This window comes from Cheilinus undulatus, linkage group 23 (assembly GCF_018320785.1).
Source record: "Cheilinus undulatus linkage group 23, ASM1832078v1, whole genome shotgun sequence".
Taxonomy (NCBI): Eukaryota; Metazoa; Chordata; class Actinopteri; order Labriformes; family Labridae; genus Cheilinus; species Cheilinus undulatus.
The window spans coordinates 30,757,473-30,829,561 of NC_054887.1; the positions used below are offsets into that span (position 1 = coordinate 30,757,473).

The 72,089-nt window shown below is 39.5% G+C and overlaps 1 protein-coding gene across 1 annotated transcript; it reads left to right on the forward strand.

Annotated features, from left to right (window-relative positions):
• The first annotated feature begins 28,170 nt into the window (after positions 1-28,170).
• On the forward strand, positions 28,171-35,456 carry LOC121505518 (shaker-related potassium channel tsha2-like). The gene is made up of 2 exons (XM_041780912.1): positions 28,171-28,714; positions 34,067-35,456. The coding sequence occupies exons 1-2, from the start codon at positions 28,262-28,264 to the stop codon at positions 35,054-35,056; spliced, it is 1,443 nt and encodes a 480-aa protein (XP_041636846.1). The 5' UTR covers positions 28,171-28,261; the 3' UTR covers positions 35,057-35,456.
• The last annotated feature ends 36,633 nt before the right edge of the window (positions 35,457-72,089 follow it).

Genomic DNA, 72,089 nt, shown 5'->3' on the forward strand with positions numbered 1-72,089 from the left:
ACTAATATAACACCAGGAGCAAGGTCAAAAAGAGAACAAAGTTTATTAAGAGAAAGATAAACCAGCCGTCCATGCAGAGATAACCTGAAGGAAACTTTCACTTCCTGAAATTTACTTCTCTAAAAACAGGAACATTTCATGACAGCAGCTTAAAAACACCAACGTGGCACTAAAGTATCTCAGTTTATCAGAGAACATTTAAACTAAGTCACCTCTATCTAAGCTGATGGAAGAGAAATAATCACCTTATTTTACGTACATGTGCTCATATTCTTTCTCACATTCATTTATTTATTTTCTGATACATTTGCAGAATTTTTTTTATGTCCTTTTGTGTGCTCACAAATTTATCTACACATTTGCAGATTTGTTTACAGATCTTTGTGCATATTTGCAAATAGTTTTCCAGCAATTATAGCTCCATAGCCTGTCACTTCAAGAGAAGCACATGCGTACAATGTCATTTTGTGTTGTCGCTCTGATTGGCCCGTCATGAATGTGACAGACAGAATGTTCCCCCAATCACCTTCCAAGAATCTTTGAAAAGTCCTGCCCTTCCCAAACACTTTCTATGGGATCTTTCCCAGATGATTGTGAAATACATTGTATTGCCAAAAGTATTCACTCACCCATCCAAATAATTGAAATCAGGAGTTCCAATCACTTCCATGACCACAGGTGTATAAAATCATCACCTAGGCATGTAGACTGTTTCTACAAACATTTGTGAAAGAATGGGCCACTCTCAGGAGCTCAGTGAATTCCAGCGTGGTACTGTGATAGGATGCCACCTGTGTAACAAGTCCAGTCGTGAAGTTTCCTCGCTCTTAAATATTCCACAGTCAACTGTCAGTGGTATTATAACAAAGTGGAAGTGACTGGGAGCGACAGCAACTCAGCCACCAAGTGGTAGGCCACTTAAAATGATGGATCAGTGGATGCTGAGGAGCATAATGCCAGAGGTCGCCAACTTTCTGCAGAGTCAATCACCTGTTTTGCCACATCTAAACCAATTCTTGCTATTTAAGCCCAATGTTGCCTCTGTTGACCCATCATTGCCGCTATTAACCCCTTTTTGTCACTTTTTACACCCATTTTTTCCCATTTTACCCACATTTCACCATCTGATATAACCATTTTTGCTTGTTTAACCAATTCCTGCCAATATCTGCCAATTTTTTCTTTCTCAGTTAACTTTTTGTTGCCAGTTTATGTCAATTTTTCATCTCATTTCACCAGATTTCTGCACATTTTTGCCAATTTAAAGCAATTTCAGCCACTTTTTAAACTCCCCTTTACCACTATTTACGCCCCTTTTTCCACTTTAACCCACTTCTAACCCATTTCTGCTACTTTTAAAATCCAATTTCATCACCTTTTCCACCATTTTTGCCAATATTAACCATTTTTAGCAAATCTTTAACCCATTTTTTTCTTTTTGTTTTAAACAAACGGAATTTACATCTTTAAGAAGGCTATTTACTACACAAATGATTGAAAAAGACATGTTTTTCTTTGATCAGAGTCTTTATTTTATCAGATTAGACGTAAATTATAGTTTTCACAGCTTAACTTTACAATGAACCATGGTTTTGCTGACCTCCATGGGCACCAAGTTTGGCTGAGTCCCAGAAAGTTCTCCCATTTATCCCCCCTTATGGTTGCAGATGACTATTCTACAATATGCATGGCTGTGTTCAGCCACCCTCAGGTACAGTGGGGGTCCCCAGACTCTGGCACCTTTATTTTGGGGGACGCAGGCTAAAAAGGTTGAGAACCCCTGGTGAAAAGCACGCCACCACCGGACTCTGGAGCAGTGGAGACGCCTTCTCTGGAGCGACGAATCCCACTTCTCCATCTGGCAATCTGATGAACGAGTCTGGGTTTGGTGGTTGCCAGGAGAACGGTACTTGTCTGACTGCATTGTGCCAAGTGTAAAGTTTGGTGGAGGGGGGATTATGGTGTGGGGTTGTTTTTCAAGAGCTGGGCTTGGCCCCTTAGTTCCAGTGAAAAGAACTCTGAATGCTTCAGCATACCAAGAGATTTTGGACAATTCCATGCTCCCAACTTTGTGGGAACAGTTTGGGGATGGCCCCTTCCTGTTCCAACATGACTGTGCACCAGTGCACAAAGCAAGGTCCATAAAGACATGGAGGAGAGAGCTTGGTGTGGATCAGCTTGACTGGCCTGCACAGAGTCCTGACCTCAACCTGATAGAACACGTTTGGGATGAATTAGAGCGGAGACTGAGAGCCAGGCCTTCTTGTCCAACATCAGTGTGTGACCTCACAAATGCGCTTCTGGAAGAATGGTCAAAAATTCCCATAAACACACTCCTAAACCTTGTGGAAAGCCTTCCCAGCAGAGTTGAAGCTGTTATAGCTGCAAAGGGTGGACCGGCGTCATATTAAACCCTATGGATTAAGAATGGGATGTCACTTAAGTTCATTTGTGAGCCAAGTCAGGTGAGTGAATACTTTTGGCAATATAGTATATGTTCACCCTTGAACTTTTCTGGTTTCAGTGATTTAGGTCGAGTTTTAGGTGCTGTATATGAGCCCAAAGAGACAAAAACACGCAGATCTAACTGATATCTTAATTTTTCTGCAGTTGCCATGTGATCTAAACATGTTTTTTTTTTTTTAAAGAAAGAGAATAAAATACTTAGTGCTGAAGCTCGACAAGGTGGTCAATGGTAGCTGCCCCTGTCCTAAGGGTTTCTTTTTTTTTGCTGTCATGTGACTAAAAGCCATGAATTCCTGAACTTACTAAGAATACCCCTGCCTTTGTCAGGGGTAGTATTAAGAGACACCATTATTAGTGGAGCAGTTTCCTCCATAAACAAAACACTTTATGTCATAGAAATATATACATATATATATATACATATATATATATATATATGTATATATATATATATATATATATATATATATATATATTTTTTTTTTTTATGTATGCATCATAATTAAATTTCTTGTTTGCCAGCCAAACAGTCAATGAACTCTTCTCTTGGTGAGTTTCACAGATGCTCATCTGTTTGGTTATACTGACGCTCAGAAACTCCCCACTGACTTGTCTTTATGGTTCAATAACAGGAGCTTTTTATCAGGGTGGAGTTCTTAAGGATTATAAAGTGTCTGGTGTGTATTCAGCCTTAGACGAATAGTTATTTAACCATTTAAAAGCCATTTCATCAAGACCAACTGAAGAAAAGCTACTCAAAAAATGAGATGGTCGATCACACCAAGAGCCCATGGTAGGACCGTGGAAAGGGCTGCACGTTTTTGACCTTCATCGATTATATAATTTATGAACAACGTGAAACAGTAAAAGAACAATATTTGACCAGCAAACAATAAAATCATTAAGTACAAAAACAGAAAACAATACTGCTAGGAACAAAATCAACCATTAAACCATAAAGCAGCAGTTTATGAAAAGATAACCTGAAGGAACCTTTCACTTCCGGTTATTTCTTCCACTTTCCTGCTATTGAGCAACATTGGAAGCAGTTGTGGAAGTTTCTTTACTTCAGCTGTAGACCAATGACATGACTCAACAATACTTTTATTCTTATATGTTTAATTTCTATTGTTCAAATTTTCATGAAGCTGACATGTCAGATTGACTTTTCCACATATCTTTGACATGGGAAATATTTCCCATCCATGTGGGCAACACCCCATAAATGGTGCTTGGGAAGGACAGAACCTTTCAACAGTTACAAAAGAAAATTGAAAGTTCAAAGGAGGAGCACTCTAGCTATCCACTTCATTACAAGCCAGTCACAGCCACACAACATGTGGCATAGTTGGCATGCAACAAAACTACTTCATGCAACCTTGAAAGGTAGCCAATGTAATCTCAATGCATGATTCTTCACTATCACTGGACCCAGCTGGTGAGTCAAACTATTGCGGAAGCCGGTTGCGAGAACATCTTTCCCACCAAGAAAAGCTTCCAGTGTCGTTCTTTTCTCTTTGTTGGATAAAAAATCTAATCTAGTTCTGGTAAAACTGCTACTAAGGCTGCATCAACGCTAATCTTTTTACTGGTCGCCATTGTTTACAGGCTTGCAGTTGTCTGTGTAGGGTCTCCGCCATCGAGGTCGTGGTTATCCTAGGCTGATCAAGTCCATTGTTCTCTGGTAGAGGTGCTGTTTGGATTGTTTATGAAAGGAATAAAGCACTGCATTGTATGTAGGTGACTGGAAGTGTCTTAGGCCCCCTCCTCTGTTCAGGGATGGTTTCTCCATCTTGACAAAAATGGCTTCCTTGACACCTCTCTCAAACCAGCGGTCTTCTTTGGATAGGATGGAGACGTCATAGAAAAAAGGTCCTGAATCCTTAAGCTGGAGGTGAACAGCTGAGTCCTGTCCAGAGGAGGTGGCCCTCCTGTGTTGTGCTGTGTGTTTATGTAGATGTTGTTTGGTTTCTCCAGTGTACAAGCTGTTGCATTCTTCGTTGCACACTGCTTTGCTTGGGTCTTGGTATTTTGTCCTTGGGATGAACAGGCTTCTGTCTCAGGGTGTTGTAAGGTTTGAAATATACCGTAGTGTGCTAATGGAAGATCCTTTTTCATTCTTCGGATACTCCAGACAGATAGAGAATTACAAATGCTTTATTAGCAGGCTTGCAGTTGTTTCAACAAAACCATGCCTGTTGCTACCACCTCTTTCTTCTTTGTAAAACCCTGATTAGTTTGATGTTTTCTAACCAGGAACAACAGACATGGAATCTGTCAGCTTTACAAGATTAGATATTCCCTACTGTATACTTGGGAGAAAGCCCAGAAGGTGCAAACAAGACCTACCTTCTAGGGGGTATAGTAATGCTGAATTTAAGACACTGTGGTGACTCAACGAGATAAGCTAGGGTCAGCTTTGACCTTCAGTCTCCAAGATGCAGAGTCAAAGTGGACATTTGTGCAAAGTTTGAAGACAATTCCTAAAAGCATGCTTAAGATACACTGTTAGTTGTTGAACTCAGGTGTTTCAATCAGACCTGTTTCCACAGGTGTAAAGAATCACCTAGCCATGCAGTCTACATTTACAAACACTTGTTAGTCTAAATGGGTTGTTCTAAAGATCACAGTGACTTCTAAGTACCGTGACGGATGCCACCTTTGCAATAAGACGGGTGGGGAAATTTCTAGGGCTGTAGTCAACCAAAGAAAAACTTGGTCGTCTAAAATCGCGCCAGATCATCAATTAATTGATTGGTCGTGGGACGGACCAAAATCATCCTTTTTAACAAAACGTTGCCACACTGCTGACTTTTTTGACCTGTTGTCAATTAACAGGAAATGGAGTATAAACGTGCTTCACGGGCTTTGCTCTCCTCTAAGGTGGGAGGGTCCTTGTGACGTGTTTTTGGCTTTCTGGGTTTTTAACCTGTTATTAATAACCCTTAAAGGTGCAAGTAAATTATATTTGAATAGTTATATTCTTAGGGTTTTTTGTAAATTATATTTTGTAACACTAGATAACTAAAAAAATAAAAACACATGATGTCTACCATCTCACCCCTGCAAAAAATGGATTCTTCCATTAAAGTAGCACGTGAGATTGTTAGACCAGTTGGATTTTGGTTGGACATGAGGTCATCCACCAATTAATCAACCAATCGCTTGAGGCTGTCAGCCCTAGAAGTTTCATCCCAACTGGATGTTCCACAGTCAGCTTTAGGTGATATTACTGAAAGTGGAAGAGTTTAGGAACAACAGCAACTCAGCCATGAAAGATAAGACCACGCATAAGTCACAGAGCAGGGTCAACGACGTCTAAGGCGCATGGTGCAAATCACACTTTTCTGTTTGGCAGTCAGATGGGCAAGTCTGAGTTTGGTGGATGCTGGGAGGACGTTACCTGCCTGACTGCATTGGTGGAGGACGGATGATGGTTCGGGGATGGTTTTCAGGGTTAGGGCTAGGCCCCTTATCTCCAGTGAAGGGCAATCTTAATGCGTCAGCATACCAAGACATTTAGGACAATGCTATGCTTCCAGCTGTGTGGCAACAGTTTGGGGAAGGCTCTTTACGATTCCAACATGACTGTGCCCTAGAGCACAAAGCCCCATTGAGCACTGGAACAGAGACTGCAAGCCAGGCCTTCTGGTCCAACTTTAGTGCCTGACCTCATAAATGCTCTACTGCAGTGGTTCTCAAAAGGTGTGGCAGGGCACAGTAATGTGCCTTGAGGCAAGTCTAGGTGTGCCTTGGGAACTTGTACAACTATACGTTATTACCACAACTTTATAGTAAGTAGCCTACTGTAACCAGGTCTGCCCACAGATCTGGCTGGAAAAAAACCCAGAGAATGTTCCCTCCCTAGTTGTGATTTATTGATAATACCAGTGTATGTGAGTTGGATCAGTAGCACTGGTGCTAGCATCCTGACTGAAAAGCATGGCAAGCTATTAATAGGTTAATTGGACTGGTTATTTTGACAGTTTTTTGACTGATTTTTGCAACCTTTGTTGGAACATTTTGCCGTATTTAACCCATTTTTGCAACCTTTTTGCCACTTTTTGGCTAATTTTGCTATTGTTTGGCCATTTTTACTCCTTCTTAATCACTTTTAACCCCTTTTTACCACTTTATTGCAACTTTAACTCTTTTTTGCCACTTTTCTACCACTGTTGATGTATTTTGCCACCTTTTTGACACTTTTAACCCATTTATGCCACATTTTTGACCATTTTCACCCACTTTTGCCTTTGTTTGACCACTTTTTTGCCCAATTTTGCCCTTTTTCATCACTTTTAACCCTTTTATACCACCGTTTTACACGATGTAAGCCTTTTAGGCCGCTTGTAACCCATTTTTGCCACTATTTTGAAAATTTCAACAAGTTCTTGCTAATTTAACCCATTGTTTGGCCACTTTTTTTTTTTTTTTTTTTTTTTTTCGCAATTTTCACCCATTTCTGATTTTTTTTGGCCCACTTTTGCCATGATCCTCCAGCTGGCTGGGCCCCAGAAAAGCTCTCCACTTTATCCCCCCTTATAGGTCACCTTGACTGTAATATTATTTAAAAAGTCTATTTTGTATTGATTTAAATATGGTATGCATTGGGATTTTGTCTTAACCTTTGGTGTGCCTTAGGCAAAAAAAAGTTTGAAAACCACTGCTCTACTGAATAAATGGGAACAAATTCCCATAAAACCACTTAAAAATATTGTGTAAAATCCCTTATGGAAGAGTGAAGGTTGTTATAGCTACAGAAAGGTGGGTGACTCCACATTAAAGTAAATGCATTTGAATACAGTGTCATCACAGTCCTTTGTGGTGGAATGGTCTAGCGTCTGAACACTCTTGGTCGTATAGATATCCAGTGAAAGTTTGGACTGTTGCTGCTCTGAATCTCCTTATTGTCCCTCCTTACCTTCATGTGGTTTTATGGTTTAATAACTGGAGCTCTTTAGCAGGGTGGAGTGGAAACCCTCCTCTCTACATCTTTTCACATCCTGCTGCTTATCGACCATCTGATCACAGCAATAATCCTGACTTATTACAGTAAATATTTGCTCCCTGGCAGACGATTTACAGTCCAGGTTTATGATGTTAGAATAAAACATTGATAAAGCTTGGCTCAGCTGCAGGTGTGATTATCCAGCGTGTGGTCTGTTAACAGAGGACGTCCTGCTGCTGGGATGTGGAGGAACGCTGCAGCAGGAGGTGATCTGATCACTCTGCATGCTGAGGCCCTGCTAGTGAAACATGTAATCTGCTAATGCATTCACTGGAGACGAGCGACTCTGACATCAGGCACATCAGCTGTCACCTTCACCCAGCATGCATCAGTGCAGAGATAACCAACAAACACAAGTATCTGGGTTTATACTGAAGGAAGTGTAACATTACTGCACCTTTATAAGAAATGGTAATAGAACCTGGCCTGAGGAAAAAAACTGAGAGGAACATTTTTATTGATTATTTTAATTTTTAAACATTTAGTCAAAATCCTGAAGAACTTAAGACATATTCCTAGTGTGGTATTTCCAGCTTATTGGTCATATCCAACACATTTTGACCCCTCTGTCTGAAATCTGACCCTGCTCTTGACATTTAATCAATTTCTCTCCACTTACACTTTACTTTGGTTTTTCAGTCTTCACATTTTGACATTCTTTTAGGGTAACCTATGCTACTTTTCCACAATAAAAAGTAGTTTCAAAGTCGATCTAACAGCACAATAACTTTGACAGTGGGCTGTGGTTCTCTAACACAGACACATGCACGGCTTTATGGCTCCAGGTCCACACACCAGCTAAAAAGCAGGAGCCGTGGTTTCAAACAGCACTGGGACAGGACGGATGAAGATGACGCTGAGATAAGAGAAAAGAGAGGCTGAGTAAGAAGCCAGACTAATGTGAGTATTGGACAGACTTTTATGTTTTAAACCAGTAGGCTGTAAGTTTGCTGTTGGGGGAATTACAGCGTAATGGTAGACTGTATCACTATCACGTATAGCAATGTTCTGGTGTGACTACAGTAATGTCAAAACGTTGTCTCATTGACTTTCAAGTTAGCTTTATGCTAGCACAATGTTATGACAGGGGGACGTGGCAAGGCAAGGCTAAGCAACACCAGCTAGTGACTTAAGCGCTGCAGAAGAGTAGCAGTTCATCGATGCCACCCCAGATTTAATGATGCAGTTTCAGGTCCAAGCCATGGTCTGCATTTTGGACTGGAGTGAAAAAGGAGTATCCACTGCTAGGCAGGGTAGCCATAGCCTCACTGCTCTCTTCTGCAACATCTTACCAGTGTCAGAGGTTTTTCTGTTGTTGCCTCAATCAAGACATAAAACCAAATCAAAGCTGGACATTGAAAATGAACTGAGCTGCAGCCAAGACAATGGAAGAGCTGCAGCACCAAATGAGCCCATAGTAGTTGCTGAAATTGTTACAGGATTGGGAGAATAAGATGCTCATTAATTTTTTTTCACAGGAAATTGTTCATCCTCAGGGTGTCAGATTTTTAAATCTTTGTTTTAGGCAGTGGTTGTTATTTCTGCAAAATAATAGGTTCTATTTTGTGGTAAAAATGTTCACAAAAATTGTGACTGACAGTGTGTTTGTCACATGTTCACATATTTTTGCATGTTGATATGTACAGTGAGGGGTAGGAGGGCCTCAAAAAATTATATCTGCCAAAGGGGTGCCTGTACAGAAAAAGTTTAGGTACCACGGTCGTATTGCATCGCACTGATTCATGTCGTTTTGTTTTGTTTTGAATCGTAATGTTTCTTATCATATCCCATCGCATCTTTTCGTTTCGCATCATATTTTATTTCGTATTGTATCATAATGTTTCTTACAATATCGCATTGTTTTGTTTCATTTCGTTTCTTTTCCTATAGTTTCGTATCGTATTGTTCATAACGCATAGTTTCCTATCATTTCGTATTATATCATACCATTTCATATTGTATAGTATCATTTCGTATAATTTCATATCATATCGTATCGTTTCGTATCCTATTGTTTCGTATAATTCATATGATATTGTATCCTTTATATCACATCGTATCTTTTGTATCATTTCGTATCATATCATATCATTTCGTATCTTATCGTATCGTTCATATCGTATCGTATTTATTGTTTCGTATCATTCCATATCTTATCGTATTGTTTAGTATCGCATTGAACAGTGTCATATTGTTATGGATCTTGCTGTATAGTATCGTATTGTACTGTTCAGTGTTAATTTTGTTGACTCATTATTTTGTTATAGTTGTTGTTAATAGCCTTTTTCCCCTGACGAAAACGAGACCGTAACTAATAAAAACAAGTGCACATAGACAAAAAACTAAAAGTAAATTAATTGACACTTTAATCAACAAATTAAAAAGGAGACGAACATGTTTGACAGACACTTTATCCAATCAGACCTAATTTCATTATGTAGAAAGTAGGGGCAAGTTAGGCCTATATCCAATCACAGCTACTTTGGATGTGGAAAGGTGCGGTGAGATATTGGGGAGATCCAATCACAACTGCTTTTGCCGCATAGTGGCGGGGTAAGCTGGGAGAGATCCAATCAGTCGACTAAATTTATTATAAATTTCGTCAACTAAAATGTTGGAAAGTTTTGTCAACTAAAATTAAAACAATTTAGATGACTAAAACTAAAAGATATTTTTGGCAAGAGAATATAACTAGAACTAAATTTAAAAGTGCTGTCAAAATTAACACTGGTACCATATTGTGTTGTATTATTTCGTATCATATCGTTCTTATCGTATCATTTTGTTTCTTTTCGGTTTGTATCATATCATTTTGTATCATATCATACTGTTTCGTATCTTATCGTATCAAATCATTCATATCGTTCATATCGTATATTATCATGTCATTTTGTTTCTTATTGGTTTGTGTTGTATCATTTCGTATCATATCATACCATTTCGTATCTTATCATACCATATCGTATCGTTTCATATCGTATTGTCATATCGTACCGTGTCGTATCCCATTGTGGGACCTGATTTGCTCTGGAGTACATGGTGCAGAAAGGACACAACATGGTCTGACTGCTGGGCTGACAGACCTCTTGGAAGTTTTGGGTGATACCCCCTTGTACCTTAAAGACATTATTCAGAATACTGACTAATCAGTGACATATATGACAACACTCTCTGTTCCTTAAACCTCTGCTCCTGAAACTGACAAGAGGATGAACTACACCCCTCCTCTTTTGGCTCTTCAGTTTTGTTTTTTCTGTGCAGTAATGAGGTCTAAAGGTTTTTAACGGATCCAGAGTCATCTATTAAAGATTAATGTGACGAGCAGATAAGACAGAATCCCCCTGAACCAATTTCACTCCTCAGAGATACCGCTGTCTTTAAACTAAAGCCTCTACATCACACAGAGATTTAAAACAATCCTTTAACATCTGAGGCAGTGGAATCCCAGAAACATGGCCAGAGTCTCACTTTCAGTCAGCATTTTCCTCCTCTGATTGTTCGTCTTCACTGTTATTGAATCCCACTGAGATTCCCATCAGCTCCCTGAAACATTAACCCAGATTCAGCTGATGTCTCCACCAGGAAATGAAACCAACATGACCTTCAGTGTTTTTCATTCAGTCTTTGTTTCAAGCTTTTATTACCAGGTTTGATCCTGCGAGACTGCCAGGTTTTCACAAATTGATCTGAAGGAGGAATTTAAATTTAATTGCCTGTTATCTTTTCTCTTTTGTGTGTAACCTTTCACCATAAACTAAGCAGAAACTGGAAAGGCAGAGGGTTGAGTCTGAGACATTCCAAATGTGGTCTTGAGACCGGTCTCAAGACCAAGACCATTCTCAAGTACTACAACCCTAGTAACTGTACTTTTACTTGAGTACAGTAGTCGTGTGCTTTTTTCTTCTCATGTACAGATGCTAATTTTTGCTAACTCCCCTATGAAGTAATGTCAGGATATGACTGATTGCAAAAACAGGAACTCAAACTAGTAGGACAGCCTGTTAATACCCAACAAGACAGGTTATTTGTCTAAATTTACATTTAAAAATTCTCCAGAAGGTTTCAACAGCTCAAACATCACCCAGATGTTAAGTTTAGAGACATCTTGGCGTCGCTCAAAGACACCAAGCCACTAGTTTTGCACCACTTTTAGCCTAAGAATAATTTTGAAACAATAATTTAGGTGCACTAAAGCACATACAGCTCTCAAAAATAGAAATGAGCAAAAAAACCAACATGCTTTTGTACCAGGGTGTAAAAACGTGTATTTCTGCTCTTAAGTTTTAACATGGGGCTCTATGGGGAATGACTCTCTGTAGAGACAGCCTCTGGTGGACACTAGTGGAACTGCAGCTTTTCTTTCAGTCATGCCTGTGTCTCCTTACAGCAACTTTTGGACCTTGGGCTAATTTCCTGATGCAGTTGTTTATCTTTTTGGTCTATTAGAGACTCTGAGGACTTATTTTTCTGTTGTTACATGATCCCACACATGACCCGATCCTCGGGGCTGTGTTTGGCGTCCCTGTTTGTTGGTTATGAATGGTTCCCTGTTAGCTAACTCTCACAAACACTGGGATACAGTGAGTCCCATTAACCACTGACCGTTTCAATCTATCATCTTCTTTAAATACACACAGCGTGTATATGGAGCATTTTTCCCACCCTCTGAAGCTTTCTGCTGTCATTATAACAAATGTGGGTGATTTTTTTCAACTGTTTGCCTCTGGATCTCTTCAGTCTGATGTGAAAAATGAGCGACATGCTGAGGTCAGCAGAAACATCACAAAAAAAAAAAACAGTTCACAAAGTCTGAGGATCTCCAGATACAGCATATCCACATTTTCATTCAGTTGTTTTAAATCGGCACACAAGGCCTAATTTTATTAAAATAATTTTGAGGTCTTTTATGGAATACAGCTGCAGATAGCACCAAAAGTTTTACATAATGTCTTCCTCCTATCTACTTGGTGTCAAGCTCTTTTTCACAAGACATATTTTTCTTGCACCTTTTCCCTGCATGGAGCTGAGCTGCCATGCTGATGGAACTCAGTTCAGTCAACATAAAGACAATGAGCTTGTAAGGAAAACTTTAACACTAAACTGTAAGGCCAGATAATGAGGGTCAGTTGGGTCATTGACTGGGCTATTGTCCTTGTCCCAGCAAGGGAAGCACAAGCAGTGGAAAAGAATGGAGTTATTGACAGAAGCATGGCCACCATATCCCAACAAAGCTGTGATGTCAGCAAGGAGGGGGCGGAGTCATGTCCTGGGCTGGAATCATGGGGAGATAGCTGGTAGGCCCCTTTAGGGTCCCTGAAGGTGTGAGTTGACCTCGGCAAAGTATAGAGTTTCTGACTGACCACTTTCTTCCATGGTACAAAAAGAAGAACGATGCCTCACGTAGCTAGATGATCTTCACACATGACATGCACCATCTCATGCTGCAAAGAATCCCTCTGTGTCATTGGCTGCTATGGGCATAAAAGGAGAGACACTCATGGTGTGGCCCCCATCCTCCCCTGACCTCAAGCCTGTTGAGAACCTTTGGAGCATCCTCAAGCTTAAGATCTATGAGGGTAGGAGGCAGTTCACATCAACACAGCAGCTCTGGGAGGATATTCTGACATCTTTCAAAGAAACGCTCCAAAAACTCACAAGTTCAATGGATGCAAGAATTGTGTCGGTGATATGAAAGAAGGGCTCCTATGTTAACATGGAACTTGGCCTGTTAAGATGTTTTTGATTGAAATAGCTTTGATTTCAGTAAATATGACCTCCTAATGCTGCAAATTCAACAAATGACCATTTTCAGTTCTTTACAACCTATAAAATGTTTTGAAACTCTGTCATGCATAATAATTTGGATCAGTGCATTTTGAGTTTTTTATATTTGCAAAAAAGTTATCATCGGGAGGTTTGTTCCGTAAAATTTGAAATATGCTCAAATGGTTGATGACTTGAAAATTATAGTGAACTGTCATTTGCATTGACGATGTAGGAAAATCAGAGAAAAATATCATTTTAATTTTCAGGGAGCACCAAGCCTTGAGGTTATTTGTAATTGGAAGGATTCTTGTCTGTTATTTCTTCTTATTATATTCCTCATTTAAATGGAGACTTCAATATCTAAACATGTGTAAAATAGTCCTGAAATTTGGCATTTCCATCAGGCCCGGTGAAAAATTTGATTTGTTTTGGGACTTCACAAAAAACATGTGGGAATTGCCTTGATAGTGCCCCTTAACAGTTTTCAAAGTTAAAGCCCCCTCCTTTGACTTTGTCCAATATCGTTGAAATTTTGTGTGCTGATGCAGCTTGGAGAGGTCTACAAAAAAGGCTTGTGGGTCCCTCCCCTATCTCCAACAGGAAATCCACCATTTTGAAGGAATTAGAAAAATTAGGTATTGTTTTGGCCATTGCACAGCGTCCTTTGAAGATTAACTTCTCCGACAGCGTTCATCCAGTCAAGCTGAATTTTGGTATACTGCTAGAGGAGACATGAATGATCAAAATTTATACAGAACTTTCTAATAAGTCTTAAGGTGTGACTGTGGCGAGCCCTCAAAGTTGCATATTTTTCAAGAAACAGGAAGTTGTTAATAACTCAGCCATGCTTAGTCCAATCTGACTCAAATTTCCTGTGTAATAGTTTACAGTTGTGGCCTAATGTTTTTGTCCATATAGTGTATTTTAAGTCATACTTTTTTCTCTAGAATCAAAATAAAAGGGAAGAAAAGAATTACATAAAAACAGCAATGGTAACTCCCGCTTTTATAAATGCAATGATGCAATTGTATCCCTCAAAATAGAATGGAATGAAAAAGGAGCAGAGCTCACTAAAAGTTGCCTAAATGGGGAAAATAAAATTGTGCAGTGTGGCTGTTGTTGAAAGCAAAAGATGCTGGGAGAATGAAGTGTAGCATAGGCAAGAATAGGTGAGTAAAATTTGAGCTTTAAAGTCATACGAAGAGGAGACTGGTTTCCTGATCACTGGAAAGTTTGTGCATTCCATCTTTTAGAAATAATGCAGAACAGTTACTGCCAACTCTTAAGGTTATATCTTTGCATGTTACGGCATTTTATTGGCTTTCTGCCTTGGAATTAGGTGCTTTTGCAATGAAACTGATATAAACCAATGCTGTTAGCTCTGCAGCATATTTAGGGGAACATTTATCCCTTTCTGTTTTGTCCTTTCATGGGTGCAAAAGCTGCACCATCCTTTGCAAATCAGACCCTCAAAAGCACACCTTTTTGGGAGCTCTCTCACCATTAATGCAAATTTCCCAGTCTTTTTTAGTTTCAGGTGTAAGCAGCTCCTTCCTTCCCTCGGTGCACAGGAGCTTTCATCAAAATTCCTCAAAAACAAAGCTTATTTAACATGCAAACCCTGACGTCTAAGTTAACTGAATTTACAGAGCCAACATGCCACATACATGCACTCCAATCCCGATTTAAATGAGTGTGAAATTAGGACATGAGAATGATTACCTCGGGACAGAAATGAACATGTGACACGGTTTTATAATGTAGGACTCATCCCAGCAGTGATGGAAACGTTCGATAGAAATTTTAATCTGTTTCAGAGACTTTGGAAAAGGAGGATTTTGAATTTGAGCGTACAGTATTAGAGCGAGCAGCAGCTGTGATTTAATTGAACCTGGTTTGTGCCATGTTTTTTATCCTCCATCAGCGAGTCGTCTTCTCTCTGCAGGGAGCCGCTCATCTTTAACATTTCTCGTCCTGTGTAATTAAATGAACGTACGGTGGTTAGATGAGATTACAGTGTGATGTGACAGCTGACAGCGAGAGCTGTTAGAGACAGCTGGCTCCTTTTCATCAACACCTTCAGTACTGGATCTGCAGGTTTCAACATGGCTCCAGTACAGCTGAATGATGTTACAACATGAGAGCTTCATCTATGAGTATAAACTGGAGTATTTTCTCTTTCTTACAATCATCATGAGAGCATCTCTGCAGCTCATTTACACCCAAATTTTGTGGAAGAAGTCTAAGACTGAAGCATTGAACTCTGGGCTGTAAACTCAGGATGCTCTCACACCTGGATCATTCAGAGAAGTTGCTCCAAAACAACAGTTCGGTTTATTTGGACAGTTGTGAACATGACTATATGTCACTCTGGCTCGTCACTGCAGTGGTAGAAGCGGAAGCAGCTGTAGTAGTAAGATGGCTACCAGGGAATGTTAATGACTTTAACATATTTGTAGGAATGATCATATTCATTTGCAGTCCACTTGGGTCCTTGCATCTCATCCATTGCTCAGGCGCTAATTAACGCAACAGCCCCAGGCTAATGTTACTCACATTTCATCAGCAGAGCACCACAGGACTCGACAACATCGACCAGTTCAACAATTAGCCTCCTTTCAGACACACGTCTTGGCCACGACATCACTTGATTTTCAGTTTTCTTGCATGTTAACAAGTTAGGACTGTAAGACTGCCTCTGTAAGCATCATGTTTCACTTGCTAAATATGCAAGTCTCACACGCAGAGAATCTAGAGCAGGGGTTTCTCAAACTTTTCAGCCTGCAATGCCCAAAAGGTGGCTGAACACAGCCATGCGCATTCAAGAATAGTCATGTGCAGACAAGGCTGTCCATAAGGGAGAGCTTTCTGGGGGTCCATACAGACTGGGGGCCCATGGAGTCAGCAAAGTCGTGGACCACTGTAAAGATAATTATTGAGAACCTGAATAATAACCACTCTTATAAAAGCAATAGATATTATTTTTTATTTATTTGTGCCATGGTATATAGCCATCTAAATAATGTAAATTCCTTTTGAAAAAAAAACAGAATAAAAATGGGTTCAAAATGGCTAAAATGGGCTAAAATGGCAAAATTGTCAGAAAAGGCAGTGAAATTGGATATTAAAAAATGGAGATATGGGTTAGAAATGGCAAAAAATAGATGAAAGTGGTAGAAAATAGTCAAAAAGTAGTAAACATGGTGCTAAAAGGAGTTGCAGGGGCAATACTGACTTAAAAGTAGCACAATTTGGCAGAAAAGGGGTGAAATGGGATTAAAAAGTGACAGAAATGGTTTTGAAGTGGCAAAAATGGGTCAACTGAGGCTGAAAAATAGGCAGAAAGTGTCAGGAAAAGGTACAAATGTCAAAAATGGGCATAACAAATAGTGAAATGTGGTTAAAGAGGGTGTAAAAAATGTTGAAAAGGGATTAATAATGGGTCAACAAAGGCAACAATAGTGAGAAATTGCAAAAATGGGGAGAAATAAAGTGGTGGAAAGGGTTTAAAAGTGACAAAAATGGCTTAAATGCAGAAGAAATGGGCAGAAAGTTGTGAGATTGGCTTAAAAAGTGGTAGAATGGGTTTGCAGTGTCAAAAATGGGTGGTAAAGGTGTTGAAATGGGATTAATAGCTGGAAAAATTGATTAACTATAGCAGAAAAATGGGCAGAAAGTGTCTGAAATAAGTCAAACTGGCAAGAATGGGCATAACAAATAGTGAAATGTTGTTAAAAAGAGCATATAAAATGTTGAAAAGGGGTTATTAGTAGCAATAATGAGTCAACAGAGGCAATAATAGGCAGAAAGTGACAAAAATTGGTTTTGAAGTGGCAGAAAAGGGCAGAAAATGAGTTGGAAGTGGTTTAAAAGTGACAAAAATGGCTTAAAAGTGGAATAAATTGGCAGAAAAGTGGTGAAATGGGATTAATAGCTGAAATAATTGGTTTAAATGGGAAAATGGGTTTACTGAGGTAGAAAAATAGGCAGAAAGTGGCAGAAATAGGTGAAACTGGCAAAAGGGAATAACAAATAGTGATATGCGGTTAAAGAAGGTGTAAAAAGTGTTTTAAAGGTCTTTACAGGGGCAATAAGGGGTCAACTTAGGCAAAATTAGGCAGAAAGTGACAAGATTTGAATAGAAGTGGTAAAAATAGGCAGGAAAAAGTGGTGGACAGGGTTTAAAGTGACAGAAATTGCTGTAATTGGGAAGAAAAAGTGGTGAAATGGGATTAAAAAGTGTCAGAATGGGTTTAATGTTGCAACAGTAGCTGGAAAAGGTGGTGAAATGGAATTTAAAAAGGCAGATATGGGTTAAAAGTGCCAAAAATAGCCAGTAAAGGAAGTGACATGGGATTTAAAGCTGGAAAAATAGCTTCAAATTTGCAAAAATGTGTTACCTGAGGCAGAAAATTATTCTGAAAATAGCAGAAATGGGTTAAACTGGCTAAAATTGGCAAAACAAATGGCTTGAATGTGGTAAAAGAGGACAAAAAATGGTTGAAAAGGGGTTGATAGTGGCAATAATGAGTCAACAGAGGTAACAATAGACGGAAAGTGACAAGAATTTGTTAAGGAGTGAAAAAAATGTCCTAAATATGGAAGAAATGGGCAGAAAAGTGGCAGATATTGGTTCAAAGTGGCAAAAATGGATGCAAAAGGTGGTAAAATGGGATACAAAGTTGGAAAACTCGGTTTAACTTTGCAAAAATGTGTTAACTGAGGCTGAAAACTAGGCCGAAAGTGGCAGGAATAGGTTAAATGGGCAAAAATGGGCATAGCAAATAGTGAAATATGGTTAAAGAGAGCTTAAAGGGGTTAATAGTGGCAATACTGGGTCAACGGAGGAAACAATAGTTAGAAAGTGACAAGATTTGGAGAAAAGTGGCAAAAATGGGCAGAAAAAGTGGTGGACAGGGTTTAAAATGACAAAAACGACTTAAAAAGTGAAGGAACCGGGCAGAAAAAGTGGTGAAATTTGATTAAAAATGGCAGAAATGGGTGGTAAAGGTGGTGAAATGGAATTAAAAGTTGGAAAAATGGGTTTGACTTGCCAAAAATGAGTTCACTGAGGCAGAAAAATAGGCAGAAAGTTGCAGGAATAGGTTAACTGGTAAATTCAGATAGAACTTAGGAGGAAAGACGGCTGTGACAGCAGGGAGATATAGCAGCATGCAGCATGGGATGAAAGCCATGCTGGTGCTACAGGAGGGAAAGTGTAGGGCAGCTGCATACAGTTTAAAGAGACCGATGAGTCCATATGTAATACATATGGAAATCTAAAACATATTTGATATTTATGACTCCAGAACAGAAAGACTAGGATTCAATTAGGAGCAGTAGAGTCATCTAAAAGACACCAAACACTTGAGGATTACTTGGACTAATAACCGGTTTTGACAGGCTTTGATTCAGCCCAAACTCCCATAATCATTCAGGGAGTCTATGAGCTGAAAATGAGGCCTAACATTGTCTCTGTGTAGCCAGCTGTATTCATCTCTCTGGATAGCTGCAGTCAGAGTCATCCTTATTTGGAGAAGAGAAACAGAAAGTAGTATCTCTGCCTTCAAATCATTTTTAGTTCAAATAGAAGAAGCCAAACTCTTCAGCTGATCTTTAACCGAAGCCCTTTTTCAGACTCTTCAGATTAATGTGACATTTAAGCTTTAACGCTGACATGTGAGTGTGCGGGCTGACCTCATCACACTGCCTGCAGTGAGAGTTTTATACTCGAGGCCATGCGGACGTCCCGCAGTCCAATGGGAAACAGAAACCTGGACTGAAGCGGAGACAACGAGCTGCCAAAGAATCCACCGGAGAACCACAGAGACTTTTAAAGGAGCTGGCTGCAGCTGGTGTGTGCGTTCAGAGAGCTACAGGAAATGAGGTAGCGGCAGACTGCAGAGGTCACGCAGGCAGCTGAAGTGAGGATTTCAGAGTGAGTCAGTCTGATGAGTCAAACTCAGTTTAAATAGGAGACGTTTTTAAAGACGTTTGGAAATGTTGCATCATTAAATATTAAATCTCTGGTGTCCTCTCACTGCCCTGCAGGCCTCTGATGCTGCTCTGATTGGATAAAGAGCATATAAATAAACAGTGCTGACCTTTAACTGCTCACTACTTTGTGTCTCAGTCTGTTTGTCACAATACCAGACTTTTAAACTTACATACCAGTACTACACTAGTGAAAGTAAAACAACTGATACCACAGCAACAAAAATAGAAGTCACAGACAGCCAATAGTATTATTACTTGCTTTTAATTCTCCAGAAATGCTGGAAAACTCTGTAAATGGTTTATCTGAGAGGTCAGACTGCATACAAAGATGTCCTGAGATGCCCTCGTCCAGACTGGATCGGTTGAGTAGAAACAACACGTACTGGCATGCATTAAAGACCGCCCTGCCCTGTATGATGAGCTGTATTCTGGAAGTAAACAAAAAGCATGGCTTTATGCTATAAATGCAGTCAGAGACAGACGACCCAGAGAGAAGTAAATGGTGGACTAATGCTGTTAGACGCTCCACTGATCCTGCAGTTTATAAGAGTAGCAAACAGAACTGTTTTAGCTAGCACCAGAACACTGTCTGACAGCGATCCTGATAACATTGAGTAAAGTGAACTAACTGATGCTAGCTAATAAGCACACACCTATACCCACCTGTAATTTCCACATATACAACATCTGTGCCATGCTCCTCAGCGCCATGGTTTTGCTCCGACCAAAGGCAAGCGACCTCACTCACTGGAAGTGTGTCTAGTGCGCAGTGCCGCAGTGCGCAGCCCTAGTCAGCGGGCAGATGATTTCACCTTTTGGGTTAATTTTTCATCTATTCCGGCATGAGCCCAGGATATTATCGCTTCCACGATTGGGTGAGTACTAACCTGACACGCCAGATGGATTTGTTTCACACATCCATCTGGAAAACCTTCAACACTAAGCGTTTGGGAAAGGGCAGAGGATTTGAAAAGAACCTGGAGGGTGATTGGATGAACGTTCTGTCACATCTTTAAAGGGATACTTCAACATTTTGGCAAATTTGCCCATTGCCATAATCCCTACAGTCTTACTAATAGGTTCGTTACCTTTAGTTGTCGGTACAAGATATTTTCAGATTGGCAGTGCCAAGTTAGAAGCTGCTCTGCCAACGCAATGGATTCTTATGGTATCCCGGCTTTCCCTCATCGAACTCATCAAATACACAATCCAACAACTCCAAAACACTCTCGTGGACAAGTTGCGACCTGCACATTCACCACACTATGAAATAATCATGGAACATTACGAGACAGAGATGTTTTAAAGTTAAATACAAAGCTGGAACTACACTCCAGACATGGCTGCTGCACTGTGTCACTCCGCCCGGTGGTTTACTCAAGAAATAGTTCAGAGTATTTGCTTCATGTGTTGTAATGTTACATAATTATACGCTATTATTTCTTAATTTCAGCCAGGATTTCATACTGAGTCTTTCCCTTGTATTATGATTTTTGCTTCACCTGTAATGCATGCCAGGACAGCCTGTTGTGGAGAGACAGCAAGACTGTATCGACAGAGAGCCGTGCTTTATTTTTTTCTTCTGAAGTCACGTGATCACGTGAGGTCATAGGCAGGTGTGTGGTCTCCTGTTTTTTTTTTTTTTCACTGTGAGTAAAATTTGCCAAATCTATCTGCCACAGTGGTCTATGGATCATTTAAAGCATCATAATAGAGAGTTGAGACAGAAAGCGGACGTTGTCTCTTCTTCTAAGGTCAACAAAAGGTCAAGAGGCAGGCTAATGGGGGTAAATGCTATCCTCAATTAAGATTTTAACATCTTTTAAATCTTAGAGGATTATATTTCTCCTGAGTGGGCGTGACTTAATCTTATTCAACAGACACGCCCACACCACCCTGGATCTTTTTACTGCCTCATTTTTCATGATTTTGAAACTTAATTTTATAAACTTAGAGATGTTTTATTTGATTGAAATGTGACCTGGGGGTTCATAACACAGTGAACTGTAATACAACATGCCTAAATGCAGATTTATTTTCACTTTGAAGGGTCTTTCACCTAGTCTTGTTTATCTATAGGGCACTGAAGAGGCCTTCTAAATCTGCATCTTAGACAGAGAAGGCACTTTGTCATATTGATCCCCTAATATCAGTTTTACCCACCCTCTGAGTCCCAAAAAATTACAGTTCAAATTGATATCTCTGTAAGTAAACACACATCCTTTAGAAGCGGTGGAGAATGAAACACCAGTGCTGCAGCTCCATGTAGTATTCACAGGTAGCTGCCAGCTTTTTTTTGCCCTCCAGGCCTCCGTACAGTCATGTGACTAAAATCTATTAATTTTCCTCTTGCCTCAGGGCATGGTGAATTCCTTGCCGTGTTTTTGAAGTGTAAAATTACACACCTTCCTGTTGGTGACGCTCACGGTCAGCTTAAGGCCCATTTATACTCCCTTTACATACGAAAATGTATACGTCCTTTTCAAACGATGTTAACGTCACTGCTCACATACTTCCACGCGTCCTTTACGTTGGCATGGATGTTAACCAATACATCCACCAGGGGGGCAGCCCAGAGTCAAAAGTTTATGACAACAACAAACTCAAAAACAAACATGGCGACTGTGGAGGAGGTATTGATAATGTACCTCTTGCATAAAAGACAAAAATGGAGGCAGCGTTTCTAAGCAACTCGCACAACTTCTCCTCAAAAAGTTCGTCAGTGTTATTCCTTTTTCGTGTCTCACTAGAGCTACACGTTGGGTAGTGGCAGCAACACTGCCGGTGGTACTGCTCTGTTTAGCCCGTATCCGTAAGATTTATGGAAGCATGCAGAAATACAGACGAAATGAACGCAGAGCACGGACAGAAGGCTCCGTCTGTATCCGGATTCGTATTTAACGTTGAGCATAAATGGGCCTTTAATCTCACTGGCTTTTGCAGACAGTCCAATCTGAATTCATCGATATCAGATCTATGATTCTTTTGATTTAAGATCATGAGACTTCAGATTGATGAAAAGCAGTAAAATATTTGTATTGACACTAATCAGTTGAGGATTTTTTAAGCAAATAATCTGTTGTGACAGCCCTCGAATCAGGCCAGAGGCAATCGGATCTAAATCGTCTTGGTGTGCAGCCAGCTTCATTTGAGAACATATCCAAGAAGATTCTTTAAATTCATGCTGTCCATTTAGTGACAGCAGAAGATCCAGAAGTTTAAAGTCAGGTTACATGTAAGAGTTTGCACATCTCCATGTGTCTGTCTGGATTAGAACAGGTTAATCCTCCCTGTTCAACAGCAGTAATAATTTCTGAATGACTCCCACACACTCTCTCCTCTCTGCTCCCTGCTCTGCCATGTAAATCTGTTTTTTTCTCCCTTTTTATGTCATCTCATTTTTTCATTTTCCCCTCCTGCTCCCTCGGGCCATTCCATGGGAAAAGAAACTTTTCCTGCAGCCCTGAGAGGAATCCAGCTATTTTAGGAGAACACGTCACTGCTTTGAGCTGCAGCCCAGAAAACTCTGCTTCTTTCCATCACCCACAGCTCCTCTTTTTCTCTTTACTTGTTGCACAGTTTACCTTTAATTCAGAGACACGCTGCTTTTCAAGTCTTCATATTCAGAGCAGAGAAAGAGGAGTACATTTCTCGTTTTCATGCACGACAGCAGACACAGCAGAGACATGACGGATCCTGCAAGTCGTGCACAACTTGTGGAGCAGCTCGGCGGCGTGCAGGCTGGTGTGGAAACGTCAGCAGGGTTTCGTGTTGAAGCGGCTGCAGCGTGACATTGCAGGGGATCTGAGTGTCTCCGTGAGTGTCATCCGTGGAGAGTAGGATGTGTGCAAAGAGGAGGACGAAGCTCTGAGCCACAGGTATTCATTCAAAGTCTGAATGAGGGGGGAAAAGATGGTTTTTGTTTCTGTGCATGGAAATGGTTTGTTGTTGCGCGACATTCTCGAGCTTTCCGCGCTTCCAGACGGCTTCATTCATAAATGCATGCTCAGATTTGCAAACATCGCATCGTGTTTCACCACAGACAACAACTCCAGTGATAACCTTGAGCCTGTGTGCCACGCTGGAGACAACAGGTTCATTACGCACGACTCTCTGCGCACGCAAAGTCTGAAAATGCTGACTGAAATCGATATTTATTTGGTGCATGTGAGCTAAAAAAGCCTGCTGTTTGGGCATAACTAACTGGATATGTTTAGAAAGAGATTCTCTTTGGAGGCAGCATTAGCATGTTAGTCATAGAGGTCATTCTCGCTTAAATTCTCAGGTTTGACTCATCTAAACATTAGAAATCCTCCTTACAGCCTGGGGACTTTGGTGCTCTTTATAACACGTCATGTGCTTCATTTTCTGCCTCCTGTCATGATGAATGCGTTTTTACAACAATGAATCATAATTGATCCCAATCTAATTGGCTCATGCGCCAAAATCACTCAGGTATGTTTATTATGTTGCAGCCTCGTAGGGCTGGGTGACATCAATTATTATTATTTTTTTTGCCAAATGCAAATGTGTTTGCACAGAGAGTGTTTGCCCCTTCCTGACTTCTGATTTTGTTTTTTTGCCATATTTGTCACACTTAAGTGATTTATATCTATGCTATATTATAGTATTAGACAAACATGATCCGAAGAAATACAAAATACAGTTTTTAAATGAGGATTTTCTTTTGTTAAGGGGATAATCCATCCAAAAATATCTGTCCCTATGTGAAAAAAAGCAGTTGCTTTCCCTTGTTAAATCATGAATTAACAGTGATTAACCACATTTTTTTTGGAAAGCTGAGTTCAGTTTGACTCTCCACACCCAGACCTGATTACTGCCAGACCTGTTGAATCCAGAATCCCTTAAAAAGAACCTGTCTGACAGAGTGAAGTAGGCTACAGATCTCCAACACATCATGGCGCCATCTAAAAAAAAGTCAATGACATCTATCAGTCTAGAAAGGGTTACAAAGGCATTTATAAGGCGTCAGGACTCTGGGAACCATCATGAGAGCCATTATCCACAAATGGAGAAAACTTGGAACAGTTGTGAACCTTCCCAAGGTTGGCCAGCCTACCTAGCCTACCTAGCTTCAATAGGAAATGTTTGAGAAAAGGCAGAGGCTTTGAAAAAAACTCGTAGTGTGATTGGATGAACATTCTGTCTGTCACATGCGTTAATCAGAGCAACAAAACACGTGATGTAGCAGCTATCGAGCTGCACATGCGCAGCTACTGAGGAATAACGCGAAATATGGTGACATGTAAGTACACCACTTTTGTCGTTTTTGAAAAGAAAACAACTCACTGCTCTTCTTTGTTCTTTTAACGAAGAAATGTTGTCAAGTTCTGATAAAACTATGCTTCAGCAGCATCAACGCTAAGCTCTTCCGCCATAATTGCACCGGCCTCTTGCTGCTGCTTGTTTACGTCATGACTCCGCCACACATGAGAGTACCGCCCCTCGTCGCTGATTGGTCCTGTCACTTTCTAATCGGGCCCAAATGGTTCAGATGGGAGCTTAACAAGATGGATTTGCGTAACGTGCCTGTGTCAGAATATCACGCCCGTAACTTGGGGCAACAAAAAGACGCTGGCAGCAGAGGGACGAGCATTGTTGTCTCCTCCGTCTGTAACTTCTGCGACTCTTTGCCATCTCAGCAACAAATTCCATCCGCCTTCATATCATCAGCCCTCGAATGTCGTTCAGTCTGCGCTGAGTTTGTATATTTTGAAAGAGGGACAAAAGTACAAAGTATGGAAAACAGTTGAACACCGTGTCCATGGCTTCCATGCTCCTTTCTCACATGCCGAGTATCACTGGGGTAGATGCTGGCTACCCATTTCCTACGTTCAGACACAAAATGAGAGCAAACTGATGTTAGCTGACAAACTTTACAGGTGTGTTGGTCTTCAATTTTTTTTTGTCAAAATGTTTGTTAACAGAATCAACACAACAGCACCACTTCATCTCATAACCAAGAAATACAATCCAGTCAAGCACAAGCTTCATGATGAATTTGAATACATTTTGTTTTAAAATTTGCTAGGGGTCAGTTGAAATGGACCAGAAGCTGCATTTGAACCCGTGACCATATACTAAACACCCCTAAGATCTTCCATGACAATCATGCCATTCACTGCTGTTTACTGACACACAACAAGAGATGAAACAGCAGATTTCAAGGGCTGTCGGATGGGGCTATAACCATGCTGAAAACGTGTCTGACCTCTGCTTGAGGTCTAAATGGCAACACTTTTTAGTTATTTGAGTGGTCGAAAATGTTCAGCAATTATGAGCAATTCTTCATTTAAGAGGTAGCCATGTATTCATACATTGGACCAGTTGAGAACCACTTCCTTAGATCAGTAGTTCTCAACCTTGGGGTTGGGACCCCATTGGGGAAGCAAGACACTGAGAGGAGGTCAGAAGATACCTTAAAAAAAACTAAGAATATTTTTTAAATTACACTGTTGCCATTTTAAGCCAGTTTTATCAAATGTTAACCCTCTTTCATCACTTTTTAACACCAGTTTTAGCACATTTTTGCCGCTTAAAACCCCATTTTTGTCCATTTTAAACCCTTTCCATCACTTTTTGCTGCCTGTTTTTGCCACTTCTAAACCAATTTTTGCAACTTTTTGCCTATTTTTGCCCCTGTTGACTCATTATTGCCTCTATCAACCCCTTTTTTACACCCCTTTTTGCCCATTCTAACTACAGTTAACCCATTTTTGCAAGTTTATGTCCTTTTTTTTCTGCAATTTAAAACCATATCCGCCACTTTGTAATCCCCTTTTACCACTTTTTGTGCCCATTTTTGCCACTTTTAACCCATTTATGTTCTTTAATAATCCAATTTCACCACCTTTTTACCATTTGTTTCCATTATCAATCAATTTTAGCAGCTTTTAACCCATTGAAATTTTTTTATCAAAAGATTTTTTTTCATCTAAAGAAGGCTAAATGAACAAATAAAGACATATGTTTGTTGATAAGAGTGGTTATTATTCAGGTCAAATATAAAATATGGTTTTTACAGCTTAACTTCACAATGGACCATGGTCTTACTGACCTCCATGGGCCCCCAGTTTGGCTGGGCCCCAGAAATCTCCCCCTTTATCCCCCCTTATGGACAGCTTTGTCTCCACATGACCTTCAGGTACAGCGGGGGTCCCCGGTCTCTTGCACCTTTATTTTGGGGGTCGTGGGCTGAAAAGGTCAAGAACCCCTGCCTTAGAGAGCTCATTGACCAACAAGCTACAATGCCCTTCCCTGCTACAGGTGCTTTTATTGTAAAATTCTGCAGGACCTGCATGTAGTTACAGATCTCTGATAGATTGAGGGCTACAAAATATCAGACCTGTTTGTGGTTTTCAAACAAACCGTGGATCTTTTTGAAATTTGGATCAAATCTCTTCCTGGATATGGATCATAAGGGCCCTTTCTGATGCAGCTGGACTGTTTTTGTTGGAATATTATCATCAGGAGAAGAAAATAGAGGCAGAAATGGTGGGTTAAATAACATAAGATCAACTTTGTTGGTCTGTCTGTTGCATGGATTGTTGATACTGTGGTGGCTGGACTTGGAAAATCATAACTTTAGCAGTGTGGTGCGGGGGGGTTGCCCCCCCTTATGAACAATTGTTGAAAAACGCGCATTAAAGTGCCCTCTTTGGAGGCAAAACGTGTGTGAAAGTGCCCTGGAGAACCAAAACGCACTCTACAGTGCCCTCTTGGGAGCCAAAACATGCTATAGTGCCCTCGAGAGCGACAACGCATGCTAAACTGCCCTCTTGGGAGCCAAATCACACGTTAAAGTGTCCTCTTGGGAGCCAAATCACACGTTAAAGTGTCCTCTTGGGAGCCAAATCACACGTTAAAGTGTCCTCTTGGGAGCGAAAACGTGTTAAAGTGCCCTCCTGGTTGGCACAAAACACATTAAACTGCCCTCTTGGGTGAAGAAAACACACTAGACTCCAGAAGACCATTAGGACCAAGAAATACTATGAAACATTACTGTTGCAATGACTTTTATGTTGGGCCCTTTTTTGATCTATATTGAGCCAGAACTATATCTCACAGAACCAGTTTGGATTATCTGGTGCTATTATGGTGTTAAATGCACTAGAATTCTAGAATTCTTTTCGCCCCTGCCCTTGAAAAGACTGTGCACGCCACTGCTTTGTAGCTGTGTTTGGCACAATACTTAAGCACAGCAGTTGTGTGAAATAGGCGTCATTATGAGGAGAAAACATGCTGATGGTTTGGGTGGATTGTCAGAGTGTAAGGAGGTTTTAATGCTGATGTTAACTTCTAGTCATTTGGAACTAAATTAGCATCTTTGTTAAGGAATTAATGAGTAAAGAAGATAACTACTGCCCACCTCTAGATGTAGCCCATATGTTGCCCAGCCCTATGTTAGTAAGGTTAAAATGCATCGTAGAAACAGCCAGTGTAATCTTTGGTTGAAGACAGAGCTCTAACTCTGAAAATCTTCCTTGTTTGAGTCAGTAACCACCGGTTTGTTGTTGCTTTTCATACTCCAGTGATAACCTTGAGCCTGCGCAGCTTTGGAGACAACAGGTTCGTTACGCACGGCTCTCTCTGCGCAGACAAAGTCTGGAAACCCAAACAATTCCTCCTGAAATCGACGATATTTGGTGCATGTGCGTTTAAAAATACCTGGATCACGTTCATGACGAGCATATGTGCGTGCATGTGTGTGTGTTTTTGTTTCCCCCTCAGTGAGAGAGCGTGCGCACACACGTCAGCTCGGGGAGGGCAAAGCCTGCTTAAGATGCAGTGAATGTGACAGCCGAGTCCAGACTACAGCAGGCAGAGCGTGGACGGGAAAAAGGTGAGAGTGGAGGTGGTGGGGGGGCACGAAAATGCCAGAGGAAGCAGCTCACCCGCAGACGTGACGAAGACGCACCGAGAAACAGAGCAGAGACGCACAGCTGGTTTCCCAAAAAGTGCGCGCTGGGGAGGCAGAGGGGGAGCAGAGAGGACTGAGGAAACATGACAGTGGTGCCCGCAGAGAACCTGGATGAGACTGTGGCACTGGCCGCGCTGTCAGCCCAGGATGTGTACGATCCGGAGCGCGTGGAGAACCAGGAGTGCTGCGAGCGCGTGGTCATCAACATCTCCGGGCTGCGCTTCGAGACGCAGCTCAAGACTCTGGCTCAGTTCCCCTGCACGCTGCTGGGGGACCCGAGGAAGAGGATGCGCTTCTTTGACCCGCTGAGGAACGAGTACTTCTTCGACAGGAACAGACCCAGCTTCGACGCCATCCTCTACTACTACCAGTCCGGGGGGAGGCTGCGCAGACCCGTCAACGTGCCCGTGGACATCTTCATGGAGGAGATCAAATTCTACGAGCTGGGGGAGGAGGTGATCGAGAATTTTAAGGAGGATGAGGGCTTCATTAAGGAGGAGGAGCGGCCGCTGCCCGAGAACGAGTTCCAGCGACAGGTAAAGAGACACCTTGACACCTTTACCACATCAGCAGCACGCGCATTCTGCTCAGTTTCACTGTTGTAGTTGCCTGTTTTCATCCACAGGGTGAGCATGCGTAAATTGGGACATTTTCTAAAAATCTGACTTTGTTTATAGTGGAATATTTCTGATATAGTTCCCAACGTAACGCACTTTTTAATGTTAACCAATGAGATGACCAACTGTAGGACACCTCTGTTGTCAAAAATGGTTGCTTTATTCAGGTATGAGCAACACAAAAATAATCAATGTAAATAATATGGTATTTAACAGCCAAATTAAAGCAGGTTTTTAAAAATTAAAGTAACAACTTGCTAAACACAGAGAAGAGCTCACTGGTCTGCATTAGTAAGTTAAACATTTTAGCATCAAATCGTAGCATAAAATAACTAGAAGAGAGGTGAGCACCTTACAGAAACTTTCTTTTTGAATTAATGAACATGTACGGACAATATTATGTTGGCTACATATCAGGATAACAAGAATAGTTAGCAATAGCATGTGAGAGAAGTAGTTGCTCCGTTGTCCAAAGCTAGCTAGCTAGAAAACGTACGGCTATGCTAGCTAGTTGTAGAGTAAGGAAGCTAGTTGTTAGCGAGCTTCCATTTAGAAAAACAGTACTTTAAACTTTAAGTTTATCCACCTTATAGAGTGGTGCAGTCGTGACGTAATTTTGTAGGCAAACCTGGAAGTTTGTGTAGCATGGATTCCCTGGTCGTCGAGCTGTCGAGGGATTTTTGAATCGGTTTTTGGATTATTGCTGAAAATAAGCTCTGTGTCCGATAAAAGTTTATAAAACTTTTGTTCATTAAGATAATCTTCATAAACTGATAATATAAGAATCGTATCAGGCTCTTTAATCTAACTGTCGAAGGTAAAAAGCTAACGTCATGCTATATTGAACTACAACACGGTCGACTGAATTTACGCCATTACATGCGGCTACAGCTGAACGGCAGGCTCAGTTGCTGCGTTTCGGATGATGACGTCTGTAGTCCTTGTTAGCTGTCTTTTAGCAACCGCTGTTATTAAGCCATGAAAAGATACACAATTCAAAGGTGGGGCACGTTTCAGATGTAGGCTATTTTATGTCGTAGGATAAAACGTTAAACTCTCTTGAGCTTGTGTTCACCACGGACCTTATTTCAGGCATTTCACCGAAAACGCATTCAAAATTCCCATTGACTTTCAGACGAGGGAACCGGAAGTGCTAAAATGTTAACTTACTTCGGCGTTTTAGGACTTATTCCTGCACCACTCTGTTCCTGGGGCCGCTACTGTAAATCTGAATATGGGCAAAACTTCAGGCACTAAAGCAGAAGTACATTAAATACATGTATTCTAATACAGCAGCTAATGATGGACGCTAACAAAGAACAACAGTTGTTTCAGTAGGAATTCACCTCGGATTTTAAATATTAATATATTTTTGTAATCATATGTTCACATTGTTTGTATTGTTAGCTGTAAATAAGCAAATAAGGTTGATACACATTATTCCTGGGGGGTCTACTGAAGCTGTGAATGTAGGAGGAACTTCCTGTACAGTAACAATAATAGCAAAAAAGCGATTCTTCAAGGGCTTACCAAAGTGATTTAGCGTCAACAGTGGTTGTTCTGAAATAAAAAAATATCTGCTGCTATACGTACGGCTTCATTTTTGTGAAATCAGTATGAGCTGAAAGTTTTAAATAATACTTTCTGCAATGCTCAGTACCTATTACTTCGTTTGTGGCATCAATAACGTGACAAAGTTAAATATTTGGATTGTTTGGTTTTATTAATATAATTCACACATTTTAAGAGGTATTAGCTAGTTTGTGAAATGAACATTTCAGCAACCCCACAAACTAGAAATTATCTGAAGGTGGTGTCCAAACTCCTGTAACAAATCGTGACCGTCTCCTTCTATGAAGCTCATAAAGTTAGCTTAATATGCTTGTCTAGGTTATCTGAGGTAATGTCGTCACTCTGTACTCTCTAGAAGAGGGCGGAGAAATAATAACGTTATCCCATTTGAGGTGAAGCAGTCGAAGTTTACAAATTTTAGTATCAAAATTGCTCTAATAATCACTTTCAGCATCTGGTTTCTATGAAAAGTCCCATTTAGATGGAATAGAGTGGAAGAAGAAGAATCATGGGGGATAGGAATAAGGTGGATAGTATTGTTTCTTTCAGAGAAACAATATTTGACCTGGTTTATTGATTAGATTTCTTCTATTAGCCCTTTAAACCTTTGTTTCTCTCCAAAATGACTAAGGACATTGATTCATTTTGACAGCCGTTAGTGAATCCTAAATCAAATGCTTCTATTGGTATAGGCCAGCGGTTCTCAAATGGTTTGGCAAGGCACTCTGGTGTGCCTTGAGTCAAGTCTTGGTGCGCCGTAGGAATTTGTACAACCATACGTAATTTCTACAACAATACAATAAAAAGACTAAAACAGAGCAGAACAGGCATAAATGACAACAGAATGGCACTGTGAAATCAGAGGTAGAATAGAGGAGGAGCTAGGGTGGAGGAGGGTTGTAAAAAGCAGCTTGCAGAGGGAGTAGCAAAGCGCATACAAGCTGTAGCTATGGCAGCATGAATACGGTTTGCCAACAGCATGCCGAGAGTGCATCAGCTTGCAGTCATCTGACAAGGACTTTCGTTAGATAAGCTGATCTCAATTTGATGGCAGTGACTGATTCCATGGCCTTACTGAGCTAACACTCAGGACTTTTTTGTAAAGATGTGGTTGTGGCGTGCCTTGAAATTTTGGCTTGATCTTAGATGTATCTTTGGCAAAGAAAAATTAAAAACCACCGGTGTAGGCTACTGTATTCCAGCGGATTAGTGCTGACATAAATTGTGCACTGCAACTGTTATCTCTTATGTGTCTATTTATTACTGGGGACCGTGCACATTAATGAACATTGACATGTAAATGTACCAGGTCGTAGCCATAGGCTTATTTCCATCTGTAGTGCCAAGAAGGTTAATATTATACATATAAAAGTGTACATCAAGCATGCACATACAAGAAAATAATATACACAACACACAGAGACCAAACAGACTTGCAACATATAAGGTAGCAATATAACTAGGAATAAAATGACCATTAAAGTGGGACCTTCTACTTCTTTTTAACAGCAACTTTTAAACAGATATTAAGCCATCACCATGGAAATTTGCTTTGATTTTTACTCAGTATTAAATTCATGTAACTTGTATTTTATTTTAAAATAATTTCCTTAAAGAACTCATTTTGCTTTGAACTCCTTTTCCTTGATTGAAATGTGCTGCAATTGCTGGTTTAACATTAGCTAGCTAGTGTATGCTACAATTAGCTAGTGTGCTAGCATGCTAACACTACAATGTTTGCTACATCACTGATATGGTGTTCACTGAGGTTTCAAAGTCGTTCCATACTCGATTCTTGGACAGTTTTGAGTGTACCAGTAGTAGTCTACACTGCATCTGAGTATACCTCTTAGTGTGAATGCACTTCACACACTTATGCAACCCAGAATATGTGGTATTTATTACAACTATGCTAGCTAGCTGTCCGCATAGTTCAAGCAAGCTAGCTTCTATTTAGAGAAATCAAACTTTAAGTCTATAATATTGCTTCTTTAAGTAAAAATATTTGACCTGGTTTGTGAAATAGATTTCTCTTGTGAACCCCAAAAACCTCAGTTTCCCTCCAAAATGGCTAAGGGATTTGTTCCGTTTTGACAGCAAGCAGGAGTCCCGTTTTAAAAGAGGTCATTGATAAAATGTGACCCTTCTAAAATGTAGTTTTATTCTAAATGGTCAACATATCGACTAATTGGCAAATGGTACTTTTTAATACATCATTACATTTGATTTTAGAATCTACTGGAAAGAACCTGTAAAAATTTCTATAAGAGTTTAGATAAATGCCAAAATGCCATGTCATTCTACTTTTCTCAGTGGGTCTGGATTAAAGTGTCACTTTGACTTTAGGAAATTTTGGGCAAAGTCTGAGTGATGTCAGCCATTTGGCTACTAAAGGGGTCATATTGAAAGGGATTTTTGATTTTATTTCAATTTCAATTCAGTGAGCATAACTGGAATTGTGTTAGCATTGCCAAAAACAGTGTATAAATATGATTTTTTTTTACACAGTTATCGTTATTATTCATTCACTTTTCAAACTCACTTCATATCAACCTAGAAACAGCCAAAAAGGTGGCGATGAGGTGGTATTAAGCCTTCTGAAAAACATCTACAATATGCAAGCATAGTAATATCAACCATGCCCCTCATAATGCATAAACCAGCATCCTTGTTGAATACCAAATGAATAACATTTTTTTTTTTAAGATAACTGTGCCCATAAAAGCGTCAACTTTTCTGACCAAAATCATTTTAGTACCAGACTGTAAACATGTTTATGTCCACTGTAAAAGCTGGCATTTTATGTGACTTCTTGTGCTTTTGAAAAGCCTCTAGTGGACAATTGAGAAACTGCAGTTTTTAATTCTTCTACATTGGCTTCATTTTTTAACCTTAGAGGTTGCCTCTTAGTCCTTGTATAGCTCAAGTAAACTAGCTTAAATTTTTAGGAGAAATAACGTTTAATCTGGGTTATGAAATTAATCTTTTTTTTGGACAGCTTTTCTTCTATACTTTTATTTTAGGCTTTTGGTAAAATGGGACTCAATCAAATTGTACATTTTTTAAAAAGGTAAAAGGAGTAAATATTGCATTTGAAGTAATTTAGATGCACCATGACATCTTATTTCAATTGATTCTGGATTGACCAATATTTATTTTATGCCAAATTTTACTAAATGTCTGGCCCACTTGCCTGCTAAAATTCCTTCTCACTAATGCAAAGCTTTGGTTTAAGTTTTTTTCATGTGTTTCTTTACAAATTAATTTCAAATCTTAAATGTCCCAATACTCACCCTGTTTATCCTACTGTTGCCTCATTGTACACATATATTTCTGATATGTTTGATATTTTCTTTTACAGGCCTTTTTTGCTTTATAATTTCACCTTGTGTATTTTTTGGTATCTACTAATTTTTGCATACTGCCATCTTTCCATATTTCAGGTCTTTGCTGTGTGCATTGATTTTTACTGATCTGGGTTAATGTAGGTTAACTTAGTTTCATTAAAGATAATGAAACTGAGAGTTTATAGCTACTGCTAATTTCCAACTCTTGTCCCTAATTGGGCCTTTGAGCAAACATAGGACATAAATTGTACAACATTCAGTAACATTAAACAGCACAGCGCTGTTTAAATTGAACAGCAGACACTTGAATTTCCTTCATTAATAAAGTATATTCTCATCTATTTGTTCTAAGGTCTGGCTCCTGTTTGAGTACCCAGAGAGTTCTGGACCTGCTCGGGGCATCGCCATCGTCTCCGTCCTCGTCATCCTCATCTCCATCGTCATCTTCTGCTTGGAGACTTTACCAGAGTTCAGAGAAGAAGCCAGACCGTTTGACGAGCATCTTCCACTGAACGGAACCACACGTGCAAAGAAGCCAAACCCGTTCACGGACCCGTTCTTCATCGTGGAGACTCTGTGCATCATCTGGTTCTCCTTCGAGCTTCTGGTCCGGTTCCTGGCGTGCCCCAGTAAGCCTGCCTTCTTCAAGAACATCATGAACACAATTGACATCGTTGCCATCATGCCCTACTTCATCACACTGGGGCTGGAGCTGGCGGAGCACCAGGGGAACGGACAGCAGGCCATGTCTCTGGCCATCCTCAGGGTCATCCGCTTGGTCCGGGTTTTCCGGATCTTTAAGCTCTCCAGACACTCAAAGGGTCTGCAGATTCTTGGGAAGACCCTGCAGGCCAGTATGAGGGAGCTGGGACTGCTCATCTTCTTCCTCTTCATTGGAGTCATCCTCTTCTCCAGTGCTGTCTACTTCGCCGAGACGGACGACCCGGAGTCTAGCTTTAGCAGCATCCCTGATGCATTCTGGTGGGCCGTGGTTTCAATGACAACAGTCGGGTACGGGGACATGTGCCCGGTCACCATTGGTGGGAAGATCGTGGGCTCTCTTTGCGCCATCGCTGGAGTGTTAACCATCGCTTTGCCTGTCCCCGTCATCGTCTCCAACTTTAACTACTTCTACCATCGCGAGACGGAGCACGAGGAGCAGTTCCAGTACACACACGTGACCTGTGGACAGCAGCAGCCATCGTTCGGGGAATTCAAGAAGAGCGACAGCAAACCGAGTCTGTCCAAGTCCGAGTACCTGGACAGCGAGGATGCGGACTCCATCAAGTACACCAACTGCAGCCCGCACAAAGCCTACACCGGGAAGCTCACTGACGTCTGAAGGAACCGCATCAGTGGCAAGCTGAGGTGGTCTCTCAGCGCCACATCTCTCGCTCTGCTTTGAGCTCCTTATTTCTGCCATCTTCAGGATTCATTTCAGACAAAGAGGATGGATGAGCCGAGTTTTTCCACCTCAAACTGTCTTCCATTATGCACCATGAGCAGGAGAAGCTTCAGAATGATCAGCCTGTAGCAGCTGTAGCACTTTATTGATATCATTAGTAGTGTTTCTCTTAGTAATTTATTGCCCTAATGATGCAGGTTTAAAGTTTACATTTGCTTTTCTGGGACACAACACAGGACCAATTCAATCCAAATTTACTCTCTGATGCAGGAGGCTGTCTTTGCTATGGTCCCACTCACGCTTGTTATTTCACCCTCATATATTTTCCACTCAGGCTCAGATGATGTGCAGCAGGCTGATGAACCCTAAATTTAACCCACTTTGATGCCACTTTCTACTTTAACCCTCAGGCTGCAGAACAAACCGCCTTTAAGACAAAAATCAGGGCACATTCTCCCCGTTTCTGACAGATTTAAACGCTCAGACTTCAACCTGCTTGTGAAAGCATTATGAAATCAGACACAGCTCTCTCCCAAACCAAGAGCGCCCCCGTGTGGATGCAATCAGGCCTCGCGTCCGACTTCATGTGATGCAGTTTCTATAGCAACCTTCCAGACTTTTCTGTATTGTCTGCCACAGGAGTGAAAAAAGAAGCCGGAGCTGTGGAGACGAGGCCAGAAAACCACCATGTTGTGGAAGCCTCCATGTTGTTTGATTCAGCAGCTCAGCCTGATGCATCGTTTTAGTCTTCAAAAAAGAAAAACGATTCATTTACAGGCAGCTGCTTCCCCTTAGATACATGCACCTTAGTCCTGCAGAGAATATTACCCTTCAAATGGTCCAAACTTGGCTTTAGGCAACATTTATTGGCTATTCCTTGCTTACATTTCTGAAAAATATCAATTTAAAGTTCCCAAAAGCAGACAAAGGGGAGATTTTTCCAGGTTGAAAACCACCAGCTCAAAAAAAGACAGGAATCCTGCAGATTGTGATGTTGAAATAGGAAATTTGGACCTTTTAGAGCTCCCCAAATACTAATATTATACCTGTTCTGATAAACAGGCATTATAATTTAAAGAAAAAACAAAACGTCTCAGTGAATTTTGGTTTTTGCTAAATTTTGTAATTGATTTCAATGAGAAAATTGCAAGAGATCGGATTGTTCTTTATCAAAAATGACCAGTAGAATCCTGGAGGTGATTTTAAAATGGACAAAATCCATAAATGAAACAAAACTTGGTCCTTCAGCAAGCATAATCAGTTCATACACAGCAGAAATTGATCGTTTACAAGCAGCTGATAGAACTCTTATAAATGCACCTTAGTCCTACAGAGAAAATGGCCCTCAGAAATGGTCCAAACTTTGCTTCCGAAAACAGTTATTTCAATTATCGGCTCACATTTATGAAAAACATCCATTAGAAGTTCCCAGAGAGCTGACTTGAGCTGAAAATTGCAGGTATTTCCAAAAGGAGAACCTCCAGCATTGATTCAGATAGAGAAAAGAAGGGAATCCTACAGAAATTTGTCATTTTAGAGCTCAGTCCATACTGATATATTAACAAACAGACATTAATATGCAAGAAACATCTCACTTAAAGCAGTTTTTGAATACTTTGCAATTGAATGCAATGAGGAAATAGTAAGACATTTGATTTATTTCATGTTTCTGAATCATTTCTTTCTCAAAAATGAAAAGTGGAGTCCTGGAAGTGATTTAAAAATGGACAACAGCTACAAATGAAACTAAAATTAGTACTTAAAAATGCACAACCAGTTCACAATTCACAGAAATCAATCATTTTTGAGCACTTGCTTGGATCTGTTTAGATTAATTTCTTGCAAGGTAAAGAGCAGGAGAGCTGGTCAAGGTCTTCATCACCATCTTCGTCATTAAAAGCACCTTACTCGTGGATTCCAGGGACGAGTCATCCGACCAAACCTTGAGGAACAAAAAGCGGATTTTAAACAAACTGGGGGAATAAAAAGACAGTGAAGGCTTCACCGTCCTGATTGTTGGATTATAATCTGATGGAGTTTAACTGCTGAATCATCAGCACAGACGGCGATGACGAACAGATTCATTACACCGCAGGCCTGGGCACAAAGAGAGAGGTGAGTAAAACCTGCACTGAAGCAGTGACTGCTGTTCTGATCATCTTTATGCCTCTTAGTTATCTGCAGATCGATATTTGTGTAAAATGTTTCCAGGTTAATTTTCTCTGAATACTAATTTTGACTCATACTGCAAATGAGATATGAATTCTTCTTTTGAAAACATGCAAACATTTTCAAAATGTTGCACCTTCTGTGATTTAAAATTACTGTAGGCTTTATTGCAATTTGATCTGAAACTCAATCACCTGCCCTGAGTTTAATCTGAGCAGCTTTCTTTTTAGATCCAAGAAATATGTGCATCGAAAACTGCATTTAACATTTTTGTCCACTAGGAGGCAGTGTGGCGAAAAAGAGGATGAACACTATGTTGGAGAAAAAGTGCCCTGTCTTTAACTCTGAGCAGGTGTGACCACAGATTTGTCTGGGGCCCTGACATGAGCCTTCCCCAGGTGTGATTGATCAGTAGCATTGGTGCTAGCATCCTGGCTAACAGTTACTTCATTTTGGAGCTCAAGTGTGTCAAACTATTATTGGGTTGTGGTGTTGAAATGATTCACTGGTGAAACTTTGTAACTGTTTTTCCCACCCATTGTTGCCTCTGTTGACTCATTATTTGTCCTATTAACCTTTTTTCACTAATTTCTAAAGCCTATTTTTTGTCAAATGTAATAGCAGTTCCCTTTGAGTTATGTCATTTTTTTGCTTTTAACCCATCTTTGCCATTTTCCCACATATTTAATGCCTCTCTTAACCCATTTTTGCCATCTCTGACACATTTTTTCTGCTTTCAGCTCATTTAACCACCCTTTCTGCCCATTTTGACTATTTTTATGCTCATTTCCCTATTTTTTATGTACATTTTTGCCCCTTTTAACCCATGGTAGCCACTTTCTGCCTATTTTTTGCCTCTGTTGACCCATTTTTGCCACTTTCAACCCATTTTAGCTTCTTTTAAAATCCCAGTTCACCACCTTTTCTTCCCATTTTTTCACCAATTTTGACTGCATGTCACTATCTGTAATGCACATTTTCGCCACTTTGACCCAACTTTGCCACTTTCTGCCTATCTGTTGACCCATTTTTGGCTACTTTTAAAATCCCATTCCACCACCTTTTCTGCCCGGATCTAAGCTCCCCCTCTAAATCTGAGGGGATGTGTGGATGCCGTTTCCCATCATGCCCCTGGGCAGAGTGTTTAGATATGTTGATATGTGTTTGGTTGTGCTTGGATGTTGTGGGGGTTTTTTTGCTCATGTTTCTGGTGGATTATTGTTTTTGAGGTTTGACACATTTGCACCTTGTGTGAAGTTTTCCACTGAGTTAGGGTATAGAATATACATACAGCATATTTTTCTGTACAACTCCTCAGTAGCTACTGAGTATTTAAAGTATATTTTAAACTGAATAGCTTTCTTTTGCTTGAGCATATTTGTAGCCCTGTACTTTCAATTTAGTAAAATTTAACCAGAGTAACTGGACTTTTACTTGAGTACAATAGTCTTTTTCACCTCTTAATGATGAATGCCACTGCTTTTTTTAGTTTTCTTATTACTCAAGAGGTTTTAACACTGCAGGAGTTGAATATCTCAAGCAGACTCAAGGGAAAAACTTTCTTGGGCCCAGCTTTAGTAACCATATCGTTTTTTTCTTTTTTTTTTAAATGCTCATCACTTATCGATGCAACATAAATGTACGTTTTCCTTTTACGCTGCTTCAGTAAAAGTAGCCTGTTTAAAACTTTACCCCCTGTCTCCTGCGTGCAAAAAAAACTCAAACATTTAAATGTTCTCAGAGTGCATGGGCTCATTGAAATCAGCCTTAATGCCAAACTGCATACCCATGCCATGTCCTGCGCAAAAAGAGTTCACCAAGGCAACTTTCCAGGAAACTTTTAACCCCAAATAACATTTAAAGCCACTTTGGGCACTAAAATGGCGTGGATGTTAGCCAGGACATTTGTTGATATGGATAGATGACATCTGGTAGTGCCGGTTCACTGGGCTTTTCTGGGCTCCAGCCATTTCTGTGGGCAGGCCTGGTCTCCATGACGCTCTTGCCAGTAATAGTTTATGTCCATTTTAAATAAACTTTCGCTGGACTTAAAAGCTAAGATCTAAATTTAAGCATCTATTTCTACTTTTACTGATGCATATTGCATTCCTCAGTGATTGACTGCAAACAGGGTGACATGCGTTTTAGCACTATTTTCTTAAAAAAATAAGAGTGTAAAAGGACTACCATACTGAATAATCCTTAATAAATCAGGATAAATCTTGAGTCAGCACAAATCTCTGATAATTCTTTATTGAATTCAGTTGAAAAAACTAAAAAAAAAAAAAAACATGAAAAAAATCCTCTTGGCTGTTTAATTTTTATGAATATAAAGGTGTAAATTCTGCTGCAAGATTTTTAGTTTGTGCAACATTGCTGTAATACTGCTGGCAGCCAGCAGATGGCAGCAGCTGCTGCAGAAACTCTGACCTCTGCAGCTTTGAGGAGACGCCACAGCTGGACCAGCTGTTCAGTCATAGAAAGGCCAAGCAGGATGACTTCTAGTTCTACTATTGCATTACATTTCTTCATTTTTATGAAAACACTACAGCCTGAAGTATGGAGATATTCTGAAAATGTGGAGGGCTTTTGACATCCGGCTGTCTGTCATGGTTTGAGCTGGTGTGGCGTGCATGCAGCTGATCCTTTTGTTTGTTTTTAGTCGCCTTTTCAGACTGGTTTGGTTTGTTCAGAGCAATGCTGCAGCCGTTAGGTGGACTGTGGTGGTCTTGGTCTGGTCTCAGCTGCAGGGGAGAATCTGGTCTGGATGTAGAGATTGATTTTGTCTGCTGATCATGAGGAGAAGCAGAGTCAGAGTTGCACCATCAGCAGGATGTGATTTGACACTTATTTATTGATGATACTGGAATGATTGAGCAGTGATGTGAGACGTTTGCTAGTCATGGTCTGGGGGAAGTTTAGGGGATCTCAGGCATGACAAACCCCCCTCAGGACCCTATGGATGGGTGAAGAGAGAAACAGAGGACAGGGGTGGGAGAGAGGGTTACAGAGGAGGAGAAACTTTGCTCTGTAGCATCCCTTATTATGATAACATGCTGCTGTGCTCTGTGCATCTTCTGGTGACATTACTAGAAAGTGAAAACATGGTCTGGCTCTTTTTTTCACTATGTACTGTGCTTTACAGTGCAAAAAATAAAGATAAAAAAATACAGGAGGACTTGAAGTTACAGCATGAAATTCAAAAGCAGAAAGTAAAACAGAAACTTATTGTTACAAATGCTAACAATATATAAATAAAGCCCAGTTGGTACCCATGTATTTGTATATGATCTGGTGTTATTGAAGGCCATTAAGAGAAGTTAAAGGACTTGGGGGCAGACACATCTGGCTGCAGATGTTTTGAATGATTTGATGACTTTATGATATAACTGTGCTGCTCCCTGTCTTGGCTGGGATACTCCTGAAAAGAGGTTTTTAATCTCAGTGGGTTTTATCCTGGTTAAAAGTGAATAACAGAGGCTAGAGTATTAAGCAGACTGGTTGCAGGTTTGAATTCTGATCCTGGCACTGTTTGGTGCAGGTCTTACCTTGCTCTTTCTGGCCATATTTTTTCTCTCTTCCACTATCCTGTATAATAAAGGCAGATCAGTCCCTTTAATTTTGGCAGCTATTTTTAATTTTAGTTTTAGTCTGAAAATGAAATGCATTTTAGTTTTAGCAACATTTTAGTCATTTTTTCTCCTTTTTAGTTTTAGTCTGGTTTTAGTCGACGAAAATTCAAAACATTTTAGTTTAGTTTTAGTCCATAAAAAATCCTCACATTTTAGTCTTTACTTTTAATCCAAGCATTTATTTTCTTGCCTGAATTTTGGTACCAAATCATTGTAGTGTGTTCTCTGCACTCTGCCAAACTTGGGGTCCCTGCTTTCTACAGCTGAGAGGCAGAATAGATATGGATGCACTGCATTTTGACAGATTTACCCACAGTGGAGAAATATCACAGATTTTGAATGTCTGACGAAAACTTCATTACATTTTTGTCTAGTTTAAGTCATCTTGACGAAAAGTAAACTTAGTTTTTGTCAGTTTTAGTCATCAAATATCTATTTTTGTTAGTTTTAGTCTAGTTTTGGTCATGGAAAAAAAGGGCTGTCGACAGATAGTTTTAGTCATAGGCCGTTTTCAAATTGCCCTATTGCATACTCCTGCCAAACGCACTATGTATTGCACACTGCATACTGTGTTCAACAGTAGTATGCATAATGACTGCCAGTAGGACATTACTGTGTAGTAAGCTTGGCCCGGTTTAGCTGGTTTCCGGTATACAGAAGTGCATTATACCTTGGTCAATTGCAAACTACACTATAGTGTTTTCCACAGAAAAAAAGTCTTAGAAGTTTTTTTATTTGATTTTTCTGGATTTTTATAGCCCAAAATTGACCATCAAAACAGCGCCTTTCCAGCCGTTACAAGCCGGGCTTTGTGTCGGCTCATAATGGTCATATGTCACAATTCGAGGAAAGTGAAGTCACCCAAAAACAGCAAGATCTTGTTTTTTTTCCTTCATGTGAATACAACACGCTTCTGAATGAAACAAACTAGGAAGTCTTATTTCATAAGGTCATACCTAGTCTCAGATCACCAGCTCAGAAATCCTGGATCATTTTTGTCCAAAGTGAATTTTGTTAAACCCCACTAATATCCATACTAATTTGGCTAAAATCATATTTTTAACCACTACCCTTCATATTGTTTCCCTGGATGTGTTTGGTCCTGCCAATATGACGCATTTTCACATACTGAGGACTACATGCAGGCATGGAGGTATTTTGATGTCTTTCTGTGGACATGTGACTTTAATAGAGAACCAAAAGTCGTTCTTTCAAAACCTGCTTCACATCTCTTTGAACGCTGAGCGTCTCTCATTTGTTTCAGCTTTTATCACTTCTCTCTGTCCAGCTGCTCAGAGTCTCTTTAACGATGAGCGACACAGGTGATTTCAGTTACCTCGTTCAGCTCCTCACACCAGGACCTCACTCTGAATTATGCACAGGTGACAGTTTATTTGAACACAGAGCTGAAACTAATGCACGCCTGCAAGAAAGTAAAAGACGATTTTCAGATGTTGAAACTACTCTAACGATGTGATTTGTCATATATTTTAATGTAAAGCAGGTTAACTTGAATATTTTTAAAGGCAAATAATTATGCGGGCTATCACAAAATCAGCATTTTATACCTAATAACATCCCTAGTAAAACTCAGACCGTAGACCACAGCCACTGACAAATCTAAGACACCTAATACTGGTACTTTCAGTCGTGTTTTCAGGTTTCAAAAATCACATTTATACTCCTGAATACTGTCTAAGCTGCATGAATACATAAACAGTTTTTCACTTACCAAATGTTGCCAACATATTTAGACTATGTTCTATCTTTGGTTAAATTAGTGCTGTTTATTGATTTAAAAAATAATCAAGTTAATCACATCCCTATGCGGTGATTAATCATGATTAATGACAGCATTTCTTTAGTTTTAGTAATTTTTGGATTTTTAAACGTTCTTATTATCAAGTGTTTATTTTCACTATTTTAACTTTATGTACAGCCATTTGAAAGTGCTTTTTAACTAAAAAAAGTATTATTATAATTATCTATAAGCTAACATTTAAAATACTACCATTTACTTGCATTTTTGTTTGAAATATATTACAAGTTTTTAAATGAAGAAATATTAAACAAAGTAGAGTTTTTAAACTTATTTGTGGTTTGTAAGTCAGAGTGTCTTAATTCACTGAACAATAATATCTATAAACTGTGAACGAGCCCAGCAGACAAACACATCAGGTAGAAAATAACTTGTGCTATAAAGTGAATGATCAGGTGTGCTGTTACCCCGAAGTAGCTGAAGTTGCTGACTGATGTCCATTGGCCTCTGGTCAGTGTAATAAATGTAGCTCGGACCAGCTGCTCCACTTTTTGCCTTCTTAGCTGTCGTACAGTTCACAGATTCTGGTGACAGTAGTTCTAGTAGGTGACTGTGGTACAGGTCATCTGGGGCGACCCAGATTATGTCTTGAAGACCCTTGTCATCAACGATGTCGATGGTCTGAAGTCTCTGGCGACCCGTTAGTGATCGCATTAGTTGGCTTGGATGCTGACTTTTGGGGACAAATCCAGGTCTGCTGGACTGCTGGTGTAGCTTGATGTTATGTCTTGACCTCGTGTTGTTGTTAGCATCTTTGCTAACATTTGCAACATTAGCTATCATGGCTTGATCCCACGTTGTTGTTAGTGTCTTTGCTAACATTAGACACATTAGCTATCATGGCTTGATCTTATGTTGTTGTTAGCATCTTTACTAACATTAGCGACATTAGCTATCATGGCTTGATCCCGTGCTGTTGTTAGCGTCTTTGGTAACATTTACAACATTAGCTATCATGGCTTGATCCCATGTTGTTGTTAGGGTCTTTGCTAACATTAGCAACATTAGCTATCATGGCTTGATCCCGTGCTGTTGTTAGCGTCTTTGCTAACATAGGCAACATTAGCTATCATGACTTGATCCTGTGTTGTTGGTAGCATCTATGCTAACATTAGCAAATATACATTTTGCCCGGAGGTGGTACTTCAGACTCGTTGTGCTTTGGTGTAAAGACAGTTTATTGCTACAGTATGTAAACACAACTTTTTTTTTCATCCGAGCTTCCATTAGGAAGCTTTTTAAATTTAAATTTGCCGTGAAGCAGACCTGGGAAGACCATAGAATGACAGGAAGAACTGGAAATACTCTGTCCAAGGCAGTTAATATAGAGAGTAAATAAGAGAGGGCCTATTATCGAACCTTGTAGTACCCCCTAGTGAATTTGTGATCCCTCTGATGTAACATCCTTGAACTGAACAGCCTGGGCTCTGCTAGTAAGATGGTTAGCACACCATCCAACAGCTGCTCTAAAAATGGTAGGTTGAGGTATAGCTGGAAAATTGTTGGTGTTACTACAGGACAATTTGAGGGCTGCTGTTGTTTCAATTTTGCCACTATTATTTGCCATTCTTTATTAATTTTGCACAATTTGCGCCCATTCTTTTTTTGGCCAAATTACACCACTTTACCATGTGTGTTCATTACTTTTTCTCACCATTTTTGCCACTTTTCAGTCTTCTTTCTTCCACTTTTAAGCCAATTTTGTCACTTTTTATCCCTTTTCCAGCACTTTTTCTGCTGTTTTTTTGCCACTTCTTAACCAACTCTTGCTGTTTTCTGCATATTGTTGCTTCTGTTGACCCATTGTTACTACTACTAACCCATGTTCACCACTTCTTCATGACATTTTTGCTCATTTTATCCACATTTAAGTATCTGTTATGTCAATTTTTGCCAGTCGAACCCATTTCTGCCTATATTCCTGCCACAGTCAAGCCATTTTTGCCAGTTTAAACCAATTTTCCCTCTTTATAATTTCGTCCCACCACCTTTTTCAACCATTTTTACCATTTTAAGCCACTTCTGATCCAAAATTGCCCCGTCAACCCCTTTAACTGATTTTTGTGCCATTTTATTGCAACTTGAACCCATTTTTACCACTTTTATCTAATTTTTGTCACTTTTAACCCATATATGTTGCATTTCAAATCTTATTTCCCTATCTTTTCTGCCATTTTTTTCCCCATTTTAACCATTTTAAATTCTGTTTTAAGACATTTAAGATTCATTTTTAAGAAGGCTATGTATTATGGCACAAATCAATTAAATACTGGTACTTGTTGCTTTGGTAAGAGTGGTTCTTCTTCGGAGGATATCACAGCTTCACTTTACAATGGACCATGAGTTTGCAGACTCCCCAGTTTGGCTGGATCCCAGAACACGCTCCCCTTTATCCCGCCTTATGGACGGCCTTGTCTGCACACGACTATACTCGAATGTGCATGGCGATGTTCAACCACCTTCAAGTACAGTGGGGTTCCCCGGTCACTGGCACCTTTTATTTTGGAGGTCGTGGCCTAAAAAGTTTGAGGACCCATGTTCTAGAGGACTGTTGGAGTTGCTGGAGGACAGATAGTTGGTGCAGCAGGAAGATTGTTGGTTTTGCTGCATGATTTTTTGTGGATTTAGAGGACGGCTGATACAAATGATTGTTGCAGCTCAAGGGTGGATGATTTAGCCAGACGGTGGTTATTTTAGCTTGAAGACAAATAATTATTTATATCTGGGGGCCGCTAGCATAGCTGGATGATGGTCGGTTGTCCCACGCCTGTTCCCGCTATTAGTGGCCTTTTGCGTGCAGTTGGTTTTGAACCTGTCTTGTTGCAGATCATTGTTCTGAACTGGAAATGAGATGATGGTTGGTGTAGCTGGAGTTTGGATGATGACTGGCAGTTTAAGAAGACAGCTGGTTGAGCTGGAGGATGGTTGGTGAAGACAGGAGGCATCAGCAGATTTAGACAGTCAGATGTTGTGACTGATTGTTGATTTTTGTCCTTGGCTCCATCAGAGTGTGAAGGTGATGGAGTAACACTAAAATTCTGCTTGTATGGGCCCTGGTCTGCTCCTTCACCTCCTCCACCTCTCCTCCACCACGTTTAGTTACGTAACACAGCTCGTCAGCCTGAGAGAGAGAGAAGAGACATGACAGCTCCAACAGCATCGTGCTAACTGACCGCGTCCCCCCTGGGAGGCTTTTTGGTCCAAATCTCTTCCTGTGAACTCACGCCTACCTCCCTCCTCCTCCCTCCTCCTGTCCTGCGTGTCCTCTCTGAACATATGCAGGCGGTGCATGCAGAGGTAAACAGGTTTCCCCTTGGATGACACTGCTGCTGTTGACGGGGCAGAGTTACACTCTGACAGCTATTGTTAGCGTCTTTGTCAGCGCTGAGAGAATCTGTCCTGAAGCTCCGAGTGGCCTGCAGTGAGTTACACACCCCCCCCCCCCCCCACCTCACATTCACCCCACCCACTCCTTTTCCACTTCATGAAAGACAAACGGGCTCAGACCAAAGCAGCAGAGCAGAGGTAAAGATGGCTGACACTGAGTAAGCAAACGTTACTTTAAAAGGATCGATGTCAGCATGCTTTCTTTTAAAGATCCCACAGGTAATAACAAATGCACATGATGAACTTAGCTGTCATCATGATAACTCAACAAATAAAAGAAGAATAGAAAACTTACTGTAGATACAACATGGCCGTTTAGTTAGAGTCTAAAATCATTCATTTAAAAATCTAAAACTCCATCCTTAAACACATTTTAGGTTGAAGGAGGAACAAAGAAGTCTTTGGCTGATGTAGGTCTGTTAGTCCTGCCCTAAACTCCACAGACTTATTCATGTATATGTCCAGTATTGAAAGCTGATAGAGGCCCATATTTACTGCTGATATGGGCTGATTTTACAACTGATAAAGGTGGTTTGAAGCTAATATATGCCAACATTTACCAAGATTTACCTTCAGTAAAGGCCAATGATGAAAGTTGATATAGGTCACTATAACCAGTCCATACAGGCTGATATATAAAGCCTATACAGGGATAAATTTACAGCCAGTGTAGGTTGATAATTACAGATGATATGAGCCGGTGTTTGAGGCTGATACTGCTTGACTATGACAGTCAACACAGGTTGATATTTATAGCCGATAAAGGTTGATATTTACAGCTGATAGAAGTCGATATTTAGAGCTAATTAAGGTCGATATTTACAGCTGATATAGGTCAATATTTGCTGCTGTTACAGGTCGAAATTCACAGCAGATAGAAGTTGATATTTACAGCTGATATAGGTTGATATTTACAGCTGATACAGGTCGTTATTCCCAACAGATATATGTCGATATTTACAGCTGATAGAAGTCAATATTTACAGCTGATATAGGTTGATATTTACAGCTGATACAGGTCGATTTTTACAGCTAATACAGGTTGATATTTACAGCTGATACAGGTCGTTATTCCCAACAGATATACGTTGATATTTACAGCTGATAGAAGTCAATATTTACAGCTGATATAGGTTGATATTTACAGCTGATACAGGTCGTTATTCCCAACAGATATACATTGATATCTACAGCTGATACAGGTCGATATTAACAGCTGATACAGGTTGATATTTACAGCTGATATAGGTCAATATTTACAGCTAATGAAGGTTGATATTTACAGCCGATACAGGTCGATATTTACAGCTAATACAGGTCGATTTTTACAGCTAATACAGGTTGATATTTACAGTCGATAGAAGTCAATATTTACAGCTGATACAGGTCGATATTTACAGCCGAATAAAGTTGATATTTACAGCTGTTAAAATTCCATATTTATGGCCAATAGAAGTCGATATTTACAGCTGAGGGAAGTCGATATTCACAGCTGATATAGGTCGATATTTAAAGCTGATAGAAGTCAGTATTTTCAGCTGATGCATATTGATATTTACAGCCTATAGAAGTCGATATTTACAGCTAATAGAAGTCATAGTTACAGCTGATATAGGTTGATATTTATAGCCGACAAAAGTCAATATTTACAGCTGATCCAGGTCGTTATTCCCAACAGATATACGTTGATTTTTACAGCTTATATAGGTTGATATTTACAGCTGATACAGGTCGTTATTTACAGCTGATATAGGTTGATATGTACAGCTGATAAAGGTCAATATTTACAGCTGATACAGGTCGATATTTACAGCTGATACAGGTCGAAATTCCCAACAGATATATGTTAATATTTACAGCTGATATAGGTTGATATTTAAAGATGATACAGGTGGATATTTACAGCCAATAGAAGTCGATATTTATAGCCAATATAGGTCAGTATTTCCACTGAATACAGGTCTACATATCCATCTGATAAAGGGCGATATTTACACCTGATATAGGGCCATAACTATAGCTGATAAAGGTTGATATTCCCAACAGATATACGTTGATATTTATAGCCAACACAGGTCTATCTTTCCTACCAATATAGGTCGATAATTACATCCGATATAGGGCCAAATTTAATGCTGAGGTTATTTTCAGCCAGTATAGGTAAATATTTATAACACATATAGATTGATATTTCCAACCGATTTAGATCAATATTGGATGATATTTACAGGCTATATATATAGGGTTTAAATAAGTTTTAGCATTTGCTACAGTTATTCCCGTTTTTTTATAAGAAGCCAGTCAGGTCATTCTAGTACTGTTTGATACAACAGCTAAGGTTAAGAGACACAGAAGAAGAGAGAGACCAAGCAAGAAACCAAACAATTAAAAACAACAATCTGGTTGCAGTTTCCATTCCTGCAGATTTTATTTATAAGACACTGATGTAACAGTCACCTGTATTATTGGTATCATTGTCACACTTGACAGAGTGGGGCTGAATGATGTTTTACGATGGTGATTGAAACTGTGCATGCACATAGTCACATGATTTTCAGCTTACTGAGAGATAATAATTGGTGTTTGATCAGTGCATGGTATAATCAGTGAAAGTGTTGCAGAATAATTCAGAACTTGATTACTTACATAAGAAGTGTTTAATTTTGTGGATAGTATTTTCTATTTTACATATTTTGACCTTTAAATCCAGCTGTAATTTTCTGTAGTTTTGCCTTAAAAATTATGTCTGAATGTATGAAAATCATGTAAATCATAATTTCTTTGGAAAAAAAAAATGACAGATTTGTTTGTTAGATGGATTCTGAGATAACATCTGTCTAAATATTCCACAGACTTAAAACAGAAGACAATCCAGTCTTGTGTTTGTGTCTCTCTGTGATGACTCATTCATAAAGGTGTGAGCAGTAGAAGCTCCTATTGATTGATGCTACAGTCAGGTTAAATCAATAAGTATTTTAAAGGCTCTATTTAAAAACAGGAGCTGTCTCTTTGGCTCCGTGTGAGCGGCTCATTCAGGTCAAAGCTCAGCGTTATTTAAAGACTCTGTCACTCACACTTGATGAATTACAGTCACGAGACCTCGACCAACACAACAGTAAACTGTCACTGACAGCAGCTGCTGGGCTGCTGGCTCCTTGGTGACAACATCAACATTCACGCACCAACACATGGAGGAAGGAGCCGTCGATGTGTTTACACTGCTGCTGAGATCCAGGAACATTCAGGTGTTCAGGTTTTAGGTCATAAAAGTTGAAAAAACACAGCTGAATCTCATGTGATGACACCTTTATGGCATGGACTAAATATGTATAACTACTGTTAACATAGCAACAGTAAAACCTGCCCTCTGATTGGCTGTAGAGTTTGCTTCTGCTGTATTTACTGTGTGTACGTCTTGGATGATCGTATTTTAGCAGAGGAGTTGCAGATTTACCTTTTAAACTGGTTTAGATGGATATAGATAGACGGATGTACTGGTTTCAAATTTCTGCAAGATTTCAAAGTTATAGAGGCTTTTCTAGTGACATGTAGAATGATCTTGTGCAGCTTACAGTATTATGTGTTTTATTTATATTAATTTGTGGAATCTTTTTGGGACTTAGAAAGCCTATAAAAAGTTTATACGCCCTTGGAGGTTTTATCCTTTTATTGATTTTATAAATTAATCATGGTCAATATTATTGGTTATTTGTGACAAGAAATACAAACTATCTCCTCATACCATATTTCCTCATATGAATGAAATAGTCCTCCAAATTTTCCTTTTTTTGTCATATTAATTTTACCCTCTACCTCTAGGACTGACTGCTGAGAAGCATCCCCACGTCATGATGCTGTCACCACCGTGCTTCACAGTGGGGATTTTTGCTCCCTGATCTGTCCCGGAAACCCGATTTGTACTGCGCATGTGCAAACACGCTTCTACATCCGCTCAGCGGCCTAATGAAGCATTTTACGGCAGTTACTGATCGGACAGTGTTGTTGCTGCCCGATCTGTACTACGCATGTGCAAATAAACATCATCTTTTTTTTTTTTTTTTTTTTTTTTTTTTTGCCAGCGGCTGAACAAATTAAAAGAAGAACATAGCGACATTTGAAAAGAAACGCGGGAAAGATGACTGCAACAATGGACATTTACCAGCAGCTACACGCTCTTCTCCTTATCGGAGATTATGTTGTCATTTTGTTGAATTTGAATAAAGTTTTTGTAAAAAAAAAAAAAAAAAAGAAGAAATGGTGACGAATATTTGCGCATGCGTAGTACGGATTGGGCAGCAACAACACTGCCCGATCAGTAACTGCCGTAAAATGCTTCATTAGGCCGCTGAGTGGACGTAGATGCATGTTTGCACTTTTGCAGTACAATTCGGGTTTCCGGGACGGATCGGTACTGACAGGGATCTTGCTTGATGGCCAAAAAGCTCCACTGTGGTCTCATCAGACCAAAGGACTTTCTTCCTCTTGACCATGGAGTCTCCCACATGACTTTTAGAGAACTCTAGTCCAGATTGAATCTGAGTTTTCTTCAACAGTGGCTTTCTCTTTGCCACTCTCCCATAAAGCTTTGACTTTTAAAGAACCCAGCCAACAGTTGTTGTCTGCAGAGTCTCTTCCATCTCAGCTGCTGAAGCTTGGAACTCCTTCAGAGTAGTCATAGGTGTCTTGGTGGCCTCTCCTACTAGTCTTCTTCTTGCACGCTCACTCAGTTTGTGAGGACTGTCTGATCTAGGTGGATTTACACACGTGATATATTCATTCATTTTTTGATGATGGGGGGCGTTCAGAGCCTTGGAATTTTTTATGCATCAATCCCCTAACCGATACATTTCAGTCATCTTTTCTCTGAGTGTTCTTTTGTCTTCATGGTAGCCATGAATACTGATTAACCACTGCCTGGACCTTCCAGACATAGACGTCTTTATGCTACAATCACTGAGACTCATTCACTGCAGAGACTACTAGCACCAATTGGCTGCACCTCTGCTGAATTAGATCACTCACTTTAAAGAGGGTGGATATTTTTGCAGTCACTTATAGAGACCTGTTTTCACTCTGACATGATTATTGCCTGTACTCTTCCTCTTCCTGAACGACCGTCTATTTTTAGCTGCTACTACTTGGAAAATGTTCATCCGTGCTTAAAGGAACCAGCTGATCTCACCTGAAGTGAAGCGAAGCTTGACAAACAGCACAGAGCAGCTTTGTTTTTCTCTGTAATGTTTTACATCCAGATCACAGCTGGTCCGACTGTTTCCGGTCCAAATCCCCGTCTGCTCGCTGTCTCACTCTGCTCATCACTTCCTGTCTGCAGGTTTTTTTTTAAACGTTGTCTGTGATTGTAAAAAGACTCCCACCAGGGTTCCTAACTGGGATTAAACTGGGTCAACGAGAGATGGGGCCCCTGAGGGTTTTAATATCCGCGGGCCCCAGCTGGTAGCGGCACAGTTTGTCATAGGTAAACAGGGATTCCTAGTTTTGTTCTACTTTCTTTTATTACATAATATTCTAAAATATTCATGTCTGGAGGGATGTTGTAAGGGATTTCTTGTCCGGTTGAATTGTGCAATGATGTCTGCCTGTAAACAACAAGGGATTCCCCAGTTTTACTGTTTATTCATTGATGATTTTAGTGCTGGTTGTTTGTTTTTTGGCAGGATTTTAAAATGGAAACAAGATAAGGTCATTCACATCACAATGATTATAGTTTCTAAGTACAAATGTGGTCATTTAAAGAGTGATTTTGCAGGATTTCCTCTGCAGACTCTCTATATTTAGATGCTATTTTGCAGGTTTTGTTTCCCACAGTGTTCTCTGCAGGTCAGACTGACCCTCTCGTGTTTGCTCGATGTTTGTCGGCGTCTGTCGTCTCGCTGTCGGTGTATGACAGCAGCACTCTGTGAGTACGATAGGGACAGAATGAACAGGAGGTGATGGCTGCTGGTTTGTCCTGTCCTTGGCTCTGCTTCCTCAGCATGTGACTGTAGTGATGGAGATGGCCCGGAGTGTGTGAGTGTGTGGGCGAGGGAGAGAGTAGGACAGGGAGAAGAGGAATATACAAACGCGAGCGTGCCGTCCTTTATGATAATGTGTTCACAGTTTGTTCTCTGCAGGTGCACGTGTAAGTCCTGTTTAGTCTCGGGGGTTTTCACACCTAGAGGTGGGTTTACTCTGCTCCAGATCATGGATCAGTTTGTGCCATTGTTGCACCTCAAAGTTTGGTCTGTGTTCACATGGGGATATCTTCAAAAAAGTGTGATAAACAAGAAAAACACTCTCTTATGGGAGAGAATTTTTGCAGGAATGATTGTGGAAGTAAACACCGTGGCACTTTCCAGTTACTCTGACTTCTCTTTTAAGACTAACATTCCTCTTCAATAAAAGGACAACTGAACAGCTGCGTCACTCCCAGACATTTATAGGTTGCTTGCAATCACATGGTCCTAAATGTCCAGATCAGAAAGTGGAGGACAGTCATTAGGAATCAGTGGAAACAGAGGAAAGCTAGTACTTCCCGTACGCAGCGTCATCCACCAGATGAAGGGAGACAAGAGTCTAGAAGAGTCTTTTACTAAGCTGACCTCCAGTTTATACACGTCTGTGCTGCAATCTGCCGCCAGAACACACTGTGGAGCAAATTGCCCCTGTCTTGTCTACGTTGCAGGTCTATTTTTGGCATTGGCAGTTGCCAAACTGCGCAAGTCCACGTAAAGTAGATCAATCCAAGCATCCGGAAACCTGTGCAAAGTATCCCTTCAGCAAAATACAACATGATGCATGGACTCCTGATTTTTATGTCCCATCTTGCAGCACAAGCAAAAGGATACTGTGAGGTCAGAGGGTCACAGAGTTACGACGGCGCCATTGATGAGGAAAAGTTAACTTTTTAAGTGGAAAACTATAGAAACCTTTAATCTTCATAATGTACTCACCCATTCAGGAAGCAATAAAATCACAGAATCAAGTCACAATGAACAGCAAATCAACCCCAAAAGGCAAAAAATATCTGCTGTTTACATACTGTTCCTGTGTTATCTGCACTCCCCCACGATCTCTGCCCGCTTGACTCCATCTTAACTTTAACAGATGATTGTAGAATCGTCTCTGTCCAGTTTGCTGCACACACAGCAGAAGTTAGCAGAGCAAATCACTTTTTGTCTGGATTATGGTTCTGTGCTTGCCCCACACTTTGAAAACCACTGCTCTACAACAGTAGCACTCAACCTTTTCAGCCAGCGACCCCCAAAATAAAAGTGCCAGAGAAAGGGGACCCCCACTGTGCCTGAAGGTGGTTGAACAAAGCCACACTCACAGAAATATTTAGGCCTAATGCATATAAAATTTCCATCCATTTGAATTACTTAGATTTAACATAAACAGGCCAATAAACTGTATGTGCTGCATATTTGTCACTCAAATGTAAATGAAATAATTAAGAATGAAATTTATGTAATAATACCAATAAACCTGGTGTGTTTTGAATGGATGAGTGTGGATGTACTGAAATCTTTATGTAATCCTGATGTAAACCAATCTCATAAATTTTAACTAAATGAATCTTGGTTGATCAACAGCTCATCATACTTAATCTCTATTCATACGTTTTAACTGGTTAAATTTGATTGTTTTCTCAATTAACAGATTTATGCTGATTTTAAGGAATTTGAATAAATAAATTCTAAAAATGTAATCATTAAAATAAAATCAAACAGATGTAAATACTTAAAAATAAACTATGCCATGATTCATTTTTCTGAGCGCATAAACATTCAAGAATAGTCATGTACGCCCACAAGGGGGATAAATGGAAGAGCTTTCTGGGGTTCAGCCTAACTGGGGTACCATGGAAGTCAGCAAAATTATGGTCAATTGTAGGGCTGGAAGATTAATTGCATATTAGATTAAATCGCAATATGGCCTGCTGCAATTTTCAAATTGCAGAGGGTACAATATTTGTGACCAGTTTAAAACTTTTTTTCGTGTACAAAAAAAATCCCATTTTATTCATTACCCACGCCAATGAAATCGGCAGGGGGTTATGTAAAGGGTTCCGTATCTTTCTTTCTTTGTATGTGTATAAGATAACTCAAGAACGGAAAGTTGAATCTTCACCAAACTTTCAGGGAATAATGGGATAGTGACAGGGAAGAATCGATTAGATTTTGGTGATGATCCGCGCACCCGTTCGGTTTTTCTCAGACTTCGAAATTTTGAACACCATAGTAATCAATGGGAGCGTGAGTTCCTCGGTGGCCCTGCTTAGGCGTGGGTCTGCCGCCTCAGACGGCCATTCTAGTTTTTGTATGTTTTTCTTACAAAAAAAAGAGAATTATATCAAATTATCATTCCCTTTAATACAACAGTTCATATAAGATGTTTATTTCAAAATTGTCCAGCTCTAGTTTAATCTAATATTGTGTTGGTTTTAGTATAGAGGAATTAATGCTTGTTTTTGTTGGAAAATACATGAGATGAGGAACTTAAGAAATAATCACATATTAAGGCTTTGTCCACACAGAGACAAAAACGATATATTGCCATTTTTTTTGGAAAAGGTTTTCCGTAAAGACGGGATTGTTTCAGGAAATATCCGCGTAAGCACAAAACCACTGAAAACAACAGAAAACACTGTAGTATATATGCCAAGCCTAACACAAACTTTCTTCTAATTACCCTTCTGGTCTTTCTCCGTGTTAGATTGAAGAACATATGGTGTATGCGTTTCCCGGTGGTGGTAAAGGAGCATCAGATTTTGCTGTAAAATCCATAATAAGCTCAGTAGCTTCTGCAGCACGAACACAAACCTGTATTCCGCCATTGTTATTTTGGTCGGACCGCGCAGGCGTCTCAAGGGAGCTACGCCATGTGTGACGTAATCGTTTCAAGAAAGATGTGGTTAGCCGTCCACACAGAGACGAAAATGGTAGTTGTTTTCGGATTAGTGCACTCTGGGACCTGTTTTCAAAAAGTTTAGTTTACAGTCAAACGCTGTTTCCTTGTGGATGAAACACAGATACGACAAAAAACTTTTGCGTATACTCCTGAATCAATCTCCGTGTGGACGGGGACTAAATCACAATCGCAATATTGGGTAGAAAAAATCGCAATGAGTTTATTTTCCTTGAGGCTGGCTCCCAAAGTGAACCAATCCCCATCAACACCCATATAAAAATATAAAAATGCCCAATTTCACACCGAAATATTAGCATGTTCGAGCATTGTACCAAAACAATTTTGATTTGATTATTTATAGCTTCTTTGCATATGACGTCATGCAGCAGCAGAGGACTCTAGAAGTGATTTCTGCATTGAAAGATTCCACCACAAAGGCCATGTTTTGAGCTTTTTACGATGACAGTTGTGTGGATGGATGATGAGGTGCACTACATGATAGGAGTCTGCTTGGCCACAGTTCAAAGCCACTCTTGTGAAAACTAAAAAAAATATCCTTTATTTTCAAAATGAATTGATAATATTCTCTTTTTGTTTTCCAGGTGAGAAACCATGAGCAGCGTCTCTGCCTCCTTTCCAACGCTTCGCCGAACCAAAAGATTAAACATCCCTGCTTCCTCCACCCTCCTCCTCTTCTTCTTCACTGCTGAAGGTGAAATAAAACAAACTCTGGATTAAACTCTGACACTCATAGGAAAACACGCAGCTATGAGACGCCTTCCTGTCAAAGAGGACATCCTGACTGATTTTTTTGCATGGAGCAAAGCTTCAGTCGGACTCTGAGGTACGACAAACGTTACTTGAATCACCTGCTACACAAATATTAAAACCATGTCTGCTGGCCAACAGAGCCCTACATATATTCACGAGTCGGTGTTTTTGGGAGATTAGACTTGTAAGTCGTGTCCGTATGTTGCATATCATATTCAAACCAAAACATATTTCTGCATGCTTGGAAAGTAGAGCATGTGAACAGAAGAAAAGACTTATTTTGAAGGCTCACACCCAGCATCGCTAATCTGAAACATGGGAACAACAAGAAGCAGCAGCAGCAGCTCGTCCATATCAACGTTATCCTTCTGTTCGACTGGTGGAGTTTGTTTTCAAATCTCTATTTTTTAAACTATCATACTGTATATGTTTTTTATGGATAACCTTGTGATTATTTTGTAGATTTTTAACATTTTTGCTAATGTGTTTGAATTTTTTCATGTCTCTTTTTTTATTTTTTTGCCTTGGTAAAAATGAAGCAGCTCCAGCGGGCAGCTCTGATGAAAATGTCTGCCTGCTAAAAAAATCAAAAAAACATTTAAAAAAGAGAGAAACTTCCCCTCTGAGACGAATGTTTGAGTGGAAAATTTGCAGTTGAAATGCATTTATCGCAGACATTTTAACATCGGATTTTCTTTGAATGATTTTGAATGTTTCTGATTGTGTTTGGGTTTTTGATCAAAATGCTGTATATCTGTTAAAACATCTACCTCAGTGTCCGCTCATCAACGACAGAAGCTTTAACACCTGAACGACATCCGCGTCCCTCCATTATCTGATCTCTGTCTTTAAGAAGTCTGATTTATCTGGTGCAATGAAATGAAAGCAAATGCTCCATAAACTGCCATTTAAATACAGAGAGAAGTCTGAAAATAGAGCTTAACCCTTACACACTGGTCATCTAAGCCTTCACAGAAAGGTCTGGGTCAATACTGGCATTCCTCGTACCATGACTAGTTCTGATTTTGTGTTTCAGAGAGCATTTTTTTAAATTAACAGCTAAATTAACCTAGTTTACCTAACCTTCAATTTCCACAGGGTTCCAACATGGTGCAATGTTTTACCCAGACTGCCCTCTTCCTATTTTACTCTGTTTCTGCACTGAGATGAACAAGGAAAAAAGGAGATGATAAGGTATCTCGAGAGCTGGACAGAAATATATCCTTGATTTTTCTCACACTTTTCTCATGAAATGATGTGCTCTGACTTGTGTTGACACAGAGGAAAAAGAATTCAGCTAAAAGCTGTCAAAGGCTCTTCAATACAACAACATTAAACTTAAGTTTGACCTTCAAATTAAAAGCGCAAATTGTCATTAAGGGAAGCTTGAATCAGTGAGGCAGAAACCGAATTTTAAATGGATGCAATGTAGAAAGGGCATGTGCAATTCAGCGTGATACAATGCAATATTTCACTTTCAAATTTTAGGACACAGTGTTCCATCCGTGCAATGCAGGGCAAAAATTGCTTCCTTTCTAGTCAGTCTTAAGGTCTTTACAGCTCGTGCTGTGATCCATCTCTGGCACATGCTAGAAGTGCCACTGAGCTCTGGACAGTGAAGATTTCTACAGCACGCATCAATCTGCCCATAGCAAAAAGCAACTGTGCAATTTCAAAATAACACAAGCCAGTCTGGCTGAGAACCATAAATCTGAGACAATGTATAGCTCAGCAAAGAAGTACCGTGATTTTCTGGTTACAATTTAACTGTGACATTCATGAAATAACCACAGTGCAAACATTACAGACTAGGGCTGAACAATTTTGGAAAATCTTGTTAATCTAACTGCGTTTTTTTCCTAAATTATTCCCTATTTTTTATTCCTAAACAAGGGCTGAACAATTCTTTTTGAAAATATTGCATTCTGATGATTTTGAATCATATTGCCAAATGAATATGAACTGTTGCATTGATGGGTTTTTGTCATTCTCATATTTAACAAGAAAAAAGTACACAAAAAAAAGAAGGTAGGATTTTTTGGTGGCTATTTTAAAAAACTGGCACTTGAATGATAACATAAAATGTCATGCATAACATCTCTGCTGCAAAAAAATGACACAAATTTTAGGTCAAAGAATTATTGCACCTTCTTCCATCTAATTTTTGATTCATTTCCCACCCCTATTACAGCCTAAACAACATTTCATGAATTAAACAGAGAAAAAGGTTGGAGGTCTCACCTGGGATTAAGGCCCCGTCCACACGGAAACGAATTCAGGTGCATACGCAAAAGTTTTTTATCAGATCGGTGTTTCATCCACATGGAAACGTTGTTTCGGGTGACTGTAAATGATACTTTTTGAAAACCGGTCATAGAGTGCATAAATCTGTAAACGACTACTGTTTCGTCTCCGTGTGGACTGTTATCCGCATCTTTCTTGAAATGATTACGCCTGCGCAGGTCCGACCAAAACAACAATGGTTGAATACAGGGTTGTGTTTGTGCTGCAGAAGCTACTGTGCTTGTTATAGATTTTATAGCAAAATCTGATGCTCCTTTAGCACCACCGGGAAACGCATACACCATTTGTTCTTAAATCCAACGCAGAGAACAACCAGAATGGCAACTAGAAGAAAGTTTGTGTCAGTTTACTGTGATCTTCTGCTCTCGTTTGGCTCCGTGGCAGCGTTACAGCGCCACACACAGGCTTGGCATATGCACTACAGAGTTTCCAGCGTTTCCGTGCTTGCGTAGATATGTCCTGAAATGATTCGGTCTTTGCGGACACTTTTTCAAAACCAAACGGCAATACATTGTTTTCGTCTCCGTGTGGACGGGGCCTAAAGCTGTAATCTGTATTAGGTTTAGAAGTAGTTACACAAACAGTGGCTTGCTTTTACTTTGTTAGCTTTAGCTACACTTGATACATAATTAACATTATTTTATAAGCTGATGTAACTAAGTTAGCTTAAGCAATGGGAGCTTTAACAAATGTAGTTAAAGCTAATGTAGCTACGTACATAACTAAGCTACATAGCTTACATAGCTGCTTTGTGAGCTTAGCTTTAGCTTTGTTACCTACAGAACAAGGACACCTATATAGCTATGTTAGCTACATAGCTTATGCAGCTAATGGAGCTTTGTTAGCTACACTTGCTGCATTAAAATGTTTCAATGGAAAACAAGCTTTTTTCGATAAACAGACTGTTTCCTTGACTTTATTTAAGTAATCAGGTTTTGCGAGTTTAGTATCCTAACCCTTAGCTTAACTCGTATCGTAAACAGAAGTTTAATCCAATTTCATTTAGGAAGTTTTAGTGTGTATTCTTGGGATTTACAGTGTGTCAGATTAACAATCTGTTAGAGTGGCCATCAGTAATACAGGTCTGATGCCAGAGCCCTTTATAATAAACCCCCAGGTCCAGACTGCATATTATTTGACTTGACGCCAAAACATGAAGCGCATTTACATCAAATTGATTCCATATAAGCAGATAAACATGCTGTTTGTACGTTGTTTTCCAGCTTCTCTGGGCTGGGTTAAACTGAGCTGCACTTCACTTCAGAAACAGAGCAAATATGTAAGGGAGCAGAAAGCAAAACCATGACGTCAACAGACCCTGTGGACGTGGACCCTGTAGAAAAGAGGAGTAAGACATGAAAACACAGTATCCATAATGATTTAACCGTAGTTTACTAAAACTGAAAAGGCAACATCATAAAAGTTGAGTGTCTTGAAATAAGGCATTAAATTAGTTAAAGTTATCAAGACATTTGAGGAAACTTTGCATTGGCAGAGTATTGTTTTTTTTTACCTGTTGTACACATGACCAGCCATATTTTGGGTTTTTTGATTTGCTTTGTAAAATGTCAAAATGGGCCAAATCTGACTTGAACGGTATGTAAGGGTTAGAGGTAACTATTTAAAAAAGAACCTGTAAACTATGACTCCATAAAAAGCCAATATTGGCCTTTAAAAACAAAAGAGAATCGTCTAGACTGAATACAGCTAACAGCTCAGAGCCTAACATGATGTTTTTTTGCACAGTTTATTAATTTATTCGCCAAGATGTAAAAAGTGCTTGTAAATGTGTGACTGTATTTGTTTTATTTAAGGGGAATAATGTACTGCATAGTTTTCCATCTATTTAATGAGTAGGTCAGCCTGTCTTAAAAATAACTGCTAAATATAAAACTATTGGGACATGAATTTTTATGTTAGACAATTGCTAAAAAAAAATGTTTCAGATATGTTCAAGTCTTTAGGGAAAAGTTTGATCCAGGTAGTTTTCAGGAACGGGAATAACCTGAATATGGAAAAAAAATAAGATGAATATTATTTAATACCTGTGTAAAAAGAAAAGTGAAGGATTGGTCCAGGGTAGTTTTAGCCTAGCTTAGCACAAAGTCTGGAAACAGGGAAACTACTCATCTTTTAACAACTACCAACAACTCCAAACTGTCTGGTTTAGCCTTATAATATTTTAATTTTAGCTTATTGGTTACAAACAAGCAGAAAATTCCAGAAGATATTGCAAAGTAGACTAAAATCCTGCAGTTCCCCAAGTGTCCACTTGAGGCTGGCTCCCAAAGTGAGTCAGTCCTCATTTCCACCCATATTAAAGCACCTATTTTTGCAGTGAAACATTAGCATGTTAGAGCATTGTGCAAAAATGGTTTTAGTCTGATTAGCTCATGCCTTTATGGGTTCTTTTTGCATAAGCTGTAGCAGAGGACTACCAGTGGAGGGCAAGAAGTGATTTCTACATAGAGAAATGCATTGCTTAGACGTGTGTTAGGGCGAGTTGGCTACAGTGGCTAACATTAAAGAGCAGTTTTGTAGCACAGGCTCGTTTGTGAATGGCATAACATTATTTGGTCTCTTACCCCACAAGGTTTTTGTCGGTTGATAGTATATCCTAACCTTGCAAAGCAGATGGATTTGCCCGTTTCTGTGTTTCTCACTGGCAAATCCATCTTGCAAAGCTCCCCTCTGAACCATTTGGGCCTGGTTAGAAAGTGACAGGACCAATCAGTGACAAGTACTTTGGGGTTGTGACGTATGCAAGCAGTGAGAAGAGGCCAGTGCAATTATGGGGGAAGAAATTAGCATGGATGCTGCTAAAGCAGCAGTTTTATCAGAACTTGACGAAATTTCTTTGTTAAAAGAACAAAAAACAGCAGTGAGTTGTATTCTTTTAAAAAATGACAAATGCCGTGTACTGACATGTCTACAGTCGCCATAGTTCACGTTGTGTAGCTATCTATGGAGTTTGTTCGTCAGTAGCGGCACACCTCGGTTTGGGGCTATGATGTGTCTCGTTGCTCTGATTGATTCGTAAAGATGTGACAGAACGTTCATCCAATCACCCTCCGAGTTTTTCCAAACGCCATCTATGGAAGGTTTTCCAGATGGCGTGTCAGGTTAAGTATATCCTTGTTTAAATAAAACGCATGTTTGTAACAAAATTAGGAATTTTTGAATGTTAAAGGGGCTCAGCTAGCCTCTTAGCAGCTTCCATCTGGCTAGATGATGCTAAATGCTAGGAGGTGTGCAGGACTGAGTAGTTTGTGATACTGATCTCCCCCACGCAAATCTATTATTTGTGAAAAAAATGTACTTTTTCCTAAAGTGTAAGGATCGTACTTAATGTACAGTGCTTAACAAATTTATTAGACCACCACCCAAAGTAAGGTTTATGCCACAACTGCCCTAAATTAACAGCATTGGTAATTACAAAATCATTTTTTATGGTTCTGCAATGGTTAATACACCAATATGTAGAAGCTCTTTAACCCAAATTAGATTTTTAATGCTAAAATACAATTATTATTGTTATCCATGAATTTTCAAATTTATTGATTTACAAAAAAAAAAAAAAAAAACTGGAAAAATAGTAAAGCACATTAATATTTCTTTTAGTTTTAGTGGTTGAATGTTATGCTTGATTCATTTCTGACTTCCCAGAGAAGCCCAGTGAGCTGGCTCAAATCTGGGTATAAAAAGGTGAATTCAGTTTGAAATTCCTCATTCCTGTTCAAAATGGTAAAACGTGGAGAGCTCACTGAAAATGAAAGAGTCCGCATTAAAGCACTTCATGATGCTGGATGGTCTCTGAGACAAATATGACAGGTGGTCTAATAAATTTGTTAAGCACTGTATGTAAAAATTTTCAGATAATTGTCATGTATAGATCCATTTAGAGCTGTAAAGTACTAACTCTCCTCCATTCCCATTCATTTCTATGGCTGTCCTCCACTTCCTGACCCCATAGAATATTCAGGATTATGGGATTGCAAGCATCCTGTTGGTGCACACTGCACAGGGTTGAATATTTTCCCATAATTCATTTGTTTTTATAATTTGGAGGCCAGTTTTGCCTGATTATGGTTGTAGCTGAATGATGGGTGCATTGCAGCTACTTGCCCCCAGATTGACCTCATCAGACAAAAATGTGCAATGCCATTGCAATAAAAAAAAAAAACAAAAAAAAACAGCAGCAATGGACCAGGCCTGAAAAGGCAGCTTTGGAGTTGTTGGATTGATTTATTTTTCTAAATTTGAAGCCAGCAGATTGAGCTATAAGATAAAGTCATCCTGGACCAGATATGCACTAGAGTTGGTCAAAACTGTTAAATATCTACACTCATCTGAGTGTAACAGTGACAAACTAATATACAGATACATACTCTCCAAGTTGTTTAACTTCCTGTCATAAATACTCATTGGTTGTAGCGTTTTAAACTTCCACTAAAGCTCAGACATGAGCTCTGTGGTTGGGTCTGGTTGTATTTCTGCTTGGCTCGGACATAAAAAACAGCCAGGGGTGATTTCTGTCAGACAGAGTTACTGATGAGCTGTGACGAGGCATTAAGTTGTGATGATTAATGTTTTCTGCAAACTGTGCAACAATAATAATACAGTCAATCTTTTCTGAGTGCGTCCGTGTCCTATGACTACGACTTCAGTCAGATTTCCACTCAGCTAACCATCACTCGATTTTCACCACATGAAACATCCACTGAAGGACGTTTTCATGCTTCATTATAAACTGCAGCTCTGACTCGTCGTCTCATTTCATGCAAAAAGGAGAAAAAAGCAATAGTGTGAGTGATTTCTGTGCTCTGGGAACTTCAGTGTGGAAGCATTCTGGTTTCAGTTCTTTCTGTTTTTTTTATTTCTAATTATTGTTGCCATGATCATTTTGACAATCTTTAATTGTGATCTATTTTTGATAAAATAAATCTTTAATCCTGATCATTTCCGATCTTCATGTGCTTAATGACTACACATGCAGATGTGTCATTTTCTGTTTCCTTGTTGTTTTTCTACATACCATAGACATTTCAGCAGGAGGGATGCAACGATGCACATGTGGTGTTGATGAGTGCTTGTGTTTTTGTGTACTGTTGGGTTAAACACAATCACATTTCATCTCATTACCAGAACATCCCCAGTGGATTTAGGCTAGACAATTTTAGGCCAAATTTAGCAGGAAATTGACAAATTTGGGGAAAATTGAGAGGAGAAAGACCACAGTATGTGCAATTTTTTCCTACTCTTTACATATTTGTCACACCTAAATGTTTCAGATCATAAATAAAATCAAATAAATTAATAATCAATAAATAAAAAAAATGCAGTTTTTAAGTGATTATTTCATTTATTAAGGGGAAACAAGCCACCCAAATCTACCTGGCCTTATGTGAAAAAGTGATTTGCCCCTGTTGTTGAATCATGAATTCAATGTGATTAGCCACATTGTTTTGGAAAGCTGAGTTGATTTTCTTTAGCAACACCCAGTCCTGATCACTGCCAGAACTGTAGAATCCAGCAACCCCTTAAATAGAACCAGTCTGACAGTGAAGTAGGCTAAAAGATCTCCAACACATCATGGCCCCATTTAAAGAAACATCTGTCAATCTGGAAAGGGCTAAAAGCCATTTTGAAGGATTTGGGGCTCCAGTAAACCATAGTGAGAGCCATTATCCACAAATAAAGAAAACTTGAAACATTGGTGAACCTTCCCAGGAGGGGCCAGACTACCAAAATGATGCCAAGAGCGCATCGATGACTCACTCAGGAAGTCCCAAATCCTATTGAACCAGGGTGAGAGTCATTATCCACAAGTAGGGAAAACTTGGAACAATGGTGAACCTCCCCAGGAGTGGCTTGACTACCAAAATGACTCCAGGAGCGCATCAATGACTCATTCAGGAAGTCCCATATCCCATTGAACCACTGTGAGAGTCATTATCCACAAGTAGGGAAAACTTGGAACAATGGTGACCCTCCCCAGAGTGGCTGGACTACCAAAATGACTCCAGGAGCGCATGGACAACTCATCCAGGAGGTCACAAAATAACTCAGAACAATATTTAAAGACATGCAGGCCTCACTTGAGGCCTCACTTGAGGCCTGCATGTTAAGGTCAGAGTTAATGATTCAACTAGAGGAAAGAGACTGGGCTAAAATGGCATCATGGGAGAGTTCCAAGGCTGTCCAAAAAGAACACAAAGGCTCATCTCATATTTGACTAAAAACATCCTGAGGATCCCCAAGACTTTGGGGAAAATATTCTTTGGAGGGACCAGACAAAAGTGGAACTTTCTGGAGAAAAACTAACACAGCATTTCATCAGAAGAAAATCATATCACAGTCAAAAATGGTAGTGGTAGTGAGATCGTCTGGGACTGCCTTGCTCAAGACCACTTGGGTTATGCAGCAGGCAATGATCCCAAACACACCAGCTAGTCCATCTCTGAATGGCTTAGAAATAAAATGAAAGTTTTGGAGCGGCCTAATCAAAGTCTGGACTTAAATCTGATTGAGATGCTGTGGAATGATATTAAATATGCCATTCATGCTGCCAGTGTGGCTGAATTAAAACAATTCTGCAAAGAAGAGTGGGCCAAAATTCCTCCATAGATTCATTTACAGTTATCACAAATGCTTGCTTGCAGTTGTTGCTGCCAAGGATGGAACAACCAGTTACTAGATTTAGGGGTTAATAATTTGTTCACATAGGGCCAGGTAGGTTTTGATGACTTTGTTCCCTTTATAAATGAAATCTGCATTTGCATCTGCAAAGCGTCATTTTGTATTTACTCAGGCTATCTTTGTCTTATATTAAACTTTATTTGATGATCTGAAACATTTAAGCGTGACAAATCAGCATCTATACTAAGCTATAAAAAAACTGCATTTGTTTTGCAGGACAGGTGAATAAGAGAGGAGTAAGACTACCAAAAAAGGCAAGAAAACTCTTTCACCCTGTCTTAATTGTGCGTTTATACTAGGAAGATACCTGGAGAGATGGGACATGGGCCTGGACAGTGGTTATCAGGTGGCCTAAGCCTGGAGGCAAGAGTTGCCCTGCAACTTTGGTGATTTTAAATAAAAAATTACCCCATATTGCATCCAGGACTCCAGGAATTGTTTGAATTCTAGTAGAATAATTCAAATTGCAAAATTCCTTTAGCAGTTGTGTTGTCAGCCTGGATATGTGTAGATTTCAGGGAACAATATCAGCATCTGTTTTAATGCCTGGCTTAATGAAATACAGATATATAGACCACAATTTAAAGACAATTACTTATAAAAAGTCATTAAAGTTACTAACAAGAATTTATCCATCCTCAGGCCAAAGGGGAAGTAAAACTTGCCCTTGCATTGCATGCATGGGATTGGCCTTGTGGGTGGCACTTTTATCTAGGAGGTCCCATAGCCTTGTATACTCTCTCCTTTGTTTTGTGATGAACCAGGCATACATTTTCACTGTTTTGCACTTGCATCCATTCCTCCTGATAACAATAGAAGCATTGTAGGTCTCTCATAGCCATTTTTGTATTAGTCAACCAGATAAAAATGTTAGATAGATACAGGTGGATTAAGAAGTTATATCATCACAGAAATGTTTGATATTGATTTCTCAGATTCTCATGAAAATATGACATGGCTCTAACAAGAAAGTTGACATATTTTTCAGTGTCTTGGAGCTTATTATGAATTGACTAACCACAGTGTGTAGCGTGGTGCAGACTGACAGCAGTACCAAGTGTAATGCATAAGTCTGCAGGGGCCCAAGCAGATGCAGTAAAGGGCGCTCATGATACATCAATTAACAGTCCAAGTGGAAACTCATAAGGACACATTGTGAACAGTATTTACACCATCAAAATAGTAAATAAGTGCAAACGGTGGCAAATGACTGCAAGACAACATAGCTACACTTACAATGAAAATGTAAAAATGAATGCTTTGTCATGCCTGTCTGCAAGCATAGCCAACTTAGAATACTTGATTTGCATGGAGACCATTTCAAATGCAACCTCATGACTGCAAACATTTTCCATTAACTTTGCTATGAACATTTATAAGACTGAAAAACTAAAAATCAAGTCTCAGTTATGTCCTCATTGTGGATTCCAGCTTCTGAAACCAAACAAAAATATATTACTAAACATGCAATGCATTATAATGTTTGACAAATAGCGTGAGTTGTGATGTGCAATGCTTTGTAGGTCAAGTCGTGTCTGAAGTGTAGATAGAAAACCAGCAGAAGTCTTTTGGAAACATGCAGTCATGCAGATAATCAACAATAAGCAATAATGCATGAACAGTACAGTATCATCAGCGAAGATGAGTTGTCAGGCTGTGCATATGAAGTCAACAGTGCCTTAATCATAACCTCATTCTGTTAATACGTCGTCAGATGCATCTCAAGTACCATAGAAGAAGATGTGTATTTACTTTAGCTCTGTGGGGATGCAATTGAATGGTTGCACATAGAAATAATGTATTGTAAAAATGTATTGAATGTACAGTAAGTAGTCTTCCTGGTTGGTGTTTTAAGAGGAAACAAATGTGAAAAGTAAAATGACATTTCTGTTTCTTTTTAAGCTCTGAAGTTAAATTATAAATTTAAGTGTAATGGCATTTTATTAACCATTTGTCATTTCTTTTCTTTGGCAGCTCAGGAAAGTAAATCGATGACTGTGATTTTTCATAACAACAGCTGTTTTATTTTACATGTTTTGAATTATCAGTTACATTAAACAACAATAAATTAAGGATGGTTTCAATGAACGATACAAATGTTTTTCAAAACTAAAGATAAAATTAAACATGAATAAAGAAAAATAAAATAATGAATATTAGGGATATGATGTGATAAATATTAACATATAATTTATTGTAATTTTCTTCTTAAGACCTTTAGAAAAATGTACAAACAAAAGTTGCTATCTACAGAGGTCCAAAGTAGGCATGCATCCATAATGAATTTGGGTTTTTTATAGATTGTAACAACAGTGCTATTTTTGCCATGATAACAGGCTCATTATCTGAGTTTTATCAAAACTTTTGGAGTAAATTTTTGTTGCTTAAACAATATTAAAAGGAAGGAGATATGTGGTTTGTAAAAATCAGGGCCGATACTGATGCCAATGTTTTCCATCATGTATCATGAGTAACATCCCCACAATGCCCATGTTTCCTTTCATGTTTATAACAACAAGGTAGAATTTGTCCAACAGGTGACCTCTTCTGCCTGATATAAAATCATTAAAATAGCAGTTCAATGCTTCTATGCATCCTTGTAAATAATAGTGGGACTAATATTAAAACTCGGGGTAGCCTCTTGTGCATTTACAGTCATTTAGAGTCGATCAATAGGGAGCTTCAGTGTCAGATACTGGGCCCACTGTTACTTTTATTGAAAAAGTCAATGCATCAGTGCATCTTGGTAAATGATAGTGGAACCAGCACTAATCCTTGGGGAACCTCTTGTTCATTTGTAGAAAACTGGGGGCTGATAAAAGGGATCCTCAGGGTTTGGCACAGGGCTAACTATTAATTATACTGAGCAATCCAGTCCACCTCTAACCAAATGCATCTGCATTTCCTTAATAAATATAGTGGGACCCGTTGTAAACATTGGGGATACTGTTGTGCATTTGTAGTAAATTACAGGCTAATAAAGTGGAACCCCAAGGGTTTGTACTGGGTCCACTATTAATTATATTGAGAAAATCAATGCATTTGTTAGACTAATGCATCTGTGCATCATTGTGAATGATACTAGTACTAAACCTTGGGGCATCCCTTGTGCATTTATAGTATGCTAGTGCTGTATAAGGGGGAACACCAAGGTTCAGCACTGGGCCCACTATTAATTATATTGAGGAAACCAATGCATTTGTTAAACTAAAGCCTCTGAGCATCCTTGTAAATGTTAGTGGCACCAGCACTGAACCTGGGGGAATCCTTTGTTAATTTGGATTAAATAAGAGGCTAATTAGGGGAACCACAAGCTTTAATACTGGACCCACTTTAATTATGGTTAGAAAACCAATGCATACGTTGAACCAATGCATCTCTTCATCCTTGTAAAAGATAGTGAAACCAGTTCTTAGCCTTGGGGTACCCCATTGTGTATTTACAGTATATTGGAGGCTAATTAGGGGGGGAATTCAAGGTTAGGTACTACCTACTATTAATTATACTGAGGAAACAACAAAAATGCACTTGTTATACTGGAGCAAGTTAAATAATTTGGTGGGATATATGTTTTCTTAAGGTTTATGTAAACTGCAACTTTTAATGTAGTTTGAAAAAAAGAAACATTTTAAAACCTATAAACCAATCCAAAAAGTTATGATGGGCTCATGTAATCTGAAATGATGCATAATTTACCAATTTAAAAACTGCAAATAAATGGGCATTTAATTCTAGTTTTCATTTCATACTGAATTATATATATGTATATTTTTTAAGGCGTAACTGACAAAAAGTTTTGTTTCATTAATTTTTGAACCATGAAGTTGAAATGTTGTTTGATTATATGAATATTGTGCAATTTTATGCATTCTTGGTGGTGTGAAAGGCTGTGATTGGTTGTCTGCAGTATTGCTTTCAATTAAAGAGAACTTTAAAAAGTATGTATTAACAGTACCCAGTAAAAGAGGTCAGACACTATGCTCTCAAACTGATATTTTGTTTGATTTTGTCGAGAATATATAAACTTCAGGTTAAATTGAAACATCCATCTCTTTCCTTTTTGCAGTATTGTTATTTTTCACATGAGTGCAACAGGACTGAGAGGAAAATCTAACAAAAGAATAAATATTCCATCATAGACTCTAATGGGCATGAGTGTAATCAATGTCTCACTGTGATTTCTGCTTCTGCACTGAGTCCTGCTAACAGCTCATACTACGGTAACAAAAGAGACTTCCTGTCTGCAAAACCTCAATCGTGTGTCCTCAGTGTTTAAAATCCCAAATACTATTTTATTTTTGTTAACTTGGGTGTCTGTGTGTGTCAATGTATGACCGATATAAAGTTAAATATCAGAGAAAAAAAAGTGAACAAGTCTTTCATAATGTAATATATGTATGGCTTGGGATACTGTATATGCACAACAAAGTCATTCTGATAGTTGTGACTAAGTTTAATGTGGCCTTTTCTTTCTCTTTAATGTACTGCAATGGTGTAAATTATTTGTATAATAATACATAATGTATATTAAAGTTGACAAGGCTTTATGTTTCTACAACTTATGTTTAATAAATAAATCAACTGTGCTCAACTGTCCAACATGTCCCACTTTTTATACATCATTTATGGGTTCCTTTGAACTAGGCGCCTATTTTGGACATTTAATGGTAGGTATGGAGCTTTTTTTTTTTTAATTTGTTCTTGGGCCTTTTTGTGCCTTTATTGGATAGCGGAGGACAGTGGATAGACTCAGAAACAGGGACGAGAGTTGGGGGAGAGACCAACTAACCATCTTTTAGGTAGAACCTAGGCTGACAGTGTCACCTCCAGTGTACTACCAAAATACAAAGGGATACTTCAAGGTTTAGTACCGGGCCCACTTTCATTTAAATGTTTCTTTTTGAGTTTTTTGGATAGAACAACCAAAATTTTTGCTTTGTCTTTATGCCAATGACACTGTGATTTATTCTTATGAATGTATGCCTTTGGTTGTTCATATTAGTTAAATTTACCTTAAATACATATCTGATGAGAATATTCTGAAACTTAAAAGGGAAATCTAAACAGATCAAGGCATCTATAAGGATTATTTCCCTTTTCAACAGCCACTGAATGGATTAATTCAGCCAGAAAAGAGGGTAACCCATTAAACTAGTACACTGGAACCATTATGGTCATGTATGGAGGACATACTGTAGCTAATGAAAGGGGAATTCAGATGTTATTTATACTGTACTCATCATTAGTCTGATGTAACTAATCAATTATTGATTTTAAAAATTATGTTAAATCTGATCCCAGAATGACTATTCCTAGTAACCTTTTCAAGTGTTACCATGTCTGTAGTTTATATTCCACACATCAGATAAGCCCTGAACTCCATGTTATGCCTTCAAGAGATATCCTCCAATATCATACATACACTATATTGCCAAAAGTATTTGCTCACCTGCCTTGACTCCCATTTGAAATTCAGTGTCATCCCATTCTTAATCCATAGGGTTTAATATGACTTCAGTCCACCCTCTAGAGCTGTAACAGCTTCAACTTTTCTGGGAAGGCTTTCCACAAGGTTTAAGAATGTGTTTACGGGAATATTTGACCATTCTTCCAGAAGCGCATTTGTGAGGTCACACTGATGTAGAACGAGAAGGCCTGGCTCTCAGTCTCCGATCTAATTCCCTCCACCAAACTTTACACTTGGGTCAGTGCAGTCAGACAAGTACCATTCTCCTGGCAACCGCCAAACCCAGACTCATCCATCAGATTGCCAGATGGAGAAGCGTGACTTGTCACTCCAGAGAACGCATCTCCACTGCTATTGACTCTGCAGAAAGTTGGCGACCTCTGCGCACTATGCGCCTCAGCATCCGCTGACCCCGCTCTATCATTTTACATGGCCTACCACTTGGTGGCTGAGTTGCTGTTGTTCCCAGTCGCTTCCACTTTGTTTTAACACCACTGACACTTGACTGTGGAATATTTAGGAGTGAGGAAATTTCACGACTGGACTTGTTGCACAGGTGGCATCCTATCACAGTACCACGCTGGAATTAACGGAGCTCCTGAGAGCGACCCATTCTTTCACAAATGTTTGTAGAAACAGTCTGCATGCCTAGGTGCTTGATTTTATACACCTGTGGCCATGGAAGTGATTGAAACACCTGATTTCAATTATTTTGATGGGTGAGTGAATACTTTTGGCAATACAGTGTATATACAGTCAAGCATGTTTGCAATTATGCCTATGGCACAGCTGGTCAAGTACAGAAACACGATTGGAATTTCTGCTTTTCAGTACTGAAGAAAAAGACAAGCCAAAATGAGAGTGAAAGACTAAAGCATGTTGCCATGGTTACACAGATGTCAAGTGACGTACAGACATGTATTTAGGTGTATTTAATGACATAAATATATCTGTAAATCCTTACACTTTAAGCCACTTCCTGCCTTTGGTTCACAAGTTGGCCCCATTCCACACCTCAAACAAAACACACCAGAGTTCATCTTGAACTGAGACCCCTGTTTTTAAGCAGACCAGAGTTCATTTGTTTGGTCCACCCCAGAGTTTGTATGAGCTTTCACACCGCTCCAAACAAATGGGACTATCTGGGGAAATGGACCAGAGTTTGTTTAAAGTGGACAAAACAGCTCTGGTGAGAATGCACCTTTAAAAGGCTGAACTGGTACCAAATGAAGAGCCATTTGGGAGCCAAAAGACTTGCTCTTATGTACTTGAGTTTAGCCAAATGATCCAGATCTCTTGAAAGAGACAGCTTACCAACCCGACGAGCAAGACTGGATAGACATCAGCTGTGGAACACAAGCAAGGGCAAGGTTTATCCTACCTTGTCCAGGCTTTAGACAGGGACAGTCTGCTGCTGTTTCTCTATGAGCCTTTGATTCTGGGCTCCATGTGTCACTACTTTCATGACACAAAAGTAGTCCACATTTCATCATTTCTAAGTTTGAGGAGTTGGCAGAGCTGTACATAGCACAAAACTGCCTTTTTGATAGCCCTTTTTAAAATGCAGAAATCCCTTCCTGGAGTTTTCCACTGTGATGTGATGTCATCTGCAAACAACATATTGCTTTGATGTCTGTTGGGTTGTTTTTTATTGAGAGCTCTGCATGCTCAGTTTGGATACAGCTAAATATTATTGACAGGATAAAACCGAAATAATGTCTTGAGACAATTTGCAACTTCCCCTTGCAGCAGAGCAGACTGACATGATCAACTATCACATTGTCACCCAATTTTAAAAACAAACCATTTACA

Coding starts and splice junctions, on each gene's coding strand:
- LOC121505518 (XM_041780912.1), top strand. CDS start 28,262: ATGACAGTGGTGCCCGCAGAGAACCTGGATGAGACTGTGGCACTGGCC. Junction 28,715..34,066: donor AGAACGAGTTCCAGCGACAG/GTAAAGAGACAC, acceptor ATTTGTTCTAAG/GTCTGGCTCCTGTTTGAGTA.